Source organism: Anolis sagrei, chromosome 12 (genome assembly GCF_037176765.1).
Source record: "Anolis sagrei isolate rAnoSag1 chromosome 12, rAnoSag1.mat, whole genome shotgun sequence".
In the NCBI taxonomy this organism is placed as follows: Eukaryota; Metazoa; Chordata; class Lepidosauria; order Squamata; family Dactyloidae; genus Anolis; species Anolis sagrei.
This window is the reverse complement of record NC_090032.1, coordinates 11649145-11721233: the sequence shown is the minus strand read 5'-3', so window position 1 is coordinate 11721233 and position 72089 is coordinate 11649145. Positions and strand designations below refer to the sequence as shown.

General features: G+C 46.0%; 1 protein-coding gene across 1 annotated transcript; it reads right to left on the bottom strand.

Moving 5' to 3' along the window:
* Positions 1-27314: 27314 nt before the first annotated feature.
* On the bottom strand, positions 27315-37768 carry LOC132764612 (ETS translocation variant 3-like protein). The gene is made up of 4 exons (XM_060758638.2): positions 37714-37768; positions 37334-37571; positions 34423-34594; positions 27315-27461 (listed from the first exon to the last, which is right to left on the bottom strand). The coding sequence occupies exons 1-4, from the start codon at positions 37766-37768 to the stop codon at positions 27315-27317; spliced, it is 612 nt and encodes a 203-aa protein (XP_060614621.2).
* Between the last annotated feature and the right edge of the window lie 34321 nt (positions 37769-72089).

The following is a 72089-nucleotide window of genomic DNA, read 5'->3' as shown; positions in this document are numbered from 1 at the left end:
CATCAAGGCCCTTGAATGAGACCTTCATGGCCATTTTCACCACCATCATCCTCATCATCAAACCCCTTGGTACCATCCTCACCATTACCATCATCATAATTATCAAGGCCCTTGAATGAGAAATTCATGGCCATCTTCACTGCCATCATCCTCATCATCAAACCCTTTGATGCCATACCCACCACCACTGTTATAATAATAATCATCATCATCATCATCATCAAGCCCCTTGAATGAGAACTTCATCCTCATTATCAAACCCCTTGGTGCCATCCTCACCACCACCATCATCAGCATCATCATCATCATCATCAAGCCCCTTTGAATGAGAACTTCATGGCCATCTTCACCACCATCATCCTCATCATCAAACCCCTTGGTGCCATCCCCACCACCACCACCACCATCATGATCAAGCCCCTTGAATGAGAACTTCATGGCCATTTTCACTGCCATCATCCTCATCATCAAACCCTTTGGTGCCATCCCCCCCACCACCATTATCATCATCATCAAGCCCCTTTGAATGAGAACTTCATGGCCATCTTCACCACCATCATCCTCATCATCAAACCCCTTGCTGCCATCCTCATCATCATCAAGGCTCTTGAATGAGAACTTCATGGCCATTTTCACCACCATCATCCTCATCATCAAACCCCTTGCTGCCATCCTCATCATCATCATCATCATCATCATCATCAAGGCTCTTGAATGAGAACTTCATGGCCATCTTCACCACCATCATCCTCATCCACTCTAACAAAATTTTCAAAATTTCATTATTATTTTGTTAATGGTAATTGTTTATGACAGAACCAATTAGGAACTGCCATTTATAAAGAAAATTTGAAAGTTTTGTTAGAGTTCTGAAATGTTCAACATCAGAACTTCAGAAATACTTTAGAAGCAAAGTACCAGCACCCCCTAGTTTTCTAAGTACTTTAGAACCAGGTTCTTGTAGGTTTTTTCGGGCTATAGGGCCATGTTCTAGAGCCCGAAAAAACCTACAAGAATCTAGTGATTCCAGCCATGAAAGCCTTCGACAATATACTTTATTATTTATTTATTTATTTACTTTGCTTCTATACCGCTGTATCTCAAGCCCGAAGGTGACTCACAGCGGTTCACAAACAGTAAAAACAGTAGAAACAGACGTGGTTCCATGCAACATATAACAATTGACTTAACACATTATCCATAAATTACCAATAAGCAATTATAATGCACAATTATTACGAAAAACAACCGTACCCAATCTTCTCATCATCCAAGCGTAGTCCAGGTTCGTCGTCCATTGTTCCATTCCTATATTCCATTACCAGATTGTACTAAATTACTCAAACGCCTGCACAAACATCCAGGTCTTCACCTTTTTGCGGAATACCATTAGAGATGGTGCTAGTCTAATGTCCGTAGGAAGGGTGTTCCACAGCCGAGGAGCCACCACAGAGAAGGCCCTATCTCTCGTCCCCGCCAGCCGAGCTTGAGAAGCAGGCGGGATCGAGAGCAGGGTCTCCCCGGAAGATCTCAAAGTCCTGGTGGGTTCATAGGCAGAGATGCGGTCAGATAGGTAGCTTGGGCCAGAACCGTTTAGGGCTTTAAAGGCCAACGCCAGCACTTTGAATTCAGCCCGGTAGCAGATCGGTAGCCAGTGGAGTTGGCGCAACAGGGGGGTTGTATGCTCCCTGCGCTCCGCTAATGTTAAAATCATGGTGCCGAGCGTTGGACTAGTTGGAGCTTCCGAGCTGTCTTCAAAGGCAACCCCACATAGAGAGCGTTGCAGTAGTCTAAACGGGATGTAACCAGAGCGTGGACTACCGTGGCCAAGTCAGACTTCCCAAGGTCCGGGCACAGCTGGCGCACAAACTTTAGCTGTGCAAATGCTCCCCTGGTCACCACCGAAACCTGGGGTTCCAGGCTCAGCGATGAGTCCAGGGTCACACCCAAGCTGCGAACCTGCGTCTTCAGGGGGAGTGCGGCCCCATCCAACACAGGCTGTAACCCTATGCCCTGTTCGGCCTTACGGCTGACCAGGAGTACCTCTGTCTTGTCTTGATTCAGTTTCAATTTGTTCGCCCTCATCCAGACCGTCACAGCGGCCAGGCACCGGTTCAGGACCTGGACAGCCTCCTTAGTAGCAGGTGGAAAGGAGTGACAGAGTGACACTTTAGAGTGACACTTTAGAACCATTTAGAACCATGGATCACACTCTACCGCGTAGAATGCATTGCAGTAGTCCATTCTGGATGTAACTAAGGTGTGGCTCACCATAGTCAAAGTCAGTTTTTTCGAGGTATGGTTGCAGCTGGTCATAAGTTTTAATTGTACGAAGGCCCTCCCTACACCTGAGCATTAAGTGTCAACAATGAGTCCAGGAGGACCCCCAGACTGTGGACCTGTGTCCTCAAGGGGAGTGTAACCTCATTAAACACAGGTTGCCACCCTATACCCCAATTGGCCTCGCAACTGACCTGGAGGACCTCTGTCTTGTTTGGATTGTCAGCTTCTTGGCCCTCATATAGTCTGTCACAGCAGCCAGGCACCAATCCAGGATCTGGGGAGCTTCCTTGGAAGGGAGTGGAAAAGAATAGCAGAGTTGTCTGTCATCTGCATAGAGATGGAAGTCTCTGGGAGTCCAGGAGGGAGGTTAGTTAGACATCAACAACCCCGTTCGGGTCTTTGAGGCCTCATCTACACTGGCATATAAAATCAGATTTTCCGCTTTGAACTAGATCAGAGGTTCTCAACCTACTTAATGCTGCGACCCCTTAATAGAGTTCCTCATGTCATGATGACCCCCAACCATAACATTGTTTTTGTTGCTACTTCATAACTATAATTTTGCTACTGTTATGAATGGTAATGCAAATATCTGATATATCTTCATTCACTGGATTAAATTTGGCACAAATATCCAATACGTCCAAATTTGAATACTGGTGGAGTTGGGGCGGGGATTGATTTTGTCATTTGGGAATTGTAGTTGCTGGGATTTATAGCTCACCTACAATCAGAGCATTCTGAACTCCACCAACAATGGAATTGAACTAAACTTGGCACACAGAACTTAGAATCATAGAATCATAGAATCAAAGAGTTGGAAGAGACCTCATGGGCCATCCAGTCCAACCCCCTGCCAAGAAGCAGGAATATTGCATTGAAATCACCCCTGACAGATGGCCATCCAGCCTCTGCTTAAAAGCTTCCAAAGAAGGAGCCTCCACCACACTCCGGGGCAGAGAGTTCCACCGCTGAACTTCCATGACCAACAGAAAATACTGGAAGGATTTGGTGGCCATTGGCTTTGAGTTTGGGAGTTGTAGTTCACCTACATCCAGAGAACACTGTGGACTCAATCAACGATGGATCCGGACCAAACTTGGCAGGAATACTCCATATGCTCAAATGTGAGCACTGGTGGAGTTTGGGTGGAAAACAGACCTTGACATTTGGGAGTTGTAGTTTCTGGGATTTATAGTTTGCCTACAAGCAAAGAGCATTCTGAACCCCTCCAATGATAGAATTGGGCCAAACTTCCCACACAGAACTCCTGTGACCAACAGAAAATGCTTCCAAAAAGGAAGAGAAGGACAGGCAGCCTCCCCTGCTAAAGGGGTTCCTAAGATTATCTGAAATATGTGTTTTCTGATGGTGTTTGGCGACTCCTCTGACACCCCCTCGTGACCCCCCCCAGGGGTCCCGACCCCAGGTTGAGAAACGCTGAACTGTGTAGACTCATATAATGTTGAGATTAATTTCACAATTCAGCAGCAAATCAGTTGCACAACTTCAGCGCTTTCCAGTAGCTTCTTCCTGCACAGTATTTTCAGTCAACTGCTCCCACAAACTGCAGTCACTCGGGAACTCTCCACAGGCACTTGAGCACATGCCCGGCCATTGTCAGTTTTACTATTGTTTTCCCCTCCAATCCAGATGACACTACAAACTTACCACAGCACACGGTTATATCTTGTCTTAACAGACAGGTTCTTTTAATCAATTACATAGAGCCTTCGACAAACAGCATCACAGCACAAGGAGAGAGAATACACTGTACATGACTTCCTTATATACAATTCTATACAATTACACATAGAAATCTCTGATTGGTTCCCAACTCATTAACTTAACTCAGACCCAGGATTACATCATTCACAATCACCTGGACTAGACCAGAACACATTCCCCAAATGAAGATCTATATACAGTTAATGCATGACTCAGCATTTCCAATAGAAGCCCATTAGCAGTGCATGACTCAGCTATATTACATTACAATACATTGTAAAACCTGACATATAATCCAATTCAAAACAGAAAATGAGAATTAGCTGCTTTAATAATCCGGATTATATGGCAGTGTAGAGGAGGCCTCAAACTCAGAGGCAAAGCCACCTCCAAGCATTCTTTGCCTAAAATAATTCAACATCTGACTTGAAGGCAAGGCTGTTGCTTATAGGAATACCTAGAATCATAGAATCATAGAATCAAAGAGTTGGAAGAGACCTCATGGGCCATCCAGTCCAACCCCCTGCCAAGAAGCAGGAATATTGCATTCAAATCACCCCTGACAAATGGCCATCCAGCCTCTGCTTAAAAGCTTCCAAAGAAGGAGCCTCCACCACACTCCGGGGCAGAGAGTTCCACTGCTGAACGGCTCTCACAGTCAGGAAATTCTTCCTAATGTTCAGATGGAATCTTTTCTCTTGTAGTTTGAAGCCATTGTTCCATTGCGTCCTAGTCTCCAAGGAAGCAGAAAACAAGCTTGCTCCCTCCTCCCTGTGGCTTCCTCTCACATATTTATACATGGCTATCATATCTCCTCTCAGCCTTCTCTTCTTCAGGCTAAACATGCCCAGTTCCCTAAGCCGCTCCTCATAGGGCTTGTTCTCCAGACCCTTGATCATTTGAGTCGCCCTCCTCTGGACACATTCCAGCTTGTCAATATCTCTCTTGAATTGTGGTGCCCAGAATTGGACACAATATTCCAGATGTGGTCTAACCAAAGCGGAATAGAGGGGTAGCATGACTTCCTTAGATCTAGACACTATGCTCCTATTGATGCAGGCCAAAATCCCATTGGCTTTTTTTGCCGCCACATCACATTGTTGGCTCATGTTTAACTTGTTGTCCACAAGGACTCCAAGATCTTTTTCACACGTACTGCTCTCGAGCCAGGCGCCCCCCATTCTGTATCTTTGCATTTCATTTTTTCTGCCAAAGTGGAGTATCTTGCATTTGTCACTGTTGAACTTCATTTTGTTAGTTTTGGCCCATCTCTCTAATCTGTCAAGATCGTTTTGAATTCTGCTCCTGTCCTCTGGACTATTGGCTCTCCCTCCCAATTTGGTGTCGTCTGCAAACTTGATGATCCTGCCTTCTAGCCCTTCATCTAAGTCATGAATTAAGATCCTGACCAGGACCGGGACCAGGACGGAACCCTGCAGCACTCCACTCGTCACTTCTTTCCAGGATGAAGAGGAAGCATTAGTGAGCACTCTCTGTGTTCGTCCACTTAACCAATTACAGATCCACCTCACCGTAGTTTTGCCTCGCCCACATTGGACTAGTTTCCTTGCCAGAAGGTCATGGGGGACCTTGTCGAAGGCCTTCCTGAAATCCAGGTACGCTACATCCACGGCATTCCCCGCATCTACCCAGCTTGTAGCTCTATCGAAGAAAGAGATCAGATTAGTCTGGCATGACTTGTTTTTGATAAATCCATGTTGACTATTAGCGATGACTGCATTTGTTTCTAAGTGTTTGCAGACCGCTTCCTTAACAATCTTTTCCAGAATCTTGCCCGGTATCGACGTGAGGCTGACCGGACGGACGGTAGTTGTTTGGGTCGTCCTTTTTTCCCTTCTTGAAGATTGGGACCACATTGGCCCTCCTCCAATCTGCTGGAACTTCTCCCGTTCTCCAAGAACTCTCAAAGATGGTTGCCAATGGTTCCGAAATGACTTCCGCTAGTTCCTTCAATACTCTTGGGTGTAGTTGATCTGGCCCTGAAAGAGGACTTGAACTCATTAAGAGTGGCCAGGTATTCCTGGACGACTTCTTTCCCAATTTGGGGTTGGATGTCCTCCAATCCCTCATCCACTCCATCTTGCTGAGGTTGAAGACTCTCTTTTTGTGAGAAGACCGAGGCAAAGAAGGCATTAAGTAGTTCTGCCTTTTCCCTATCCCCTGTTAGCATTGCCCCATCTTCTCCTCGAAGAGGTCCTATCGCCTCCTTGTTTTTTCTTTTTCTACTGACATACGAAAAGAATCCCTTTTTATTGTTTTTAATGTCCCTGGCAAGTCTGAGCTTGTTTTTTGCTTTAGCTTTGTGGACCTTTTCCCTACAGGTGTTGGCTATTTGAATTCTTCTTTGGTGATTTCTCCCTTTTTCCACTTCTTGTGCATGTCTCTTTTGTGTCTTAGCACAGTTAGAAGTTCTTTGGACATCCATTCTGACTTCTTTGCACTTGTCCTATTTTTTCTCTCTGTTGGCACGGTTTGCAATTGCGCCTTGAGTATTTCACTCTTGAGAAATTCCCATCCATCCGTAGCTCCCTTGTCTTTTAGTATCTGTGTCCACGGAATGCTGCTCAGCGTTTCCTTCATCTTTTGGAAATCAGCTCTCCCAAAGTCCAAAATGCGGGCTTGACCTGTCTTAGTTTCGGCCTTCCTTTGTACCTGTGTACGTTGTGACATTCTGACATTATTATTATTATTATTATTATTATTATTATTATTATTATTAAATATACATATATTTAAGCCAAGAATTCACTTTGAATCCAGAGTGGGGAACATCTAGCCCCTTCCATTTGGTGCCTCTCCATCCTCCTATTTTGTGCTATAGCATAAGGACGGTGTAGTTTGTGAATAGGTCATCATACACATAAGTCACTGGGCAGAAGCTGGCATCCCTTTTGGGAAGTCAAATACCTGGAACGTTTTACTGTAGTAGCGCAGCAGGTTAAACTGCTAGCTGCAGGAAATCTGCTGACCGGAGGGTTAGCAGTTTGAAGCTGTGAGTCAGGGTGAGCTCCCGACTGTTAGTCCTAGCTAGAGGCGGTACCTATTATAGATTAATAGGTGGGAAGGTAAAGCGACACCCTGTGCAAACATGCAGACATGTCGGCAAAATACGATCAGAGATGTCGATAGACAACAGGCTCCTCAGCATGAAAACATGGAGCAACGGCACCTCCCCATGGCCGGAGTTGAGCATCGCCTTTTACTTACTTAGGCGATCCATCATTGGCCAAGTAGGATAGTCTTCCAGGATCAGAATTCTTGTGAGTCTGTAGGTGGCTGTGGAGCCCTATTCTTGATCTGCATCTTCTTCCACAGTGAGGGCATTGGTTTCCAGGTGGAAGGCGGTCTCAGTCGGGGTTGGCTTGATGCGCCTTCCTCTATGACATGTTTCTCTCTTTCACCCTCCATTCGTGCCTCTTCAAATTCTGCAGCACTGCTGGTCACAGCTGATCTCCAGCTGGAGCACTTAAGGGCCAGGGCTTCCCAGTTCTCAGTGTCTATGCCAGAGTTTTTAAGGTTGGCTTTGAGCCCATCTTTAAATCTCTTTTCTGTTTTGCATTCTTGAATTCGGAGTAGAGCAACTGCTTTGGGAGATGGTGGTCGGGCATCTGGACAACGTGGCCGGTCCAGCGGAGTTGATGGCGGAGGACCATCGCTTCAATGCTGGTGGTCTTTGCTTCTTCCAGCATGCTGATGTTTGTCCGCCTGTCTTCCCAAGAGATTTGTAAATCTGCATCACCTCTACACACCGGAGATGAAAAAGAGAAAGTATTGTATGTCGTTGTTGTTCACTGGGTAAAAGACATTCTATCTGTACACTGTAATCCGCTCTGAGTCCCTCTGGGCAGATAAAGCGGAATATAAATAAAGTGCATTATCGTGTTGTCGAAGGCTTTCATGGCTGAAATCACTAGGTTGCTGTGAGTTTTCTGGACTTTATAGCCATGTTCCAGAAGCATTATCTCCAGATGTTTCACCTGCATCCTCAGTGGCGCAATGGGTAAAACCCTTGTGCCGCACGACTGAAGGTTCAAATCTGGGAGAGGCGGATGAGCTCCCTCTATCAGCTCCAGCCCCTCATGCAGGGACATGAGAGATGGGACAAAGGACAGTTTTATTATTATTATTATTATTATTATTATTATTATTATTATGGAGCCCCCGGTGGCGCAGTGGGTTAAACCCTTGTGCCGGCAGGACTGAAGATCGACAGGTCGCAGGTTCGAATCCGGGGAGAGGTGGATGAGCTCCCTCTATCAGCTCCAGCTCCTCATGTGGGGACATGAGAAAAGCCTCCCACAGGATGATAAAAACATCAAAATCATCTGGGTGTCCCCTGGGCAACGTCCTTGCAGACGGCCAATTCTCTCACACCAGAAGCGACTTGCAGTTTCTCAAGTCGCTCCTGACATGACAAAAAAAACAAAACAAAACAAAAAACTGCATCCTCAGAGGTGATGAGGTATGTATGTCTATGGAATGATGTCCAGGGTAGGAGAAAGAACTCTTGTCTGTTGGAGGCAAGTGTGAATGTTGCAATTAATCACCTTGGATAGCATTGCAAAGCCTTGCAGCTTCAAGGCCTGGCTTGAAGCTGCAAATGTATTATTATTATTATTATTATTATTATTATTTTACTGACACAAAAACACAGCAAACGAGAGATGTATGCTGGAATAATAATAATAATAATAATAATAATAATAATTTGAAACACAACATGATTAGTACACAGCAAGCAAGATCACTCCGCTGGCTATTGTATTGGATCACACTTCCCAAGTGTCTAGGACTGTGTGATGTATCGGCAAATAATGCGTCCAGATCTGAGTAGGGTGGCCTTTTGCAACTGACAGATGGTAATTTTGTCAGTGCCAATTGTGTTTAAGTGCAGATCAAGGTCTTTAGGCACTGCACCCAGTGTGCCCATCACCACTGGGACCACCTTGACTGGCTTGTGCCAGAATCTTAGCAGTTCGATCTTTAAATCCTCATATCGTGAGCTCCTGGTGTTAGTCCCAGCTCCTGCCAACATAGCAGTTTGAAAACACGCAAATGTGAGTAGATTGATAGGTACAGGTCTGGCGGGAAGATAATGGCGTTTCCTTGCACTCATGCTGGCGACATGACCTTGGAGGCGTCTATGGACAACACTGGCTCTTCAGCTTAGAAACAGAGATGAGCACCACACCCCAGAGTAAGACAACTGGACTTAAAGTCAGGGGAAAACCTTTACCTTTACTATTGGATCACACTTCCCAAGTGTCTAGGACTGTGTGATGTATCGGCAAATAATGCATGCAGATCTGAGTAAGGTGGCCTTTTGAAGCTGACAGATGGTAATTTTGTCAGTGCCAATTGTGTTTAAGTGCAGACCAAGGTCTTTAGGCACTGCACCCAGTGTGCCCATCACCACTGGGACCACCTTGACTTGTGCCAGAATCTTAGCAGTTCGATCTTTAAATCCTCATATCGTGAGCTCCTGGTGTTAGTCCCAGCTTCTGCCAACATAGCAGTTCGAAAACACGCAAATGTGAGTAGATTGATAGGTACAGGTCTGGCGGGAAGATAATGGCGTTTCCTTGCACTCATGCTGGCGACATGACCTTGGAGGCGTCTATGGACAACACTGGCTCTTCAGCTTAGAAACAGAGATGAGCACCACACCCCAGAGTAAGACACAACTGGACTTAAAGTCAGGGAAAAACCTTTAACTTTACTATTATCATTATTTTAATGACAGAAAAACACAGTCTGTCACAACAAACAAGATCTATATGCTTCTGATGAAGACGTTGAGAGAACTGTGAGACGCTGGTTGCAGAGTGTCGACTTCTTCCACGACAGCTTCAGAAAACTTGTTCATCATTGCCAGAAATGTATTAAGTTGTCTGGTGATTATGTGGAAAAGGGAATAGTGGTAGTTAAAGAACACATTCTATGGGTTATTTCTGTGTTTGATTTATTAAAATATTCCCATCCAAACCCAAGTAACGAAGGCGGAGGCATTACATTTCATTTCAAAATGGAACTGTAGAGGAGAGTCTTCTGAACAAGCCAGTACCTGCCGGATACCAGTTACGAAGGTGAAGGCATTACTTTCTTGTCTTCCTTGCATCTCCCTCTCCCAGTTCTCCCATGAGCTTTGCCCTGAACGCCTACATGGGGAATGCTGGAATCCGTTTGCGGGAGTCACGCCTGGTCAGCGTTGTGGAGAAGTCCCAGGAGAAAGACAAGTGGCTGCCCTTCTTCCCCAAGACCAAGAAGGTGTGTGAGAGAGACAAAAGAGGGTGGGAAGCAGGCAGGAGGATCTGGGCGGACCTTTGAGGTTCCTCCAGACCCTTTGTCTGAGCCTGGAACCCCAGGTCTCAGTGGTGGCCGGGAGAGCTTTTGCACAATTAAAATTTGTGCGCCAGCTGCGCCCATACCTTGGGAAGTCGGATCTGGCCACAGTGGTCCACGCTCTTGTTACATCCCGAATAGATTACTGCAATGCACTCTACGTGGGGTTGCCTTTGAAGACAGTTCGGAAACTTCAATTAGTCCAGCGGGAGCTAGCCAGATTACTCACCAGAGCGTCATACAGGGAGCATACCACCCCTCTGCTATGTTGGCTCCATTGGCTACCGATCCAGTTCCGAGCACAATTCAAAGTGCTGGTTTTGACCTACAAAACCCTATACGGTTCCGGCCCAGCGTATCTGTCTGAACGCATCTCCCTCTACGTCCCACCTTGGAGTTTAAGATCTGCTGGGGAGGCCCTGCTCTTGGCTCTGCCTCTATCACAAGTGAGACTGGTGGGGACGAGGAGCAGGGCCTTCTCGGTGGTGGCCCCTCACATATGGAATTCACTCCCCGGGGAAATTAGATCATCGACATCCCTCCTTTCCTTTAGAAGGAAACTAAAAATGTGGATTTGAGACCAGGCGTTTGGGTAATCTGGCAGACAAATAAAGGACAACGACGACTGATAGGAATGGACAAGGTGGAACGAATTAGAATCATAGAATCAAAGAGTTGGAAGAGACCTCATGGGCCATCCAGTCCAACCCCCTGCCAAGAAGCAGGAATATTGCATTCAAATCACTCCTGACAAATGGCCATCCAGCCTCTGCTTAAAAGCTTCCAAAGAAGGAGCCTCCACCACACTCCGGGGCAGAGAGTTCCACTGCTGAACGGCTCTCACAGTCAGGAAGTTCTTCCTAATGTTCAGATGGAATCTCCTCTCCTTATGGACTCTGAGTTGGCGAACGTTGAGCATGAGATTGATTTTTTATTGATTGTATAATTGATTGTTTATAACTTTTATAATTGTTTTAATTGCTGTTTATATATGTTTATCTGTATTATTGTGTAGGCATCGAATTGTGCCTTTTGTAAGCCGCCCTGAGTCCCCCCTCGGGGGTTGAGAAGGGCGGGGTAGAAATATGTGAAATAAATAAATAAATAAATTTGTATATTGTTTGACATGGTTTTTTTATGTATTTTGTTTATATGCTCCTTGTAGGCATTGAATGTTTTTTGCCATAATAATAATAATAATAATAATAATAATAATAAGGAAACTATCCTTGGTCCCTTCAGGGAGATAGGACAGTCTACAAATAAATTATTATTATTATTATTATTATTATTATTATTATTATTATTTTACTGACACAAAAACAGTATGTCACAGCAAACGGGATCTATATGCTGGATTTCGTATCACAAAATCATAAGTTGAACACTTCCCAAATGTCTAGGACTGTGTGATTTCTTGTTGTTGTATTATCTTATGAATGCTGTTCTGTGACAGCCGCACCAGGAGCTCCAGCTTATCTTGCTATTTGTTGATTGCTGCATGTATTTTAAAGTTCTATGCCTTTGCAATTAGATGGCTTACCTTACTTTGCAGTTATTGGGTCAATTGCTTGTCAATTATTATTAGTTTCCCTAGTCCCGCCCCCTTTTTGGGTTTTGGAGGGAAGTCAGCCATTTTGTTAGTTAGTCTCAGCCAGGTTAACCAATGTATAGGATGTGTGTAACTTCCCCTGTACAAAGGCTTCAACCTTTAAGAAATTCCAGGGAAAGAACGCCAGGGAAGCATTCCCACAGCCTTAAGCAATCCAGGGGAGAACAGCTTTAAGAACTCCAGGAAAACAGCCTTAAAGACTAAAGAACTCCATCTGGAGTACAGCCACTGCTTTGCTGGTAGGTCCACTCGGCGTCCGAGAAGCAGTTCGGCCCGGTAGCGGAGCACGCATCAGTGAGGGATGGATTTTAGTCAGCCTGGGAGAAGTTAAAAAGGGGAATTTTCCTTTAAAGAAAACGTTATTGAAGATAGTGCCTGTCCCCTGTGGACAAGATTGAGAGAGCCAATACTTTATCAAGAAAGCCTTGTAGTTCCTGTTTGATTTCATTAATAAAAGACTTTGTTGTATTTCTCAAGCCATCTGAAGATTCTTTTGTAGAGGAAACCCCTGAGAACTTTCCCAGTTTCCCGCTGAACAAAGGTTACACATCCTATTTTAAAGCCAACCAGATACAGGCCCAGCGGCGACAGTACAAATGCTGTTTTGGAATCAGGATTGCTTCTTGGTAAGGAGAGTGGTTACAACTACTTTATTGATATGCCCGTAACATATATAAACATTGTAGCAAGGGGATACAAACATAATGAATTGGGCAAAACAATCAGCATCTGTGTATTGTCGAAGGCTTTCATGGCTGGAATCACTCAGTTCTTGTGGGTTTTTTCGGGCTGTATGGCCATGTTCTAGAGGCATTTCTCCTGACGTTTCGCCTGCATCTATGGCAAGCATCCTCAGAGGTGAGGTCTGCTGGAACTGGGAAAAAAGGGGTTTATATATCTGTGGAATGACCAGGGTGAGACAAAAGGCTTTTGTAAATTGGGCTAGGTGTGAATCTTTCAACTGACCACCTTGATTAGCATAGAATGGGCTGACTGTGCCTGGAGCAAACTCTTCTTGAAGGGTGATTAGATGTCCCTGCCTGTTTTTCTCTCTGCTGTTTTTGCTGTTGTAATTTTAGAATTTTTTAATACTGGTAGCCAGATTTTGTTCATTTTCGTGGTTTCTTCCTTTCTGTTGAAATTGTCCACATGTTTGTGGATTTCAATGGCTTCTCTGTGTAGTCTGACATGGTGGTTGTGAGAGTGGTCCAGCATTTCTGTGTTCTCAAAATGCTGTGTCCAGGCTGGTTCATCAGGTGCTCTGCTATGGGTGACTTCTCTGGTTGGAGTAGTCTGCAGTGCCTTTCATGTTCTTGGATTCTTGTTTGGGCGCTGCGTTTGGTGGTCCCTATGTAGACTTAGAATCATAGAATCATAGAATCAAAGAGTTGGAAGAGACCTCATGGGCCATCCAGTCCAACCCCCTGCCAAGAAGCAGGAATATTGCATTCAAATCACCCCTGACAAATGGCCATCCAGCCTCTGCTTAAAAGCTTCCAAAGAAGGAGCCTCCACCACACTCCGGGGCAGAGAGTTCCACTGCTGAACGGCTCTCACAGTCAGGAAGTTCTTCCTAATGTTCAGATGGAATCTCCTCTCTTGTAGTTTGAAGCCATTGTTCCATTGCGTCCTAGTCTCCAAGGAAGCAGAAAACAAGCTTGCTCCCTCCTCCCTGTGGCTTCCTCTCACATATGTATACATGGCTATCATATCTCCTCTCAGCCTTCTCTTCTTCAGGCTAAACATGCCCAGTTCCCTAAGCCGCTCCTCATAGGGCTTGTTCTCCAGACCCTTGATCATTTTAGTCGCCCTCCTCTGGACACATTCCAGCTTGTCAATATCTCTCTTGAATTGTGGTGCCCAGAATTGGACACAATATTCCAGATGTGGCCTAACCAAAGCAGAATAGAGGGGTAGCATTACTTCCTTAGATCTAGACACTATGCTCCTATTGATGCAGGCCAAAATCCCATTGGCTTTTTTTGCCGCCACATGACATTGTTGGCTTCCTCTCAAATATTTATACATGGCTATCATATCTCCTCTCAGCCTTCTCTTCTTCAGGCTAAACATGCCCAGTTCCCTAAGCCGCTCCTCATAGGGCTTGTTCTCCTCAGCTGCTTGTTGTCCACAGTGCATGGTATACGGTAGATTCCTGCAGAGGTGAGCGGATCCCTCTTGTCCTTTGCTGAACGTAGCATTTGTTGGACTTTCGTCAGGAGAAATGCCTCTAGAACATGGCCATATAGCCCGAAAAAACCCACAAGAACTGAGTCAGCATCTGTATTTTGGATTGACAAAATCAGGCACCCCATCCTAACCCCTTGAAAAAAAGGTAGGCAGTGCGGTGATCCTTCCACAAGCCATTGGGCTGCTCATTCTTTAACTTTTTGAGAGCACACATGCGAAACAAGAACTGAATGTCCATCAGAGTTGCCCAGGCAGATTTGTGGCTCCAGAGGGGCACATGGGGGTTGTGACACTGAAGTGGCCTGGCAGCAGAGAGATCTCCAGCACCTTTGTGGGGCTTAGGTGGTTGCAAGCCTAAACCCAGAGGCAACATGAGAGGCAGCATATTGCCAGCTGCCTGGTTTTAGAGAGCAAAGGGAGTCCTCCTCTGCCCCATTGCCTTTGCTATGAGACCTCGCCTGGGTTGCTGGCTCAGGCTTCACCATAGCGAAGGCCTTGCCAAAGGGACTGGGATCCTGATGGGCCCCCTTCAGTGCCTCTTCCTCCCAAGGTGAACGGGGCGAATCGAGTCCCCCTTGGATGCTTGCTACCAAGGAGAGGTCAGGGAAGGCTTCTCTTTGCCTTCGATGGAGAGATTCTATGCATTCAAAGGATTTGGAAATGTTTGGGACGCGTTGCAGTGTGCCGCTTTCATCCGGAGGTAAAACAGCCGTGCCTCGGTGGAAGAAATGCCCAGAGAAACAGGGGGAATTGGAGAGGGGGCAAGAGGAGAGTGAGCAGAGGGGGAAAGCTGAGGGAAAGGTGGCCAGAGGATGGAATCTGTCCTGGGCTCTTAAACAGCAGCAGGAGTTGAAACGGCAAGGTGGTGGGACGGGCCCAAGACCTGGAGGGAAACAGATAGGCAACGCCAATGGGATGGTTAGTCATTAGGACTGCAAAACATGGAAGTATTGTCAACTGATTCAACAATTAAAAATGCCACAAATGTGTAAAAAAATTATAAACATGCATGCTGTTTATAAAAATCAGCTGAAATGTTGCATTGTTGCCGTATGACACTCTAATAATGCTGTAATGGTACCTTAAATAAATGGAATTATAGCACTGTAGGATTGTAGTGATATATACAACATGTTGTAGATCGGCCACCAGAGGGTGTTGGTTTAACTGATGACTCGAAGAGGATTGTGAGCTTTCTAGGGCTGTCCAACCACGGAAAAATTTGTTTCTAAACTCGATTTGTTTTTAGGGGTTTTTTGCGTTTCGTTATTTAAAAGAATTCCGAAATTTTTCTTTAAAAAAGTTCGATATTTATGAAATTTCGGAAATTACGAAACAAATACGAAACAATTACGAATCGATTCGTTAATGGCGGACGCGATTGTGCAATACGCTAAAAAAAAACCTCCAAATGGGACAGGGGGAACTTCTGAAGCTTCCCTCTCCCTCTGTTGTTGACTATTGGTGTGATAAAACAAACAACTATAAAACTTGCACCAGACATACGGAAATAATAACAAAACAATAACGAAATGATTTCGAAACAATTACGAATCGATTACGAAACAATTACGAAATGAATTGAAAACTTCGTTTCGTTTTTTAGTTGCTCCTGAATGGTTCAATATTGCTTCGTTATAAAAAAAATAACGAATTTTTAACGAATTACGAAATTAACGAACGAAACCGCCCAGCCCTAGAGCTTTCCTTTGGCACAAAATGATGGGCCTCAAGTCTTAGAAATGATGACACAACCAGATCGGAAAGGTTAGGGCCTCAAGGGCATTCAGGGGAGTCAGAAGTACCAACAGTAGATAAGGAGGGTTCCCATGGGGACCAACCTAGAATCATAGAATCATAGAGTTGGAAGAGACCTCATGGGCCATCCAGTCCAACCCCCTGCCAAGAAGTAAGAATATTGCATTCAAAACACCCCTGACAGATGGCCATCCAGCCTCTGTGTTGCAACCCAGAGCAGGAAACGAGACCATAAGATAACCATCCACCACACTTGACTGTGGGAAAAAACAATCCCTTTTTATTGATGAAAAATGGTTACAAAATAGAAGAAAATGCAAAGTCAAAAAGCCACAGTATAATTCAGCAGTCAAGAATGAACTAGATCAAAATCCAAAAGCAACACTGTAAAAACCTGGAACCTGTTAGCAATCCACTAACCGTACTTGGAGCACCAGAAGCCTCTTGGGATGTAGGCCACGGGAAATGGGAAATCTGCCAAGGTAATGCCCCAGTCTAAATGATGCCTGATCTAACGAGACAACCCGGCGAGAGGCACTTATAACTGAAGAAACTGTTTCGTGACACACCTCCAGGCTTTGAAGCCTGTGTTTCCTTTTCCCTTAATCTGCTTGACCTTCGCAGACTCTGCGATTCTGTTTTTCCAAATCTGTCCTTTTCTATCCTCATTAAGGAACCCAGGTGTTAACTCCTCTGAAGAGCTATCACCGCTTGGCTCTGCAACATTCTCATCAGAATGTGTAGTTTCACTTTCCAAGCCACTGACCTCAGAATCAACATTTTCATTACCATCAGGGAAAAATACATTTTCAGTAGCATCAGGAAATACAATCAGAGAATCAGGTTCAGGATCACACGCAGGCTGAACCCTAACACTCTGTTTAAAAGCTTCCAAAGAAGGAGCCTCCACCACACTCCAGGGCAGAGAGTTCCACTGCTGAACGGCTCTCATAGTCAGGAAGTTCTTCCTAATGTTCAGATGGAATCTCCTTTCTTGTAGTTTGAAGCCATTGTCCCATTGCGTCCTAGTCTCCAGGGAAGCAGAAAACAAGCTTGCTCCCTCCTCCCTGTGACTTCCTCTCACATATTTATACATGGCTATCCTATCTCCTCTCAGCCTTCCTTTCTTCAGGCTAAACATGCCCAGCTCCTTAAGCCGGGCATGTTTCCTGTAGCTACAGAGATCAGCAAAAGTCTTCATTTAAGAATCAGAGCTGAAAATAGATTACGTCATTCAGAGAGATTCCGTGGGAAAGTTGGTAAAGAAATTCAAGGGGAAAAGAATGATTTCATGGGTGTCTATTAAACAACAAGTTGTTTACCTTAAGGCAGTGGTTATCAATCTGTGGGTCCCCAGATGTTTTAGCTTGCAACTCCCAGAAATCCCAGCCAGTTTACCAGCTGTAGGATTTCTGGGAGTTGAAGGCCAAAACATGAGGGGAACCCACAAGTTGAGAAATCAACTCAAGTGTTGCATTGTTGCTGTATGACACTCTAATTATGCTGTAATGGTGCCTTAAAGAAATAGAATTATAGCACTGCAGGACTGTAGTGATATATACAATATGTTGTAGATCGGCCACCAGAGGCTGTTGGTTTAACTGATGACTTGGAGAGGATTGTGAACTTTTGTTTGGCACAAAATGATGGGCCCTAAGCTCTGAAAGTTCGGAAACCAGCTCGGAAAGTTCAGGGCCTCAAGGGCATTCAGGGGAGTCAGAAGTAGCAACAGCAGATAAGGAATTGAGTGAAGAGCTGAGTGATAAGGAGGGTTCCCATGGGGAGATCAACAAAAGTCTTCATTTACAAATCAGAGCTGAAAATAGATTGCATCATTCAGATAGATTATATGGGAAAGTTGGGAAAGAAATTCAAGGGGAAAGGAATGATTTCATGGGTTTCTATTAAACAACAAGTTATTTACCTTAAGGGTCTCAACCTGTAGGTCCCCAGGTATTTTGGCCTACAACTCCCAGAAATCCCGACCAGTTTACCAGCTTTTGGGATTTTTGGGAGTTGAAGCCCAAAACATCAGGGGCCTCACAAGTTGAGAAGCACTGCCTTAAAGTCAGTTCAGGCAACACTGCATAAGAGTGAGAAGCTAAGCCTGAGTTCTCTTGTTCCTAGTTTAAGTCAAGCGCTGATTTTGGATTCAATATATCCTGGAAGTTTTCTGTGTTCCTATTCCTGTACTCCTCTAAAAGTGTTACTAGTTATACCTTAGAATCATAGAATCAAAGAGTTGGAAGAGACCTCATGGGCCATCCAGTCCAACCCCATTCTGCCAAGAAGCAGGAATATTGCATTCAAATCACCCCTGACAAATGGCCATCCAGCCTCTGCTTAAAAGCTTCCAAAGAAGGAGCCTCCACCACACTCTGGGGCAGAGAGTTCCACTGCTGAACGGCTCTCACAGTCAGGAAGTTCTTCCTCGTGTTCAGATGGAATCTCCTCTCTTGTAGTTTGAAGCCATTGTTCCGCGTCCTAGTCTCCAAGGAAGCAGAAAACAAGCTTGCTCCCTCCTCCCTGTGGCTTCCTCTCACATATTTATACATGGCTATCATATCTCCTCTCAGCCTTCTCTTCTTCAGGTTAAACATGCCCAGTTCCCTAAGCCGCTCCTCATAGGGCTTGTTCTCCAGACCCTTGATCATTTCAGTCGCCCTCCTCTGGACACATTCCAGCTTGTCAATATTCCAGCAGTCATGCCAGCCACATGATCTTGGAGGTGTCTATGGACAACACCGTCTCTTCAGCTTAGAAATGGAGATGAGCGCCAACCCCGAGAGTCGTGATTGTGAACTTATGATTGTGAACTTATGCTGTATCTGTTATTTCTGGCTCTTTCTGGACTTTGCCACCTCTGGAATTTTATGAGACATTGGATTATTTTTTGGATATCATCTGTTGCTAAACCTTTTTGAATTGTATATCTTCTTTTTGTCATGATTAATTTAGTTATGTATGTGTTTTAAATGTGCTTCTATGTATTTCCAAGATGGATTCCACTGTGTATTAGAAATGCTGTGCAGATTGTTCATACCATGAGGCTGTGATTAAGTAACCTTGAGACAAGTAAGATAAGGTTTGCTCTTGCTGGGAACAGAAGGGAGTAGCCAGTCTCAGCAAGAGAAGAGATAAGCAGATGTGAAGAGACTTTCGTTTTGACTAGTTCCTGATTGTAGCTCGCTGTAGTAAGACGTGTCTATTGAATGTGCTTAGTTTCTTTTGTAACTCAAAGCCTGCAGAGTCCTTATTTTGCAACACAGTGACTGCTAATCTAGCAATCCTTCTGCTGTGCACCGCCAAACTCTGACACCTTTCTAATTCCTGATTTTTATATGCTTTTAATATGTTTTTTTTCCATCAACTATCTGCTTATATTCCTGGACTCCTGTGTGGCGCGGTGGTCATAGGTGTTTCCAGGCCTGGGGTGCAATTTACACAGTTGTAAATCATTATAATTCTTTCTTTTTCTGCCATTAATCCCCTCTCTTACGTTTGAAAACAATTCATCTTTTGATAGATATGGCTCTCTATGCGTGTAGTTCTTACAGCCACTGTTTTAAGTGTATGTATAATTCTAATGCCTTTCTAATTACACCCAGAACTATATTTGACATACAGAAACTTACTACAAGTAAAACTAGAAGACAGTTTTGACATTAAGTCAGGGGTTGCTGTGATTTTTAGTTTAAGTAAAAGTAAAGGTTTTCCCCTGACATTAAGTCCAGTCGTGTCTGACTCTAGGGCAGGCATGGGGAACCTTCGGCCCTCCAGGTGTGGTGGACTTCAACTCCCACAATTCCTTGAGGCCAAGGTAAGCGAATGCCGAGCCTCAAGGAATTGTGGGAGTTGAAGTCCACCACACCTGGAGGGCCGAAGGTTCCTGACCCCTGCTCTAGGGGTTGGCGCTCATCTCCATTTCTAAGCTGAAGAGACGGTGTTGTCCATAGACACCTCCAAGATCATGTGGCTGGCATGACTGCATGGAGCGCCGTTACCTTCCTGCTGGAGTGGTACCTATTGATCTACTTGCATGTTTTCAAACTGCTTGGTTGGCAGAAGCTGAGGCCGTGTCCGACTCTGGGGGTTGGCGCTCATCCCCATTTCTAAGCCAAAAAGCCGGCGTTCTCCATAGACACCTCCAAGGTCATGTGGCTGGCATGACTGCGTGGAGCGCCGTTACCTTCCTGCTGGAGTGGTACCTATTGATCTACTTGCATGTTTTCAAACTGCTTGGTTGGCAGAAGCTGAGGCCGTGTCCGACTCTGGGGGTTGGCGCTCATCCCCATTTCTAAGCCAAAAAGCCGGCGTTGTCCATAGACACCTCCAAGGTCATGTGGCTGGCATGACTGCGTGGAGCGCCGTTACCTTCCTGCTGGAGTGGTACCTATTGATCTACTTGCATGTTTTCAAACTGCTTGGTTGGCAGAAGCTGAGGCCGTGTCCGACTCTGGGGGTTGGCGCTCATCCCCATTTCTAAGCCAAAAAGCCGGCGTTGTCCATAGACACCTCCAAGGTCATGTAGCTGGCATGACTGTGTGGAGCGCCATTACCTTCCTGCTGGAGTGGTACCTATTGATCTACTTGCATGTTTTCAAACTGCTTGGTTGGCAGAAGCTGAGGCCGTGTCCGACTCTGGGGGTTGGCGCTCATCCCCATTTCTAAGCTGAAGACCCGGCGTTGTCCATAGACACCTCCAAGGTCATGTGGCTGGCATGACTGCATGGAGCGCCATTACCTTCCCACGGTACCTATTCATCTACTCACATTTGCATGTTTTCGAACTGCTAGGTTGGCAGAAGCTGGGGGTAACAGCGGGAGCTCACCCCGCTTCCTGAATTCGAACTATCGACCTTTCGGTAAGAAAATTCAGCAATTCAGAGGTTTTTAGTTTAAATATGGTTTTATTTAAATACGATTCAACTGATTTTTTTAAAATATCCGTGTTACTAAAACACGGGACTGTGGTGCAGCTGGCTGGGAGTCAGCTGCATCAAGATCACTACTGACCAAAAGGTCATGAGTTCAAAGCCAGCCCGGGTCAGAGTGAGCTTCCGACCAATTTGTGTAGCTTGCTGTCAACCTTTGAAGCCCAAAAGACAGTTGCATCTGTCACGTAGGAAATTTAGGTACCGCTTATGCGGGGAGTCTAATTTACGAGGCCATAAAAATCTCCAGCAAGTATGCCAAGAATGAGGAAGTACTTCATCAGTGTCACAAAAGGTCGGTGAAGGGACAGCTCCCCTGGTGGCCAGAATACCCTCATGAAAAAGCTGGAATGTTAAATAGCCTCTGAGTGTTTGTTTATATATGTTGTGTGTCTATGGCATTGAATGTTTGCCCTGTATATGTACATTGAAATCCGCCCTGAGTCCCCGGCAGGATGAGAATGGCGGAATATAAATACTGTAAATAAATAAATAAATAAATAAATAAATTCTGTTTTACTGTTTATATATTTATAATTATATTTTTATAAATATATAAACATACAGGCGGTCCCCTGCCACGCGTTGCTGTGGCCCAGTCTGGTGATATGGAAAATAAAGTAATTAGAAAGTGCTGTAATGTCTTTATACTTGTGGGTAAACAGTATTTCTTGATGTTTCTTTCACAGGGTTGACGTAGAGATTGTCTGGTTTGCCTACTCTGGAACATGCAACATATAATTGTCCATCTTTAGGAGTCCCTTTCAAATCTATAATACTTTATCTGTGTGTGCGTGAATCCTATATATCTATCTATATCTATGGCTGGATGGGTCTCTGTCAGGAGGGTTTTGATTACGTTTTCTTGCCCTGGTGAAGGGAGTCGGACTGGATGGCCTTAAGTATTTTCTGTTGGTCACGGGGGTTCTGTGTGGGAAGTTTGCCCCAATTCTGTCATTTGTGGGGTTCATTCAGAATGGTCTTTGATTGTAGGTGAACTATAAATCCCAGTAACGACAACTCCCAAATGCCAAGGTCTATTTCCCCCAAATTCCATCTGTGTTCATATTTGGTCATATGGAATATTCATGCCAAGTTTGGTCCAGATCCATCATTGTTTGAGTCCACAGTGCTCTCTGGATGTAGGTGAACTACAACTCTCAAACTCAAGGTCAATGCCCACCAAACGCTGCTAGTATTTTCTGTTGGTCATGGGAGTCCTGTGTGCCAAGTTTGGTTCAATTCCATTGTTGGTGGAGTTCAGAATGCTCTTTGATTATAGGTGAACTATAAATCCCAGCAACTACAACTCCCAAAGGACAAAATCATAATTTTTTGAGTGATGGTCACTCCTTGTGTAGTGAGATGTTTTGTAGCCAAATTTGGTGTGATTTCATTCATTGGTTCTTTTGTCTTTAAGCCACTCATTATGACATAGATTAATTGATATATTTTTATGTTTATATATTTGTAGATTTTTAGATTGTACTGAAATGCTTTTACTGTCAGTCTCCTTGTGGAGAGCAAAAGCAGGGTATAAATAAACAGAATAATAATAATAATAATAATAATAATGGCCTTAAGTATTTTCTGTTGGTCACGGGGGTTCTCTGTGGGAAGTTTGCCCCAATTCTGTCATTTGTGGGGTTCATTCAGAATAGTCTTTAATTGTAGGTGAACTATAAATCCCAGTAACGACAACTCCCAAATGCCAAGGTCTATTTCCCCCAAATTCCATCTGTGTTCATATTTGGTCATATGGAATATTCATGCCAAGTTTGGTCCAGATCCATCATTGTTTGAGTCCACAGTGCTATCTGGATGTAGGTGAACTACAACTCTCAAACTCAAGGTCAATGCCCACCAAACGCTGCTAGTATTTTCTGTTGGTCATGGGAGTGCTGTGTGCCAAGTTTGGTTCAATTCCATTGTTGGTGGAGATCAGAATGCTCTTTGATTATAGGTGAACTATAAATCCCAGCAACTACAACTCCCAAATGACAAAATCATAATTTTTTGAGTGATGGTCACTCCTTGTGTAGTGAGATGTTTTGTAGCCAAATTTGGTGTGATTTCATTCATTGGTTCTTTTGTTTTTAAGCCACTCATTATGACATGAGCATTTATATATATATAGATTAATTGATATATTTTTATGTTTATATATTTGTAGATTTTTAGATTGTACTGAAATGCTTTTACTGTCAGTCTCCTTGTGGAGAGCAAAAGCAGGGTATAAATAAACAGAATAATAATAATAATAATAATAATACTAATAATGGCCTTAAGTATTTTCTGTTGGTCATGGGGGTTCTGTGTGGGAAGTTTGCCCCAATTCTGTCATTTGTGGGGTTCATTCAAAATAGTCTTTGATTGTAGGTGAACTATAAATCCCAGTAACTACAACTCCCAAATGTCAAGGTCTATTTCCCCCAAATTCCATCTGTGTTCATATTTGGTCATATGGAATATTCATGCCAAGTTTGGTCCAGATCCATCATTGTTTGTGTCCACAGTGCTCTCTGGATGTAGGTGAACTACAACTCTCAAACTCAAGGTCAATGCCCACCAAACGCTGATAGTATTTTCTGTTGGTCATGCGAGTCCTGTGTGCCAAGTTTGGTTCAATTCCATTGTTGGTGGAGATCAGAATGCTCTTTGATTATAGGTGAACTATAAATCCCAGCAACTACAACTCCCAAATGACAAAATCATAATTTTTTGAGTGATGGTCACTCCTTGTGTAGTGAGATGTTTTGGTGTGATTTCATTCATTGGTTCTTTTGTTTTTAAGCCACTCATTATGACATGAGCATTTTTATATATATATAGATTAATTGATATATTTTTATGTTTATATATTTTTAGATTGTACTGAAATGCTTTTACTGTCAGTCTCCTTGTGGAGAGCAAAAGCAGGGTATAAATAAACAGAATAATAATAATAATAATAATAATAATAACAACAAGAACTGAGATAGAAGCTGAATGTTGTGCGATGGAAAGGCTGGACTGAGACTCCTCAGTAGAGGGCGCAAGAAGGCAAGGAAATCAAACTGAACCTCTTAACACACAGCTAGCTGAAGGCTACTTCATAACTCTCATTTTGCTACTGTTATGAATCGTACTGGTCCATTTAGTTTTCTTGGCAAGGATACTGGAGTGGTTTGCCATTGCCTTCCCCAGGGATCACGCTTGGTCTGACCTCTCTGCCACGACCGTCCCGTCTTGGGTGGCCCTTCACGGTTTCGCTCATGACATCATTGAGGTGCTCAAGCTCCAGCGCCCCGACAAGGCGGTGATCCTTTGCTGGAGCGAGAGTTGCCAGATGTTCAAGCTGGGTTTAGAAAAGGCAGAGGAATGAGAGACCAGATTGCCAATCTCCGCTGGAGAATGGAGAAAGGCAGGGAGTTTCAGAAAAACATCTACTTCTGCTTCATTGACTATTCTAAAGCCTTTGACTGTGTGGATCAGAATAAATTGTGGCAAGTTCTTGGTGGGATGGGCATCCCAAGCCCCCTTCCCTCTCTCCTGAGGAATCTGTACAAGGACCAAGTAGCCACAGTCAGAACTGACCACGGAACAACAGACTGGTTCCAGACTGGGAAAGGCGTCCGGCAAGGCTGCATCCTCTCACCCAACCTCTTTAACTTGTATGCAGAACACATCATGCGAGGATGTGCGGGGCTCGATGAATGCAAAGCTGGGGTGAAAATTGCTGGAAGAAACATTAACAACCTCAGATATGCAGATGACACTACTCTGATGGCCGAAAGCGAGGAGGAGCTGAGGAGCCTTCTAATCAAGGTGAAAGAAGAAAGCGCAAAAGCCGGGTTGCAGCTAAACGTCAAAAAAACCAAGATTATGGCAACAAGAATGATTGACAACTGGGAAATAGAGGGAGAAAATGTGGAGGCCGTGACAGACTTTGTATTTCTAGGTGCAAAGATGACTGCAGATGCAGACTGTGGCCAGGAAATCAGAAGACGCTTCCTTCTTGGGAGGAGAGCAATGTCCAGTCTCGATAAAATAGTAAAGAGTAGAGACATCAGACTGGCAACCAAGATCCATTGCCTAGTCAAAGCCATGGTCTTCCCTGTAGTCACCTACGGATGTGAGAGCTGGACCTTAGGGAAGGCCGAGCGAAGGAAGAGAGATGCTTTTGAGCTGTGGTGTTGGAGGAAAGTGCTGAGAGTGCCTTGGACTGCGAGAAGATCCAACCAGTCCATCCTCCAGGAAATAAAGCCCAACTGCTCATTGGAGGGAAGGAGACTAGAGACAAAGTTGAAGTCCTTTGGCCACATCATGAGGAGACAGCAAAGCCTAGAGAAGACAATTATCCTGGGGAAAGTGGAAGGCAAAAGGAAGAGGGGCCGACCAAGGGCAAGATGGATGGATGGCATCCTTGAAGTGACTGGACTGACCTTGAGGGAGCTGGGGGTGGTAACGGCCGACAGGGAGCTCTGGCGTGGGCTGGTCCATGAGGTCACGAGGAGTCGGAGACGACTGAACGAATGAACAACAACAACAACAAATGAATCGTAATGTAAATATCCAATATGCAGGATGTATTTTCATTCACTGGACCAAATTTGGCACAAACACCTGATACGCCCAAGTTGCTGGGATTTATAGTTCACCTACAATCAAAGAGTATTCTCAACTCCACCAACGATGGAATTGAACCAAACTTGGCACACAGAACTTTTTAGACTTTTACCAGTATTTAAAAAGTCTAAAATGAGGACAGTAAATAAAAAGGAACACTCATACAACAGGGGAATTCCTGACCTGAAACAATCAGGGCCAGCTAACACCTCCCAACAAAGGATTCCCCCAGGCTGGAATCAGCCAGGCTTCGAAGCTGCAAAGCCATTCAATGCTAATCAAGGTGCCCAATTGCAATATTCACACTTGCTGCCAACAGACAAGAGTTCTTTCTCCCACCCTGGAGAAACCCCACTTGCCTAGTTTCCAACAGACCTCACCAGAGGCGGCCCTAGGTAATTTTCAACAGTAAGCAAACAGTATTTTGCCCCCCCCCCCCCCCCGAACAAATCACTGATATATATTTTTTGTTCGTCGTGGGAGTTCTGTTTGCCATATTTGGTTCAATTCCATCATTGGTGGAGTTCAGAATGCTCTTTGATTTTAGGTGAACTATACATCCCAATAACTACAACTCGCATATGTCAAGGTCTATTTTCCTCCAAGAGCGCCTCAAGAGCGCCCCTGGGCAAAATCAACTATACTGCAAATGCTTACTTTGCGTAATGGGTTGAGCCGCCTCTGGACCTCACAACCTCTGAGGATGCCTTCCATAGATGTGGGTGAAATGTCAGGAGAGAATGCTTCTGGAACTTGGCCATATAGCCCTGAAAACTCACAGCAACCCAGTGATTCTGGCCATGAAAGACTGGCTATAAAACTCTCAGTTATTCTATGATCATAGAATCATAGAATCATAGAATCAAAGAGTTGGAAGAGACCTCATGGGCCATCCAGTCCAACCCCATTTTGCCAAGAAGCAGGAATATTGCATTCAAATCACCCCTGACAAATGGCCATCCAGCCTCTGCTTAAAAGCTTCCAAAGAAGGAGCCTCCACCACACTCCGGGGCAGAGAGTTCCACTGCTGAACGGCTCTCACAGTCAGGAAGTTCTTCCTAATGTTCAGATGGAATCTCCTCTCTTGTAGTTTGAAGCCATTGTTTCGCTTCCTCGTCTCCAGGGAAGCAGAAAACAAGCTTGCTCCCTCCTCCTCCCTGTGGCTTCCTCTCACATATTTATACATGGCTATCATATCTCCTCTCAGCCTTCTCTTCTTCAGGCTAAACATGCCCAGGTCCCTAAGCCGCTCCTCATAGGGCTTGTTCTCCAGACCCTTGATCATTTTAGTCGCCCTCCTCTGGACACATTCCAGCTTGTCAATATCTCTCTTGATAACAGACTGCCCCCCTTGGTTAAACCACTGAGCGGCTGAACTTGCTGACCAAAAGGTCGGCAGTTCGAATCCAGGGAGTGGGGGTGAGCTCCCACTGTTAGCCCCAGCTTCTGTCAACCTAGCAGTTTGAAAACATGCAAATGTGAATAGATCAATAGGTGGGAAGGTAACAGCGCTCCATGCAGTCATGCTGGCCACATGTCCTTGGAGGTGTCTATGGACAACGACGGCTCTTTGGCTCAGAAATTGAGATGAGAAGATGTCCCCAGAGTCGGACACGACTAGACTTAATGTTAGGGGAAAACCTTTACTTTTACTTTAAAATTAAATATAAGTTTTCAACAGTGGGTCTTCACTATGATTTTGTGGCAAAATTATACGTCGCACTGTCATCCTTTTCAATTTATACTTTTTAATCAGCAGATCATTTTTTAAAATGTGATAGATCAAACGTTTCCTTTGAAGGATGGCATTGCCTCTCCCCATTCCTGCCACACACATGCTAAATCCCTTCCCAGGAAGGGGAATCTCCATACTCACAGCCACTATCGGATGCTCCTCTCTTTTCTTGAGGATCTCCCAGATCATGGCTGCTCCTGGGGAGGAAAAGCTGGTCCATGGTACGGGCCCTTCGCACAAGCATAGCATTCTGTAAAAACAGGAAAGAGAGGGAAGGCATGGAGCTGGCGCAATTGGGATATCTGTTTCTCCCCCATCCACCAGCCAAACCATAATCCCCCTTCTATCGGTTCCAGGGGCCAACAAGAGACCTAAGATTGGATGGGACCTGGCAGCACCCATCCTCCAAACTGTACCCAATGGTGTTCAGAAGTAGACAGCAAGTTGGAAATAGCAAGATTAAAATAAAAGTGTCAATTAATTGTAAACTTTTTCCTCTCCATAGTGTTACTTTGTGTTGATGTCAGGCACCACCCCTTCCCCCCTCATAATTAAGGGATAGCGACTTATAGTTCTGCAAAGGGCAAGGGCACCAGACTACACAACAAGGGTTAAGACTTGGTCACATTGAGCCTGAGCGCAGCAGGGAGCCCCGCCTTCACATTGATGTGAACCGCAGCAGAGAGTTCCGCAGTTCCTGGACCAAGTTTTGGGACCAACAGATGGAATGTGCCCCAGCAGCCGGCCCAAAGCCAGGAATGCCTGCAGTTTCTCTTTGCTCTCCCCTTCCTTTACTTTGTATCATTTCCCTAATAAAGGTACTTGAAACTTGCAACTTTTCCTCTCTCCGCTTGATACTTTTGTATCTTTCCTGGCTCCTACTGTAACCAACACTAAAATAAACCTTTTTCCGGGCTCCGGAGAGCCGTGAGCCCGCGGGAGACGCCTCCGGGCGCTCCCCGGACCCCAAATCTGCGTTCGCCCAGACCGCGGATACGGAAACCGCCATTTCAGACCCCCTTATCCACGAAAATACACAAAATGGCGGATCGCCGCCGTTCCAATTTTATATTTTTCTACAACTAATTTTAAGACTAACTGCTATCTCCTTTTTTCTCGTTTTGGGCTCCTTCACCCCGGAAAAAAAATTAGTTTTGTTTCAAGTATTTTATCTTGCAGAGAAACAGCTGATTGTCAAACTGGCCAGGCTTTTCGTTACTCCTTGGCAGCGTTCGCTCCCGCTCGGATCCAGCAGCCCGGGACCCACTGCGGCCACCCGTAGGGGTCCCGGGAAGGTGGCCAGGCTTGGGCCCCGGCCTCTGATCAGGGAAATGTAGTTTCCCAAAGGACATCGCCCCATCAATCACAACCCGGAAACCCTCCTTGGACTCTCTTGTTTGCCCTCTCCTATTGACTTTCTGCTCCACATCCCGGACTGTCTTCCTGCTGCAACTTTGGACACAAGCTTCGGGCCAGGCTTGCCTTAAAGAACAAGCAGCCTCAGCCTCTGTGCGCCTTCATCAAGAAGACTATGAATTTCTCCTGATAATAAAAATGAATCAAATCTTTTTTAATAAACCTTTGCTGGGGATGGGGATGGGATTGCCTCATGAGATGTGAAAAATATATGAAATGTATGTAATGGAATGTTATATGAAATGTACCCTGGTTCCCCTCCCCGCTTCTCCTCTTTGACCCTTGCCCCAAAAGGAATGTGACCTGAGGATTACTGTGACAGGGAGGAAATCCTTTGTCCTCCCAAAACGGTTCATATTTACATTTGCATGGGCCGTGTGGTTGATCCCTTTCCCAAACTAACTTTCAGAGCAGACAGTAAGGGAGGGAAGGGTCAACAGAAACCCAGGAAGAGAAGACTGATTGAATCATTTTTTGGTATTTGTTGATCCCCCTTTTTATAAGGCTCTGAGGTCCAAATACCCTCAACAGCTCCTTTTCATACTTCCTCCCAAATCCAATCATGAACCAGGAAACTCATTGTTCCCCTATCTATCACCCCGCCGTGAAAAGACAAAGCCACACATTCCAGCGGAGGAGATGCCCCAAAGGCTGTCATTTCCTCAGCCTTTGTCAGGCTTCGTCCCGCCTCCTGGCTGCCGATTGGTCCATCTTCCGAGGCGCTAGGAAGGCGCTGATTGGCCCCCTGGAGGCGGCAGAGCCCGCTGATTGGACAGGAGGCAAGGCGCGCCGCCAAGCCTCCTCCCAGCTGTTCCGCGGCCAGCCAATCAGAGCGAAGCCGGCCAGCAGAGGGCGGGCGGGATTTTTGAAAATGTTTCCTTTGTCTGTACGCTATAAAAATGTCTGGAAATTCTGTAGAACTATGCTTGTATGTGAATGATCACTGCAATCGCATCCTTTTCAGCTGAATCGCAGAAATAAACGCCTCGGTCACTGAACCTCTTCAGCCTCTGGTGAGATAATTTTTAATATTTTTCGCTCTTTGGATTGGCTTTCGCTGGCTGCTCACCGAGGTCAAAGGACCCCTTTAGTGGTCTTCAGGGATCCCTCCCGCTGGGAGACCCCCCCACAAAAGAGCTCGATATCAACATTGCCAAGGCACTGACAACAACAAGGACCCCACGAGGCTTTTTGGGAAATGGCTGGTTCTTGGGACTTCTGCCCTTTTTGTGAGAGTTGTAGTTCCCCAAGGGCTGAGTGATGGATTCTGTTATTGATCAACTCAGCGCCCATCTGCTGACTTCTGCAGGGAGAAATGACTCTTTGCTGCCTGACTTGGACTGCAAACCACCTCCGCTTCCACGAACCTTCCCCAGGAGCATGGGATTTCCAGTTCTTTTAATAAATCAATATTGCAATAAAATAATAAAGATGTGGGGTGGGAAAGGGAATTTTTATATGAACTTTGTATGCAAAAGTTCTTGACCTTTCCCTTACAAAAAGTGACCCAGGACTCTTTTGTTGATCAACTCATCTGCATGAAAAATAGTCATTGATTCCCTTATCTCATTTTCTGAGCTTGGCTGGTGAGATGAGGAAGTTATGAGACTTTGGAAAGAAAAATGATTGAAATTACAAAGGATAGCGTTGATCCGTTTCGAGGTCCGCAATCCAACCCTGTTGTTTCTTCCCCCAAAACCATTTCCAACAGGAAAACCTTTGTTTACAGCAGTCACACCTTGCCGGCCAAGACAAAGTCTCACATTCCATTCTGGCTGGCAATCTGTAATCCCATCATTTCCCCATTGCCTGCGGTTGTCACGCCTGGCTTGCTTCTGATTCGTCCATCCTCAAAAAGCAAGGAAAGCCTGCTGATTGGCCCTCCAGAGGCAGAGGGCGGACAGGACATTTGAAATGTTTTCCTTTGTATTTTGTCTATAAATATGCTTGTAAAATGCCTAGCAGTATGCTTGTGGTGGAATGATTCCTGCAATGCATCCGATATCAGCTGAATCGCAAATAAACGCCTCGGTCGCTTGAAAAAAACCTTCTTCCACTTTGGTGAGGTTTTATTATTTTTAATACTTTAATCATTTGAGATTGGCTTCGCTGGCCTCACCAAGGTATCCAGGACCCTTTTGGTGTGGTCCTCGGGTTCTCCTCTCTTGAGGGGACCCCGCTAAAAGTAGCTCGATATCAGTGTCTTTTCATTGCCTCAAACCTCTCTTTCCATAAACCTTTCTTCTCCTGGGCTGCAGATGCCTGCCGGCTCTCCTGGGATGTGATTTTTGTGTCCCGGGGAGGCCGAAACTGTATTCCCTTAAACCGCGGATACGGAAACAACTCAGGGGCCCGTATCCGCGGGTCAATGGATCGCTTCAAAAATGGTGTCATTCTTCTACTGGGAGAATTCTAAGACTAATGGCTATCTCTTTTGCTCTGCTGCCCCCTCCGCCCCAGGAATAACCTTTTTTGTCTCTGAAACGCCAACCTGGAGCCCAGCTGTTTTTCGTCCAAGGAGCCTGCTGATCTTGGGAAACTGTTGCGGTTAACCCATAGGATCTCCAAGATGTTGGTGGGCCGCCTTGGCCCTTGGAGCAGAGGGATTTGTAGTTCTCTCAGTGGATCTTGATCTCCAACACTGGCAGCCGACTCATAAGAACTCCATGGACTCTGGGACACCTTTCCAACTTGTCTCCCTTGGACTTTACAACTTTTATCAACTTCCTTCAACTTTTGAGAACTTTTGACAACTTTTTGGAACTTTGCACCAAACCTTCTACAAGCCTCCAATGCTAATTACCATATTGTATGTATATATTGATATGCAGTTTTCCCTTAGCTCTATGTTGTTTGAGGTTGAGGGAGGGACTGCAGACCATGTGACCAGATCTGGTGGGGTACAGAATCATAGAATCATAGAATCATAGAGTTGGAAGAGACCTTGTGGGCCATCCAGTCCAACCCCATTCTGCCAAGAAGCAGGACAATCGCATTCAAAGCACCACCAACAGATGGCCATCCAGCCTCTGTTTAAAAGCTTCCAAAGAAGAAGCCTCCACCACGATCTGGGGCAGAGAGTTCCACTGCTGAACAGCTCTCACAGTCAGGAAGGTCTTCCTAATGTTCAGATGGAATCTTCTTTCCTGTAGTTTGAAGCCATTGTTCCGTGTCCTAGTCCCCAGGGCAGCAGAAAACAAGCTTGCTCCCTCCTCCCTATGACTTCTATCATGTCTCCTCTCAGCCTTCTCTTCTTCAGGCTAAACATGCCCAGCTCTTTAAACAGGTTGGATCGCCATCTGTCAGGGGTGCTTTGAATGCAATATTCCTGCTTCTAGGTAGGGGGTTGGACTTGATGACCCATTAGGTCTCTTCCAACTCTATGATTCTATGATTCTTTAGGCCGCTCCTTGGCAGTAAAGGAAGACACCATCAAAGCCCTCACAACAGATGGCCAACCAGTTAGAAGGGAGCCCTAAAGGCCATCCAATCCAACCCCCTCCTTCCCCCTCCCTTTCTCTACTTCTCTTCTCCTTCCCTCCCTTCCCTTCCTCCCTTTCTTTCCATCCTTTTTCTCCTCCCCACACCAGCTTCATCCTCCTTTATTAAATCTACAGTGTAGATGCATCCAAAGTCACCCCTTCCACACTGCCATGTAAAATCCACTTACTTAGGACTGGATTATATGGCAGTGTAGACACACAGGCACACGCACACACGCACACACACACACACACACACACTCACACACACACACACACACACACACACATATATGGATGTTTGATCACATGGATGTTGGAGAACAGACAGGAAGGAAGGAGAGAAAAAAGGAGGGAGGAAAAAGGGAAGGAATGAAGGAGGGAAAGGGGGAAGGAAGGAAAGAGAGAAGGAGGGAGAGAAGGAAGGAAGGAAGGAAGGAAGGAAGGAAGGAAGGAAGGAAGGATGGAAGGAAGGAAAGAGGTACCGAAGGAAGAAGAGAAAGTAGAAAGGAAAGGAAAGGAAAAGGGAAGGAAAGGCAGGAAAGAAGTAAAGAAAGAAGGAAGGAGAAAAGGAAATAAAAAGTGAAAGAAGGAAGGAAAAAGGGAGGGAAGAAAGGAGACAAAGGAAGAAGTAAAGAAAGGGGGAGGGAAGGAAAGAGAGAAGGAAGGACGAAACCAAAGAGCGAAAGAAGGAATGAAAGGAAGAGGTAGAGAAGGAAGAAAGGGGAGAAAGGGGAAGGGGAAGAAAAAGGGGGAAGGAATAGGTAGGTACCTCTCTTTCATAATAGTCCAGATATCTACCTCTACTTCGAAAAGTCTTACTATAGGCCACAGCAATGCGTGGCAGAGCACACCTAATAATAATAACAATAATAACAATAATAATAATAATAAACAGGTGGAATCTCCCCTCTTTTCTGTAGATTGAAGCCATTGTTCCATTGCATCCTTGTCTCCAGGGCAGCAGAAAACAAGCTTGCTACCTCCTCCTTTGACTTCCTCTCACATACTTATCCTCTCACATCCTCTTACAGAATGCTCTTTGATTATAAATGAACTACAAATTCCAGAAGCTACTAATTTTTTTCATGTCAGGAGTGACTTGAAAAACTGCAAGTCACTTCTGGTGTGAGAGAATTGGCCGTCTCCAAGGACGTTGCACAGGGGATGGCCAGATGTTTTGCTGTTTTACCATCCATGTGGGAGGCGTCTCTCATGTCCCCACATGGGGGAGCTAGAGCTGACAGAGGGAGCTCATCTGTGTTCTCCCCGGATTCGAATCTCTGACCTATTGGTCTTCAGTCCTGCAAGCACAAGGTTTAACCCATTGAGCCACCGGAGACTCCTAGAAACTACTCCCCCCAAATGTCAACACTATTTTCCCAACACTCCACCAGTGTTCACATTTGGGCATATTGAGAATTTGTGCCAAGTTTGGTCCAGATCTATCATTGCTTGAATCCCCAGTGCTCTTTGGATGGAGGTGAACTACAACTCCAAAACTCAATGCTCACCAAACCTTTCCAGTTTTTTCTGTTGGTCATGGGAGTTCTGTGTCCAAGTTTGGTTCAATTCCATCGCCTGGGGGAGTTCAGAATGTTCTTTGATTGTAGTGAAATATAAATGCCAACAACTACAACTCCCAAATGTCGTCTATTCTCCCCAGACTTCACCAGTGTTCACATTTGCGCATATTGAGGATCCGTGCCAAGTTTGGTCCAGATCCATCATTGTGTGAGTCCACATTGCTCTCTGGATATAGGTGAACTACAATTCCCAAACTCAAGTTCAATGCTCACCAAACCCTTCCAGTTTTTTCTGTTGGTCTTGGGAGAACTGTGTGCCAAGTTTGGTTCAATTCCATCATTGGTTGAGTTCAGAAGGCTCTCTGATTGTAGGTAAACTAAATCCCAGGAACCACAACTCCCAAATGACAAAATCCACAACCTCACCAGTATTCCAATTTGGATGTATCGGGTATTTGTGCCAAATTTGCACAGTGAACGAAAATACATCCTGCATATCTGATATTTACATTGCGATTCATAATGGTAGCAAAATTACTGTTGTGAAGTAGCAACAAAAATAATGTTATGGTTGGGGGTCACCACAACATGAGGAACTGTGTTAAGTGGTCGCTGCATTAGGAAGGTTGAGAACCAGTGCTCTAAATGGCCAAATTTCCCTTGCATTGGAAAGCAAGGCTGGCAAGGCGAAGGCTCAGGTAGTAGTCTCTCAACCACTTCGGCTTTCCTCGGGCTCTGCCCTGTTGCACCCACTAATGCTCCACTTCCCTCTCTTCTGATTACGTACCTCTGTCTGCACATTGGTGGTTCCTCCGTGTGGCCGGCACATCAGCAATGGCCTTGGAGGGGATGGGATGCCCCACAGTGGGTAGTTGATGAAGATCAGCTTGCTGAAGTTGAACTTGTAGGTGAACCTTTTCCCTTTAGTCTTGTAGAGGATGCGCTTGTTATAATAATACCTGCATAAAGGAAGATAAGGTAAGGTAAGTTGGGATGCTGCTGTTCTCAAACTAAAGATATGGATGCAGTTTCACGCACATTATTATTTATTTACTATATTTGTATACTGCCTTTCTCAGCCAATCGGTGACTCAAGGCGGTTTCCAACAAAACAGTATGCATAATATCATAAAACAAGTTAAAACATTTAAACAGTATAAAACAACAACAACAATAACAATAATAATAATAATAATAATCTTTATTTATATCCCGCCACCATCTCCCCAATGGGGACTCGGAGCGGCTTACATGAGGCCAAGCCCAAACAACAAATTGTTTGTTGTTCATTCGTTCAGTTGTTTCCGACTCTTCGTGACTTCATGGACCAGTCCATGCCAGAGCTCCCTGTTGGTCGTCACCACCCCCAGCTCCTTCAAGGTCAAAAAATTACAACAGAGTAAAACCGAAAACGCAAACCGAAAACACAAACAATAAACAACAGAGTAATGCCTGTTCTCGCTGCCTATTGTTTTGTTATTGTTATTTTTAAAGCTAATTGTATTTTTTAAATCTGCTTCTGTAAACCGCTCCGAGCCAAATTGGGAGTAGTGGTATATAAGTTAAATAAACAAACAAACAAATAACTAAATAAATAAATCAGTGAATACATAACAATATAAAATTACAATAAGCACAATCACATGTTTATTTATTTGTTTGTTTGTTTGTTTACTTCATTTATATACTGCTTTTCTCAGCCCTCAGGCGACTTTAGCGTTTTTGGTTGCATATGGGATTTTTGGGGGGGGGGTTTTGGTTGTGTCAGGAGCAACTTAAGAAACTGCAAGTCGCTTCTGGTGTGAGAGAATTGGCCATCTGCAAGGGTGTCATTTGGGTGTCAGGCAGTGATATCCACTCCAGAAGAGCTGCCAACATCTCCATCCAAAAGAGAGGGGTGTCATACTGCTATTTGAGACCATACAATACGAGGGGCGTTCGTTAAAGATTTCCCCGGATACACTTCCTGTGGACAGAGAGCAATGAAACATGGTCCAGAGAGCAATGAAACATGGCCCACTTCTCCCATCTTTTGAAGCAACTGTAAACACCTTGCTTGGAGAAGTCAACAGATTACTCCAAAAGCCACATTGTGACTTCGGAAATCAGAGTCTCATCACCTGAGAAATGCCTGCCCTTGAAAAATAACTTCATTGTTGGAAAGAGGTGGAAGTCTGATGGTGCGAGGTTGGGTGAATAAGGGGGATGTGGTAGAATTTGAAAGCCCTAGGAGCTTGCCTTTGTGAACATGCCACAGGAAATCCATCTTGGTTGTGATGGCCTCCCACAATTTCTGCAGCAGCGAAGCCTAGTCTGCCCCAGGGATCATGGTCCCCCTTGTTAGGAAATCCATCCATCCTCCTTCTTTGGAGGCAGTGAATCAGGATGCTTCCATGGCATTGACTGGACTTAGTCTCAGGATCAGAGCGATGGATCCAGTTTTCACCTAGTATGATCATCAGTCTGTTGCAGAAGTCCTCCTGGTTTCCATGGCACATAATTGTCAATAGAGTCTGAGAGCATTCAACTCACTCGTTTCTGCTCCTGGAAAGCAGTGAGCAGCTGGGGGACCCAATGAGCATATCCCTTATGCACATGGAGATGGTCTTGGGTGATTTTTTTCCACAGACCCCACACTCGTCTTGACATTTTGGCCTAGGTGGAGAATGGTTACGTGGCGATTTTCCTAAATGGCAACCTCCACTTGCTGGATGGTGTGTTCATCACCAAAAGGTTTTTAGAATAGAATTACGGAAAAAATAGACCCCTGTCTGATCCCACAGCAACTTGGTTTCAGAAAGGGCAAAAGCTGCACATCGCAAGTGTTGAACCTGACTCAGCACATAGAAGATGGCTTTGAAAGGCAGCAGATCACAGGAGCTGTCTTCATAGACCTGTCAGCAGCCTATGATACTGTGAACCACCGCCTCCTCCTGAGAAAAATGTATAATATCACAAAGGACGACCACCTCACCCGCCTCATAGGAAACCTCCTACAAAACAGGAGCTTTTTTGTTGAGTTCCAGGGCCAGAGAAGCAGATGGCGGAAAGAGAAGAACGGCCTGCCTCAGGGGAGCGTGCTTGCTCCATCCATGTTCAACATCTACACAAATGACCAGCCACTGCCAGAAGGGACAGAGAGTTTCATCTATGCTGATGATCGTGCCATTACCGCTCAAGCAGAGAGCTTTGAGATGGTTGAACAGAAGCTTTCCGAAGCTCTAGGTGCTCTTACTGCCTATTACAGGGAAAACCATCTAAAACAAAGACATGTGCCTTTCATCTCAAGAGCAGAGAAGCATCCCGAGCTCTGAAGATCACCTGTTGTTGTTGTTGTTATCATTATTATTATGGGAGAGTAGATGTTTTGGGGCAACTTAAAAGTACTCTTCTGAAACTCTGCTGAAATTATATATATATATGTTTGTGCATTGGCATATCTTTGTCCCTGACAGTTCAAAGACATATATGAGCACATCAGTTTAACAACTGAGAAACCTAGTTGCTTTGCAGAAATCCCATTTTCCCAAAAGGTTATGACACTAACAGGTTATGCTTTTTACCAAGAAGTTATGGCATCATTTTTCAAAAGGTTATGACTTCTAACAAGGTCATGCATTTCCAAAAGTTTATATATATATTTAAAACTTGATTTTGCCACATGCTGAGCATTATCACCACTGCCACCTTCTCCTCACCTGAGGGCCCTGCTCAGCTTGTCGTAGTTCATCTGGGGCTTGCATTTCCTCCGGCCCCACAGCCGGGCAACTTCGTCAGGGTCTTTGATGACAAACTCCCCGTATTCGCCCTGCTGCCAGGCAATGACGTGCCGGAACTCCTCCTTCTGCAGCAGCTCCAGGATGAAGTGCCAGAGCTGGATTTGCCGGGAGCCCGGGCTGGATTCGGCCTTGTAAGCCCAGTCTGGGAAGGCCAGACCTAGAGGTCAAGAGGAGTCTAGGATCAGAACCCGCACCGTAACATTTCCTTTTAGCATCATGCTCCTGTTCCCGGGCAAGGAACCAAAATGGTGCTTTTGCCCATGCACACCCCCCTCGCCATCCACTAACCCTCTCCTCACCTGAGATCCAAAAAGAGCTTGAAGGTGAGGGCATCCCCTCCGAGCCACAGTGCATCTTATGGACCTGCAAGACATTAGCTCCTTTTTTTATTTATTTGTCGTGTCAGAGCAACCAGTCAATTATATTACATTTCTAACAGAACAAAGCAAACAAACAAAAAATACACAACTTGTGAGTGTGATAGTCGATTAAATGTCCTTTGACCAGTAGCTGACCACTTGGAGTGCCTGTGGTGTTGCTGCAAGAAGGTCCTCCCTTGTGCATGTGGCAGTGCTCAGGTTGCATTGCAGCAGGTGGTCAGTGGTTTGCTCTCCTCCACACTCGCATGTCGTGGATTCCACTTTGTAGCCCCATTTCTGAAGGTTGGCTCTGCATCTCGTGGTGCCAGAGCGCAGTCTGTTCAATGCCTTCCAAGTCGCCCAGTCCTCTGTGTGCCCAGGGGGGAGTCTCTCATTTGGTATCAGCCATTGGTTGAGGTGCTGGGTTTGAGCCTGCCACTTTTGGACTCTCGCTTGCTGAGGTGTTCCAGCGAGTGTCTCTGTAGATCTTAGAAAACTATGTCTAGATTTAAGTCGTTGGCGTGCTGGCTGATACCCAAACAGGGGATGAGCTGGAGATGTTTCTGCCTTGGTGCTTTCACTATTGGCTGCTACTTCCTGGCGGATGTCTGGTGGTGCAATACCGGCTAAGCAGTGTAGTTTCTCCAATGGTGTAGGTCGCAGACACCCCGTGATAATGCGGCATGTCTCATTAAGAGCCACATCCACTGTTTTAGTGTGGTGAGATGTGTTCCACACTGGGCATGCATACTCAGCAGCAGAGTAGCACAGCGCAAGGGCAGATGTCTTCACTGTGTCTGGTTGTGATCCCCAGGTTGTGCCAGTCAGCTTTCGTATGATATTGTTTCTAGCACCCACCTTTTGCTTGATGTTCAGGCAGTGCTTCATGTAGGTAAGAGCACGGTCCAGATGACTCCCAGGTATTTGGGTGCGCTGCAATGCTCCAGTGGGATTCCCTCCCAGGTGATCTTCAGAGCTCGGGATGCTTCTCTGTTCTTGAGATGAAAGGCACATGTCTGTGTTTTAGATGGATTAGGGATCAGCTGGTTTTCCCTGTAGTAGGCAGTAAGAGCACCTAGAGCTTCGGAGAGCTTCTGTTCAACCATCTCAAAGCTCCCTGCTTGAGCAGTAATGGCACGATCATCAGCATAGATGAAGCTCTCTGCATATTGTAGTCTCGTTTGGAAATGTGAGCCCGTTCGGTAGAGAAAAAGAAACAAAACAGTGATGACAGTGGGTTACCGTGAGTCTTCCAGGCTGTGTCCAGGTTGGTTCCTCAGGTGCTCCGCTATGGATTCCCCCAGGCAGGCAGAAGTCAGGCTTTGTAGTTGCAAGGCTATTCAATGCTAATCAAGCTGGCCAATTGCAACATTCACAATTGCCTCCAACAGACATAAGTTGACATTAGCACTGAATGGCAGCTTCAATACCTGCCTGGGGGAATCCTTTGTTGGGAGGTGTTAGCTGTCGCATTAAATGCTAATCAAGGTGGCCTAGTGCAACACTCAGACTTGCCTCCAAAAGGCAAGAGTTATTTCTCCCATCTGGGACATTATTGCACAGATCTATAAACCCCACGTGCCTAGTTTCCAACAGACCTCACAACCTCTGGGAACGCCTGCCATAGATGTGGGCGAAACGCCAGGAGAGAATGCTTCTGGAATATGGCCAGACTGCCCGGAAAATTCACCGCAACATGGAATTACTGCAATTTGACACCATTTGAAATAGGCAAGTGAGGTTTATATACCTGGAATTCTGGAATTCCAGATAGGAAACCATCAAGGTCAGCTAACACCTCCAGAGGATTCCCCCATGCAGGAAGCATCCAGGCTTTGAAGCTGCAAGGCCATTCAGTGCTAATTAAGCTGGCCAATGGCAACATTCACACTTGCCTCTAACCAGAGGCGGCCCTAGGTAATTTTCAACGGTAAGTAAACAGTATTTTGGCGCCTCCCCCCCCTCCCTCCCAAACCAATCACTGATATATATTTTCTGTTCGTCGTGGGAGTTCTGTGTGCCATATTTGATTCAATTCCATCATTGGTGGAGTTCAGAATGCTCTTTGATTGTAGATGAACTATACATCCCAGTAACTACAACTCGCATATGTCAAGGTCTATTTTCCCCCAAGAGTGCCTCAAGAGCGTCCCTGGGCAAAATCAACTATACTGCAAATGCTTACTTTGCGTAATGGGTTGAGCCGCCCCTGCCTCCAACAGACAAGAGTTCTTTCTCCCACCCTGGACATCATTTCAGAGATATATAAACCCAGTTTTCCTAGTTTCCAACAGGCCTCACAACCTCTGAGGATGCCTGCCATAGATGCAGGAGAAACGTCAGGAGAGAATGCTTCTGGAGCATGGCCATACAGCCCAGAAAAATCTCAGCAACCAAGTGAGGAAGAGTCCAACCAGTCATGTAGCCGGGGGGGGGGGGGGGGGGGGGGGGGGGCTGAGGGGCTTCAGCCCCCCCCCCCCCAAATTCTCATGGTGGTTCGCGAAAAGGCCTTACTGGTGCATTATTTAAACTGTTATGTTTATTCATATCATGATCTGATCACCATAATCAATATATCCCATATGCATGGGGGTATTGGGGTATTGATACAAAAGGTTTGCTAGGCTAGACCCTCTTACACTCAGACTCAGCCCCCCCCCCCGAAACTCAGCCCCCCCCGAACCCACCCCCCGAAAAAAATTCAGCCCCCCCCGAACTCACCCCCCGAAAAAAATTCAGCCCCCCCCCCCCCGAAACAAAATCCTGGCTATGGGCCTGGGTCCAACGGTGCCAAGCAGGCAGCTTTAGGTACTTCCTGCCTAGAGGAATCCTTTGTTGGGAGGTGTTACCTGGCCCTAGTTGTTTCCTACAAGGAATGTAGGCGTCCTTGGAGGTTGTGAAGTCTGTTGTTGAAGGCTTTCATGGCCGGAATCACTGGGTTGCTGTGTGTTTTCCAGGCTGTACAGCCATGTTCCAGAAGCATTCTCTCCTGACGTTTCACCCACATCTATGGCAGGCATCCTCAGAGGTTGTGTGGTATATCAGAACTTACTTACCAAGCAGCTGAAAGTTGTGGGATCCCATAGGTTCTGTGGCGCCAGAACCCGGGAAAGCAATCAAGAGAGATCTCGAGAGCGCTCCTCTGCGCCTGAGGGTTTCCGGACACCCCGTCTCTGTATATAAAGGCAAGGAAAGGGGTTAATTGCAAATCTTCTTACCCCTCCTCGGGGAAGAAGGGAAAACAGAGAGGCCTTATTCGAGAGGGAAGATTGTCCTTCCAGGGGATCGCTTTCAGGGAGAAAGAAAATCAATTAGCTTGGCTTTGGAAGACCTAATAAATAAATGGGCAAGGGCCAAGGTCACAGTTAGTCCTTAAATGGATTTTCTTGTCTTCTTACTTAGGGGGGAAAGAAAGGAATTCCCCTCCAGGTGATGAGGGGGAGAAGGGGCAGATTAAAATGCTGCGATCCTCCCAAAGTGGAGGTTTTTCAAAACCTTATTGCAGTGTTTCTCAACCTTCCTAATGCCGCGACCCCTTAATACAGTTCCTCATGTTGTGGTGACTCCCAAACATAACATTATTTTGCTTATTTATTTTATTTTTCGTGTCAGAGCAACCAGTCCATTATATATTACATTTCTAACAGAACAAGCAAACAGACAGAAAAATACACAACTTGTGAGTTTGGTAGTTGGTTAAATGTCCTTTGACCAGTATCTGGCCACTTGGAGTGCTTCTGGTGTTGCTGCAAGAAGGTCCTCCATTGTGCATGTGGCAGGGCTCAGGTTGCATTGCAGCAGGTGGTCAGTGGTTTGCTCCTCTCCGCACTCACATGCCGAGGATTCCACTTTGTAGCCCCATTTCTGAAGGTTGGCTCTGCATCTCGTGGTGCCAGAGCGCAGTCTGTTCAATGCCTTCCAAGTCGCCCAGTTTTCTGTGTCTCTCATTTGGTATTAGCCATTGGTTGAGGTGCTGGGTTTGGGCCTGCCACTTTTGGACTCTCGCTTGCTGAGGTGTTCCAGCGAGTGTCTCTGTAGATCTTAGAAAACTATGTCTAGATTTAAGTTGTTGGCGTGCTGGCTGATATCCAAACAGGGGATGAGCTGGAGATGTCTCTGACTTGGTCCTTTCACTATTGGCTGCTACCTCCTGGCGGATGTCAGGTGGTGCAATGCCGGCTAAGCAGTGTAATTTCTCCAGTGGTGTGGGGCGCAGACACCCCGTGATAATGCGGCATGTCTCATTAAGAGCCACATCCACTGTTTTAGTGTGGTGAGATGTGTTCCACACTGGGCTTGCATACTCAGCAGCAGAGTAGCACAGCGCAAGGGCAGATGTCTTCACTGTATCTGGTTGTGATCCCCAGGTTGTGCCAGTCAGCTTTCGTATGATATTGTTTCTAGCACCCACTTTTTGCTTCATGTTCAGGCAGTGCTTCTTGTAGGTAAGAGCACGGTCCAAAGTGACTCCCAGGTATTTGGGTGCGCTGCAATGCTCCAGTGGGATTCCTTCCCAGGGATGCTTGTCTGTTCTTGAGATGAAAGGCACATGTCTGTGTTTTAGATGGGTTAGGGATTAGCTGGGTTTTGCTACTTCATAAAGATTAATGAAATTGGAACTTTTAACTCTCTAGCTTGATACTTTGTGTCTCTTCTTGCCTGTAACTATCCCAATGCATGAAACTAACCTTTTCCAGGCTACAAGACTGCAGGCCTGCCCGAAATGCCTTCCTGGCGTTCTGGGGAGGCCGAAACTGCATTCCCCCAAACCGCGGATACGGAAACCCCCAGGGACCCCCGTATCCATGAGAAAATTTTTCTCCTGTTATTAATTGTAATGCAATTATCTGATAAGCAGGATGTATTTCCATTCACTGGACCAAATTCGGAACAAATCCCCAATATGCCCAAATTTCAATAGTGGTGGGGTTGCCCTCCCCCCCCTATTGTGATTGATTTTTGTCATTTGGGAGTTGTAGTTGCTGGGATTTAGAGTTCACCTACAACCAAAGAGCATTCTGAACTCCAGCAATGACGGAATTGAACCAAACTTGGCACACAAAATTACCATAGCCAACAGAAAGCATGGGAAGGGTTTGGTGGGCATTGACCTTGAGTTTGGAGTTGTAGTTCACCTACATCCAGAGAGCACTGTGGAATCAAACAATGATGGATCTGGACCAACTTGACATGAATACTCAATATGCCCAAATGCGAACACTGGTGGAGTTTGGGGAAAATAGACCTTAGAATCATAGAATCATAGAATCATAGAATCAAAGAGTTGGAAGAGACCTCATGGGCCATCCAGTCCAACCCCCTGCCAAGAAGCAGGAATATTGCATTCAAATCACCCCTGACAGATGGCCATCCAGCCTCTGCTTAAAAGCTTCCAAAGAAGGAGCCTCCACCACACTCCAGGGCAGAGAGTTCCACTGCTGAACAGCTCTCACAGTCAGGAAGTTCTTCCTAATGTTCAGATGGAATCTCCTCTCTTGTAGTTTGAAGCCATTGTTCCGCGTCCTAGTCTCCAAGGAAGCAGAAAACAAGCTTGCTCCCTCCTCCCTGTGGCTTCCTCTCACATAGTTATACATTGCTATCATATCTCCTCTCAGCCTTCTCTTCTTCAGGCTAAACATGCCCAGTTCCCTAAGCCGCTCCTCATAGGGCTTGTTCTCCAGACCCTTGATCATTTTAGTCGCCCTCCTCTGGACACATTCCAGCTTGTCTATATCTCTCTTGAATTGTGGTGCCCAGAATTGGACACAATATTCCAGATGTGGTCTAACCAAAGCAGAATAGAGGGGCAATTGACCTTGACATTTTTGAGTTGTAGTTGCTGGGATTTATAGTTCACCTGCACTCAAAGAGCATTCTGAACCCCTCCAACAATTAAATTGGACCAAAATTCCCACACAGAACCCCCATGACCAACAGAAAATACTGTTGGTCTTTGGCGACCCCTCTGACACTCCCTGGCGACCCCTGCAGGGGTCCCGACCCCCAGGTTGAGAAACACTTCCTTATTGTTTGCAGATATTATTGTGAGACAGAAGGATGGATTTATTAAGTAATATAAATCCCCATCCGTCACAACAACAAAAACACACACAAACACCATAATGCTCTAACTTAGATCTGGATTTGAGTGGGGGGGGGGGCACAGGGTTTGTTTAGTGCCAGGGGAAATAAGGGAGAGGGCTCGATCCCCTTTGTGGTTGGACTGAAATGTTGCAGGAATTGTCTGCTTGAGCAGGTGTGCCTGTAGCTTAGTAGACCTCAATGTTAGTTTGCCTCAGTGTGAGAAAGGCATTGGTTTGAGAGAGCCCTCAGTGTGAGGAAGGCCTCAGTTGCAACCCAGAGCAAGAAACTGGACCCTAAGACAACAATCCACTACACTTGACTTCAGGAAAAACTTCAGGAAAAATCCTTTTTTATTTATGAAAGATGAGTACAAAAATAGAGGAAAAATGCAAGGTAAAAAGCCACAGTAAAACTCAGCAACAAGAAATGTCCATGAACAAGATCAAAAAACCCACAGCAACACTGCTAAATCCTGGAACCTGTTAGCAATCCACTTCCTGACTGTGAGAGCCGTTCAGCAGTGGAACTCTCTGCCCCGGAGTGTGGTGGAGGCTCCTTCTTTGGAAGCTTTTAAACAGAGGCTGGATGGCCATCTGTCAGGGGTGATTTGAATGCAATATTCCTGCTTCTTGTCAGGGGGTTGGACTGGATGGCCCATGAGGTCTCTTCCAACTCTTTGATTCTATGATTCCAACCGTACTTGAAACAACTAGGAAGCCTCTTAGGAATGAGGCCACTGGAATCAGGAGACCTGCCAAAGGTGATGCATGAATCTGGAACGATGCCTGGTCTGAAGATACATCCAGGCGAGAGGTACTTAAGGCCGAGAAATCTATTACGTGACACGCCTGAAGGCTTTGTTTGCATTTCTCTCAGTCTAGCTGACCTTTGTGAACTTTGAGATTCTCCCCTGCTCTGCCAAATCTGCCCTCTCCTATCCTCATTAGAGAGCCCAGGTGTCGGATTCTCTGGAGAGCTAAACCTGGGAGGAAAAGGGAGTGAAAGTTCACCGCTTGGCTCTGAAAGAAGAAGAGAAGGCTGAGAGGAGATATGATAGCCATGTATAAATATGTGAGAGGAAGCCACAGGGAGGAGGGAGCAAGCTTGTTTTCTGCTTCCTTGGAGACTAGGACGCGGAACAATGGCTTCAAACTACAAGAGAGGAGATTCCATCTGAACATTAGGAAGAACTTCCTGACTGTGAGAGCCGTTCAGCAGTGGAACTCTCTGCCCCGGAGTGTGGTGGAGGCTCCTTCTTTGGAAGCTTTTAAGCAGAGGCTGGATGGCCATTTGTCAGGAGTGATTTGAATGCAATATTCCTGCTTCTTGGCAGGGGGTTGGACTGGATGGCCCATGAGGTCTCTTCCAACTCTTTGATTCTATGATTCTATGATTCTATATTCTCATGGGAATTTGGATTTTCACTTTCCAAGGCTGCAGGAGTTTCACTGCACAAACCGTCATCTTCTACATTGACCTCAGAATCAACATCTTCATTGGCATCAGGAAATACAATCAGAAAATCAGGTTCAGGTTCACACACAGGCTGAACCCCAACATCAGTGTTAGTAGGCCTCAGTGTGAGAGAAGCCCTAGGTTGAAGGGCTCGTGTGTGAAGGTCCCAGTATGAATGTTGCAGTTGGCCAGCTTGGTTAGCATTGAATAGCCTTGCAGCTTCAAAGCCTGGTTGCTTCCTGCTTGGAGGAATCCATAGTTCCTCCTTCTGTACACCTCTAAGAGTGAAGGAAAGTCGAAGAGCTCCCACGACATGGGTACCGTTCCATACAAGCCTGATGTATCTATCCTGTATACTGCTCCCATCATCCTCAACCAGCATAATATATCGTTTGCCATCTGCCACCCCCACAACCAACAGAAAATACTAGAAGGGTTTGGTGGGCATTGACCTTGAGTTTTGGAGTTGTAGTTCACCTACATCCAGAGAGCACTGTGGACTCAAACAAGGATTGATCTGGACCAAACTTGGCACGAATACTCAAAATGCCCAAATGTGGACACCAGTGGAATTTGGGGGAAATAGACCTTGACATTTGGGAGTTGTAGTTGCTGGGATTTATAGTTCACCTACAATCAAAGAGCACTGTGAACCCCAGCAACGATAGAATTGTGCCAAACCTCCCACACAGAACCACCATGACCAACAGAAAATACTGGAAGGGTTTGGTGGGCATTGACCTTGAATTTGGGAGTTGTCGTTCACCTACATCCAAAGAGCCCTGTGGACTCAAGCAATGGTGGATCTAGACCACACTTGGCACGGATACTCAATATGCCCAAATGGGAACACTGGTGGGGTTTCAGGAAAATAGATCATGACATTTGGAAGTTGTAGTTGCTGGGATTTATAGTTCACCTACAATCAAAGAGCATCCTGAACCCTACCAATGATAAAATTGGGCCATATTTCCCACACGGAACCCACACGTTTCGAAGGGACTCACTGGGGTGAATCTCCCTCCAGCCTTGCACACTCTTCTTCGCCCGCACATGCACACTACTCTGCCATGCGCCAAGCACACCTGCTCGCCCTTCCCCACTTGGAGTCTCAGAAACAACCCTCCCCTTGGCTGAGATGCCAGTCAATCACAGCGTAGGAGGACTTTTGGTCTTCCAAAAAGGAAGAGAAGGACAGATGGAGAGATCTTCAGCCTTCTCAACCAAAGGGTTTCCTAAGACCATAAAAAATATATGTTTTCTGATGTTCTTTGGTGACCCCTCTGAAACCCCCTTGTGACCCATCCAGGGGTCCTGATTCCCAGGTTGAGAAATGCTGCCCTATATGTTCCTCTTGATGCCGAGGGTCTTTTGGGTAGAAAAAGGTGGATTTGGAGGGCACAGGTGTCCATTCAGCAAAAAACAGTTAATGTTAGAATTAGACAAGGAAGAAAATAGCGTTGGTCAGGAAGAGATTGGTGAAGCCGCGGATACGGAAACCTGGTCCATCCCCGGTATCCGTGGTTTAAAGGATCACAGTTCTGGTCCCCCGGGATGCTTTTTGAGCATCCTGGTCAAGTCGATGAAGCCCTGCAGCTCGAGAAAGTGAAGGTTTATAGATTGGAGGCAGAAAAGGACACAATGTATCATGCAGGGAACTGAAAGTTTGGGAAAAGATACGAGGGTTGAATGAAAAGTAATGCCTCCACCTTGAAATTTCTTTCTGAATGATATGACGATCGTCCTGAATCAATCTATCAACCTTTTGTTCTCTGATGGAACTGTGGAACTCCCTGCAGCAGCTGGTGGTGGCTAAATTAGTTTAAAAGTGGGGATCCTCGTGTTTGATGGCACTCACTCCACCTGAGTTGGATATTATGATGGTCTGCATTTTCTGGCAGCTCTCCTTCTGCATAAGAGTCGGCTTGGCGGGGAGGCTTGCTTGCGGCCACTTTATCTTGGCCAAATCTCTTTCCTATCCCCCCTCCCGACCCCCCTCCCTCCATTGCAATCTGATTATAGCTCCTCCATAGTCTCCTTTGAGCTGGGCTTGGCCGGATGGCCGTTGCAGCCACCCTCCCGCTTTGCATCAACTGGCCAAGGAGGTCACAGGCCTGTTTGTTTAAAGCCCTTTAATGCTATTAGGGCAAGCGGATTACACGACATTGGAACAGTCAGCAGCCCCGGGCGCATTGGCGAGGGCAAGAGAGGGTGAGAAGGAGATCAAGGGAGGGACCCGATGCTGCAAGCAGGAAGTGCCAAATGGGTCTCCTCCACAGGCACAGTAAAATCCCCCGCACTGCTGCTTTTGTGCACATTGTCCTTTACATTGTCTTCAGATGTAAGCTTGGCCTGGATAATTAGACACCTGAGGAAGGCAGGCCATACCCTCCCCCAGGGGCGGCTCAACCCATACGCAAAGTAAGCCTTTGCAGTATAGTTGATTTTGCCCAGGGGCGCTCTTGGGGGAAAATAGACCTTGACATATGCGAGTTGTCATTACTGGGATTAATAGTTCACCTACAATCAAAGAGCATTCTGAACTCCATCAATGATAGAATTGAACCAAATATGGCACACAGAACTCCCACGACGAACAGAAAATATATATCAGTGATTGGTTGGGGGGGGGGGGGTGTCAAAATACTGTTTGCTTACCATTGAAAATTACCTAGGGCCGCCTCTGTCCTCCCCAAAAAGAAAAGGGGTGAGAGCAAGCAGGGCCGTAGCCAGAAAAAAAATTTGGGAGGGGTTGAAATTTGGGGGGGGGGTTGAAAATTTCGCGGGGGGGGGGGTTGAAACCTGCCTCCTAGCTCACGCTGAAGCAAAGAGCACAGCAGGGGGCAGAGCAGCCTTCAATAGCCTGCAGCTCCGCCCTTGTCAACCACCCCCACTAAGTCTGGCCTCCTTCATGAGAGCATTCAACATCCCCCACCCCAACTTGGTTGCATCACTACTGTTCTGTCTCGCGCTGGGCCTGTAAATAATTGTCTTTAGAACAGGATGTGCAACCTTTGCCCAGCGAGAAGCCAGGGGGCCTAAAGAGAAGTTCTCAGAGGTTTCCACCACAAACAGTCTTTAGATGGCTTGAGAAGTACAACAAAGTCTTTTATTAATGAATAATCAAAGAGAAACTTCTCTAGTCTTCAGTAAAGTTAAGCAAATGATTCCAAGCTTTTAGGCCACTGGTGAATTCCTAATCTTGCCCACGAAGGACAGGCAACTGTCTTCAATAACTTCTTCTTTAAAGGAAAATCCCCTTTTTAACTTCTCCCAGGCTGAGTGTAATCTAACCCTTACTGATGTGGGCTCCGCTACTGGGTCGAACTGCATCTCGAACGCCGAGTGGACCTACCAGCAAGGCAGTAGATGTTCTCCAGCTGGAGTTCTTTGGTCTTTAGGGCTGTTTTCCTGGAAATTCTTTGGAGACTCTTAAGACCTTTCTCCCCCAGAAGATCTTAAAGGTTGAAGCTTTTGTACAGGGGAAGCTTGCACACATCCTATACGTAAGCTTACCTTGCTGAGACTAACTAAAAATGGCTCCCTTCCCTTCCCAATTGCCCTGAGCAAGGGGCGGGACCAAAACTTAACAATGATGGACAAGTGACTTGCCCTATGACTGCAACCAAAGAAGCCACCTATCTGCAGAGTCCCTGAAACCTAGGACTGCAAGCAAGCATTTAATATAAAGCAAATAAAGTTGGAGCTCCTGGTACAGCTGAACCAGAACATCGGCTATTGCTGCAAGTAATGACAGTGTGAATAAATTGCTAATATCTGCTTGAGATAGTGCTTGCAGTTCTGGAGGGACTCTTGATTTTTTGCATCTCATAGACTTAGCACGGGGATTTGGTTAACTAGTTAAAATTCATGAGTAAACCAGGTTTTTTAAAAAAATCTGAAACATTTCGGGGGGGGGTTGAACCCCTAAAGCCCCCCCCCCCTTGCTACGGGCCTGAGAGCAAGGTTTTTGAAATAGGATGGGGACTTGCTTCTGTGGGGCAAATAGGGAAAGTGATGTTGCTTTAGGATCATAGTGCCTGGCCGCTGTGGCTGTCTGGATGAGGATGAACAAGCCGAAGATTAATCCCGACAAGACAGAGGTCCTTCTGGTCGACCGTAAACCAGATCGGGGTATAGGGTAGCAGCCTGTGCTGGATGGGGTTACACTCCTCCTGAAGTCACAGGTCCGCAGTTTGGGTGTCCTCTTGGACTCATCACTTACGTTTGAGGTTCAGGCGTCAGCGGTGGCTTTTGCACAATTGAGACTGTTGCGCCAACTGCGTCCGTACCTCGTGAAGGTGGATCTCGCCAGGGTGGTCCACGCCTTAGTCACCTCCAGATTGGATTACTGTAATGCACTCTACGTGGGGCTGCCCTTGAAAACGGCCCAGATATTCCAATTGGTTCAACAGGCAGCGGCCAGGTTGTTAACTGGTGCTCCTTACAGGGAGAGGTCAACCCTCCTGTTTAAGGAGTTCCATTGGTTGCCATTCATTTTTCCGTTCCCAATTCAAGGTGCAGGTGCTTATCTACAAAGCCCTAAACGGTTTGGGACCCGCCTACCTGCGTGACTGCATCTCCGTATATGAACCCACACGATATCAACGATCATCTGGAGAGGCCCTGCTCATGATCCCACCTGCGTTGCAAGTGTGATTGGTGGGGACGAGGGACAGGGCCTTCTCCGTGGTGGCCCCCCGACTCTGGAACTCTCTCCCCAAGGACATCAGACAAGTCCCGACATTGGCAGTCTTTATTATTATTATTATTATTATTATTATTATTATTATTATTAACTTTATTTGTACCCCGCTAGCATCTCCTGCAGGACTCGATGTGGCTTACACAGGCCGAAGCCTCAAAACACAATACAATAAAACATAACACAATAATAAACAAGCAAATCAAACAATTAAGCAAAATAACAACAATAACTACATCAAGACACTATTAAAACTGGTTCGGCCGGCGCAATGGGGTACAGGGGTTAAAGTGCTGAAATGGCAGGAGGAACGTAGGATTAAAGGTGCTGTGTGCAGTAACATCGGTTGTGCTAAAGTGCTTCTAGGACTTGGGATGGGGGATTCCTAATCTGAGAAGGCACATCGGAACAGCCAGGTTTTTAGGTTCCTTCTGAAAACTGCTAAAGTAGGGGCCTGTCGGAGATCTTTTGGAAGGGCGTTCCAAAGTCGGGGGGCCGCCACAGAGAAGGCCCTGTCCCGTGTCCCCACCAAGCGCGCTTGCGACGTAGGTGGGATCACGAGCAGGGCCTCCCCAGATGATCGGAGTGAGCGTGTGGGTTCGTAGATGGAGATGCGGTCACGCAGGTAGGGTGGTCCCAAACCGTTTAGGGCTTTGTAGGTGAGCACCTGCACCTTGAATTGGGCTCGGAAAATAAATGGCAGCCAGTGGAGCTCCTTGAACAGAGGGGTAGACCTCTCTTGATAATGAGCCCCGGTTAGCGTCCTGGCTACTGCCCGCTGGACCAATTGAAGTTTCCGAGCCGTCTTCAAGGGCAGCCCCACGTAGAGCGCATTGCAGTAATCCATTCTAGAGGTGACCAAGGCGTGGACCACCCCGGCCAGATCTGCCTTCACGAGGTACGGTTGCAGCTGGCGCACAAGTCTCAGTTGTGCAAAGGCCCTCCCGGATACCGCCGACACCTGAGCCTCAAGTGTAAGTGATGAATCCAAGAGGACACCCAAACTGCGGACCTGTGGCTTCAGGGGGAGTGTAACCACGTCCAACACAGGTTGCCACCCTATACCCCGATCCGGTTTACGATCGACCAGGAGGACCTCTGTCTTGTCGGGATTGATCTTCAGCTTGTTCTTCCTCATCCAGATCGACACAGCGGCCAGGCACTCGTCCAGCACCCGAGAAGCCTCCTTGGAATTAGGTGGAAAAGAGTAGTAGAGTTGTGTGTCATCCGCATAAAGATGGCACCCAACTCCAAAACTCCGGATGACCTCTCCCAGCGGTTTCATGTAGATGTTGAAGAGCATGGGCGACAAAATAGAGCCTTGCGGGACCCCACAGGTCAAAGGCCAGGAAGAGCTTGAAGACGTGGTTGTTCCAGTATGCCTTCCCAGAATAGGAAACTCCTAGCATCATGTCCCAAATGCACTTTACTGGAGATTTAAGATTGTCTTCACACCGCACTTATCTCCAAAAACCTATCAATTTCACCTGTCATGCCCAGCATTTTAAAATTTTTAATCATTACATTTGGCCCGGCCGTAGTTTTAAATGTGTCATATTGTCTAATGTTTATTGCTATTGTTTTAATGTTTATTGCTTGTTTTATGAGTTTACTTATTGTTGTATTTTGTTATGTTGTTGTTTTATTGATGTGTTGGGCCTTGGCCTCTTGTAAGCCGCACCGAGTCCTTCGGGAGATGTTAGCGGGGTATAAATAAAGGATTATTATTATTATTATTATTATTATTATTATTATTATCATATACCCCCTTGTCTGTTTCTTCTGGTCTCGTCAGAAAATTGTGTTGTGTTGTCGAAGGCTTTCATGGTTGGAATCACTGGGTTGCGGTGAGTTTGCCAGGCTCTCAGGCCATGTTCCAGAAGCATTTTAATATTAAAATATTTATATAAAATGTATATAATACAAATTAAATCTATTTATAGAATAGAGTTGGAAGGGATAGTCAAGGAGTAACGAGAGAAGGAGGGAATGAGGGAAGGAATGAAGGAGGGAAAGGCAGAAGGAGAGAAGGAGGGAGGGAAAGAAGGAAGGAAAGAAAGAAAGGTAGAGAAGCAAGGAAGGAGAGAAGGAAATAAAAAAGTGAAAGGAAAAAGACAGGAAGGGAAGGAAGGAAGGATGTAACCAAAGAGCAAAGAAAGGGAGGAAAGAAACAGGTAGAGATGGAATAAAGAAGAAGATAAACAGGAAGGGAAAGAAAAAGAGGAAAGGAAGGAGAGAAAGAGGGGGGAAAAGTTGGCCACAGCAATGCATGGCGGGTACAGCTAGTAATATAATATAATATAATATAATATAATATAATATAATATAATATAATATAATATAATATAATATAATATATTCTATCTATATATATAAATCTGTTAGGTTGGTTCAACCGGACAGCAAAACTCCACAACCCCCCAACGAAACTTAACCAAAATTCCCATGCCCATAACACAACCCACAAGGTACAAACATATCTACTCAAAATGAAAAACAACACAACAACACACTCACAAAACGGCAAAACAACAAAACTCAAAAAACCCCAACGAAACTTAACCAAAATTCCCATGCCCATAACACAACTCAAAAAAACCCCAACGAAACTTAACCAAAATTCCCATGCCCATAACAGAACCCATAAGGTACAAACATATCTACTCAAAATGAAAAAAAAAACAACACACTCACAAAACGGCAAAACAACTGAGCATGCGCATTGGCGCCCAGCCGCAAGTTCCCTGGCGTGCGCACACAGCCTTCCAGCCAACGTTCCCTCTGCGGAAACCATGCCCACTCCAAGCCCCGCCGCGCCGCTTCCCGCACACACACACACAACCCCACGCTCCATCACTCCCCTGCCGCAATCTTACCTCCTTTTACTTCACGCCACCTCCAAACCCCACCCCGCCCCTTCCCGCCATGTCAAAATCCAGGAAAGACAGGAAGGAAAGAAGGAAGAAAGAGAAAGGGAGGTAAAGAAAAAAGGGGGAAGGAAGGAAAGTTAGAGAAAGAAGGAAGAAGAAAAGGAAAGAAAAGGAAAGATGGAAGGAAAGAAAAGAGAGACAGCAGAAGAGAAAGAAAAAGGGGGAAGGAAGGAAGGAAGGAAGGAGAGAAGGAAAGAAAAAAGGGAATGAAGGAAGGAAAGAGGGAGTGAAGGAAGGGCGAAGATGTAGAGAAAGAGGGAGGGAAGGAAAGAAGGAAAGAGAGAAGGAAGAAAAGAGACCAGAAGAGAAAGAAAAAGGGGGAAGGAAGAAAAGAGATAGAGAAGGAAGAGGAGAAGGAAAGATGGGAAGGAAGGAAGGAGGGAAAGAAGGAGAGAAAGAGGGAAGGTTGGCCACAGCAACGCGTGGCGAGTAAAGGTTGTTATTTCTATTATTATTATTATGCTATTGTTCCTCTGAGACCCTTTTAGGGGGAATGGGAGAGGTGCCAGGTCCCAGAGGCAATGCATTGCCTTATTGTTATTGTTATGATGGTGGTGAAATAAAAGGAAATAAAAAGAGAAAGAAGGAAGCAAACAGGGAGGGAAGAAAGGCAAAGGAAGAAAGGGGGAGGGAATGAAGGAAAGAGAGAAGGATGAAACCAAGTAGTGAAAGGAGGAAAGAAAGAAAGAGGGAGAGAAGGAAGAAAGGAGAGAAAGGGGGAGGAAAAGGGGGAAGGAATAGGTAGGGACCTCTCTTTCATAATAGTCCAGATATCCACCTCAACTTTGATAAGTTTTACTATAGGCCACAGCAACGCGTGGCAGGGCACAGCTAGTATACATATAATATTGATAATATTATAATGTAATACAATATACTACCACCATCACTACTACTAATAATATATTAAAGGTAAAGATAGTCCCCTGACATTAAGTCCAGTCATGTCTGACTCTGGGGTGTGGTGCTCATCTCCATTTCTAAGCCGAAGAGCCAGCGTTGTCCGTAGACACCTCCAAGGTCATGTGGCCAGCATGACTGCATGGAGCGGCGTTACCTTCCCGCCGGAGCGGTACCTATTGATCTACTCACATTTGCATGTTTTCGAACTGCTAGGTTGGCAGAAGCTAGGGCTGACAGCGGAAGCTCACGCCGCTCTCCGGAATCGAACCTGCGACCTTTCGATCAACAAGCTCAGCAGCTCAGTGCTTTAACCCACTGCGCCATCGGGGGCTCTAAAATATATATATATAAAATATATATAAAATATATAAAAAAATATATAAAAATAAAATATATAATTATAATATATTATAATTATATATTTTATATTAAATGTAATATTACTAATAATATTACAGTGTAATGTTATAGTGCAATGTAATATATAATATTAATATTGTGCTATGGTAATTGTATTATATAATTTTACTTGTAAGCCGCTCTGAGTCCCCTTCGGGGTGAGAAGGGCGGCATATAAATGTCGTAAATAAATAAATAAAATTTTTCTTCCTGACGTTTCGCCTTCATTTTGGCAGGCATCCTCAGAGGTTGTGAGGTCTGTTGGAAATTAGGCAAGCAGGGTTTATATATCTGTGGAAGGGTGTCCAAAGTGGGAGAAAGAGTGTGAATGTTGCAATTGGCCACCTTGATTAGCACTGAATAGCCTTTCAGCTTCAAGGTCTGGCTGCTTGCTGCCTGGGGGAATCCTTTGTTGGGAGGTGAGAGAATTGGCTGTCTGCAAGGACATTGCCCAGAGGATGCCCGGATGTTTTGATGTTTTATCATCCTTGTGGGAGGCTTCTCTCATGTCGCCACATGAGGAGCTGGAGCTGAAAGAGGGAGCTCATCCGCGCTTTCCCCGGATTCAAACCTGCGACCTGTCGGTCTTCAGTCCTGCCGGCACTGGTGTTTAACCCACTGCGCCACCAGAGGCTCCTTCTTTGGAAGCTTTTAAACGAAGGCTGGATGGCCATCTGTCAGGGGTGCTTTGAATGCAATATTCCTGCTTCTTGGCAGAATGGGGTTGGACTGGATGGCCCATGAGGTCTCTTCCAACTCTATGATTCTAGGTGTTTTCTGAACATTCCACAGATATATCAACCCCACTTGCCTCGTTTCCAACAGACCTCGTAATCTCTGCGGATGCCTGCCACAGATACAGGCAAAATGTCAGGAAAGAATGGTTCTGGAACATGGCCATACAGCCTGGAAAATTCACAGCAACTCAAAGGGAAAACAGCGTGCAGAGCAGAATGTCGGATAAGACAGAATGTCAGATAAGCAAAGGTCAGATAAGGAAGACTCTACTGTATGTTTACTTTTTCTCATCATTTGGTATCTTTTGGAGCTGTGCTCAGTTCCGGCCACAGGGGGGTGCTGTCGCTCCATCTCCTTGCCAAAGAGCTTTCTTTGTTTGTAAACTTTCCTCCGAAACACCATGCCTAAAATATATCCCCGCTTAATGCGGTTCCTATTCATCTACTCACATTGCTGTTTTCGATCCGCTAGGTGGGTAGGGGAGCTGGCCTGAAGATCAGGAGGTCACCCTGACCCGGCTTCAAATTCTCAGCCTTTCGGTTGGCAAGATCTACTGCAGCTGTAGCTGGTGATTAACCTGCTGTGCTAAAGCCGGCAAACATACCATCCTACCGGCATGCGAAGGAAAGATACTTTCCTTAAATCTGGTCCTTTGGTTCATCCCTAATTGCCTGATTCATTTGTACCCGAGGGTGGAGATGGAGGTGTGCCACCTAGTTGCCACCTTTCACATGTGTAGTTCCCTACCGCTGAGCTGCTGAACTTGCTGACCGAAAGGTCACAGACTCAAATGTAGGGGGTGGGGTGAGCTCCCACTGTCAGCTCCAGCTTCTGCCAACCTAGTGGGTTAAACCACTGAGCTGCTGAACCTGCTGACCGAAAGCTTGCAGGTTCAAATGAGGGGAGCAGGGTGAGCTCCCACTGTCAGCCCCAGCTTCTGCCAACTTAGCGGGTTAAACCACTGAGCTGCTGAACCTGCTGACTGAAAGGTCGCAGATTCGGATCCGGGGAGCGGAGTGAGCTCCCGCTCTCAGCCCCAGCTTCTGCCAACCTAGCGGGTTAAATGGTGAGCTGCTGAACTTGCTGAAAGGTTGCAGATTCAGATCCGGGGAGCAGAGTGAGCTCCTGCTCTCAGCCCCAGCTTCTGCCAACCTAGCCGGTTAAACTGGTGAGCTGCTGAACTTGCTGATGAAAGGTCGCAGATTCGGATCCGGGGAGTGGAGTGAGCTCCCGCTCTCAGCCCCAGCTTCTGCCAACCTAGCAGGTTAAACTGGTGAGCTGCTGAACTTGCTGACTGAAAGGTTGCAGATTCGGATCTGGGGAGCAGAGTGAGCTCCTGCTCTCAGCCCCAGCTTCTGCCAACCTAGCGGGTTAAACTGGTGAACTGCTGAACTTGCTGAAAGGTTGCAGATTCAGATCCGGGGAGCGGAGTGAGCTCCTGCTCTCAGCCCCAGCTTCTGCCAACCTAGCCGGTTAAACTGGTGAGCTGCTGAACTTGCTGATGAAAGGTCGCAGATTCAGATCCGGGGAGCGGAGTGAGCTCGTGCTGTCAGCCCCAGCTTCTGCCAACCTAGCAAGTTAAACCATTGAGCTGCTGAAATTGATGACCAAAAGGTCACAGGTTCGAATGTCGAGTGGGGGTGAGCTCCTGCTGTCAGCCCCAGCTTCTGCCAACTTTGCGGGTTAACCGCTGAGCTGCTGAACTTGCTGACCGAAAGGTCACAGGTTCGAATCCGGGAAGTGGCATAAGCTCCCGCAGTCAGCCCCAGCTTCTGCCAACTTAGCGGGTTGAACCACTGATCTGCTGAACTTGCTGACCGAAAGGTCGCAGGTTCAAATGTAGCGAGTGGGGTGAGCTCCCGCTATCGTCCCCAGCTTCTGCCAACCTCGCAGTTTGAAAACATGCAAATGTGAGTAGATCAGTAGGTCTCTGGTGGGAAGGTAACAGCGCTCCATGCAGTCATGCCGGCCACATGACCTTGGAGGTGTCTATGGGCAACACCGGCTTTTTGGCTTAGAAATGGAAATGAGCACCACCACTCAGAGTTGCACACAACTAGGCTTAATGTCAAGGGGATGTTAAGGACTTTCCCTTTACCTATCCTTACTGGTGAACTCCCCTTGTTTTGGAATTTCTGCTCTATGAAGCACAAAGCAAGCTGAAAGAAGGGTAGTTGGCTGCCGAGTGGAAACGGAAGAGTGTCTGGGTGGAACTCTGTCCTTTCTCCGATACCCCACTCAGTCATTTGCTCCTGCTACAGTCTCTCCCTTTGCTCCTCTGTGTCCCCCGATTCCCTCTTGGGAATGTGGTATTTAAAAGGCTCCTGGACCATTGACAAAGGAGAAACCCTAAACGACTCCAGAGCAAGTGGATGTGGAAATGTGTGTGTTTCGAGAGAGGGCATGGTGAAGGTCGCCAGGTCCATCTGGGTCCCAGTTCTCACTGTTTGCCACAACGTAGATGCTGCCAGGACCAGGCAGGGCAGAGCGGCCCCTCCATTATGCCGGCAAGGAAGATCAAATCAACCTTCTTGCTTGTTGGTTTATGACAGGGGTCCTCAAACTTTTTAAACAGTGGGCCAGGTCACAGTCCCTCAAACTGTTGAAGAGCCGGATTGTAATTTTAAAAAAACCATGAATTAATTCCTATGCACACTGCACATATCTTATTGGTAGTGCAAAACTACAACTCCCAAATGTCAAGGTCTATTTTCCCCAAACTCCACCAGTGTTTAAATTTGGGCATATTGAGTATCCATGCCAAGTTTGGTCCAGATCCATCATTGTCTGAGTCCACAGTGCTCTCTGGATCTAGGTGAACTACAACTCCCAAACTCAAGGTCAATGCCCACCAAATAGTTCCAATATTTTCTGTTGCTTATGTTGTTCTTTACGTCACGTTGGTAGAGTTCAGAATGCTCTTTGATGGTAGGTGAACTATAAATCCCTGCAACTTAATTTCCCAAATGTCAAGGTCTAAACCCCACCACTGTTCCCATTTGGGTATATTGAGTATTTGTGCCAAGTTTGGTCCAGATCCATCATTGTTTGTATAAATCCCAGTAACTACAGCTCCCAAATGTCAAGGTCTATTTTCCCCAAATTCCACCAGTGTTTAAATTTGGGCATATTGAGTATCCATGCCAAGTTTGGTCCAGATCCATCATTGTCTGAGTCCACAGTGCTCTCTGGATGTAGGTGAACTACAACTCTCAAACTCAAGGTCAATGCCCACCAAATAGTTCCAATATTTTCTGTTGCTTATGGGAGTTCTTTACGTCACGTTGGTAGAGTTCAGAATGCTCTTTGATGGTAGGTGAGCTACAACTAAATCTCCCAAATGTCAAGGTTTATTTTCCCCAAACCCTACCAGTGTTCCCATTTGGGTATATTGAGTATTTGTGCCAAGTTTGGTCCACATCCATCATTGTTTGTATAAATCCCAGTAACTACAGCTCCCAAATGTCAAGGTCTATTTCCCCCAAATTCCACCAGTGCTCACAATTGGGCATATTGAGTGCTTGTGCCAAGTTTGGTCCAGATCCATCATTGTTTGAGTCCACACTTCTCTCTGGATGGAGGTGAACTACAACTCCAAAACTCAAGGTCAATTCCCACCAAATAGTTCCAGTATTTTCTGTTGGTTGTGCGAGTTCTGTATGCTAAGTTGGTGGAGTTCAGAATGCTCTTTGATTGTAGGTGAACTATAAATCCCCGCAACGAAATATCCCAAATGTCAAGGTCTATTTCCCCCAAACTCCACCAGTGTCCACAATTGGATATATTGAGTATTTGTGCCAAGTTTGGTCCAGATCCATAATTGTTTGAGTCCACAGCTCTCTCTGCATATAGGTGAACTACAACTCCAAAACTCAAGGTCAATGCCCACCAAATAGTTCCAGTATTTTCTGTTGGTTGTGCGAGTTCTGTATGCTAAGTTGGTGGAGTTCAGAATGCTCTTTGATTGCAAGTGAACTATAAATCCCCACAACGACAACCCCCAAATCTCAAGGTCTATTTCTCCCAAATTCCACCGGTGTTCACATTTGGGCATATTGAGTATTTGTGCCAAGTTTGGTCCAGATCCATCATGGTTTGTATAAATTCCAGTAAATACAGCTCCCAAATGTCGAGGTCTATTTTCCCCAAACTCCACCAGTGTTCACATTTGGGCATATTGATTATTAATGCCAGGTTTGGTCCAGATCCACCATTGTTGGAGTCCACAATGCTCTCTGAATGTAGGTGAACTACAACTCCAAAACTCAAGGTCAATACCCACCAAAGCCTTCCAGTATTTTCTGTTGGTTGTGGGAGTTCTTTATGCCAAGCTGGCTGAGTTCAGAATGCTCTTTGATTGTAGGTGAACTATAAATCCCTGCAACAACAACTCCCAGATGTCAAGGTCTACTTCTCCCAAACTCCACCGGTGTTGTCATTTGGGCATATTGAGTATTTGTGCCAAGTTTGGTCCAGATCCATCATTGTTTGTATAAATCCCCGCAACGACAGCTCCCAAATATCAAGGTCTATTTCTCCCAAACTCCACCAGTGTTCACAATTGGGCATATTGAGTATTTGTGCCAAGTTTGGTCCATATCCATCATTGTTTGAGTCCAGAGTGCTTTCTGGATGTAGGTGAACTACAACTCCAAAACTCAAGGTCAATGCCCACCAAAGCCTTCCAGTATTTTCAGTTGGTCATGGGAGCTCTTTGTGCCAAGTCTGGCTCAATTCCATCACTGGTGGTGTTCAGAATGCTCTTTGATTGTTGGTGAACTATAAATCCCAGCAACTTTGTAGTTGCTGGGATTTATAGTTCACCGACAATGAACTATAAATCTCCCAAATGCCAAAATCAATCCTCCCCCAACCCCACGAGGATTCACATTTGGAAATATCAGGTATTTGTGCCAAATGTGGTCCAATGAATGAAAATACATCCCGCATATCGGATATTTACATTACGATTCATAACAGCAGCAAAATTACAGATATGAAGTAGCAACGAAAATATTGTTATGGTTGGGGGTCACCACAATATGAGGAACTGTATGAAGGGGTTGTAGTATTAGGAAGGTTGAGAAACACCGGCTTGGAGTAAGTCCCACTCAACCTGGGGGACTTACTTGAAAGCCCAAAAGCAAGTGTCTCCAAGCTGCGTCCTTTGTCTGGTGGTCTTAGTTGCTTACCTTTCGGAGTCACCTAGATCCTCGCCGGTCTCCTCTCTTCCTCGCTCGCTCTCCATCTGTCAGCCGGGGCCGCGCTTCCCATCACATACTGCCGTGTTGGGGTTACTTAAAATGAAAACCCAGTACTCTGCACTCCCAGGAGAGCGGCTGTGGTTATAAAGACAATTGTGTTAACTCTTGCCGGCCCTCGTCCCCCTCCTTGTGGCTCAGCAAGGAGACAGTTAGTTCTTTGGGCTCATTGGGAAGGATGGAGAGTGACCGTTTCTGGTGCCACGTCACCTTTTTTGGGAATGGGGGTGCTTTACGAGGAAGGTGACCCAAGACGTCAGGTCAGGAGCTCCAGATGTAAAAACATGATTGACAAGCTGGAATGTGTCCAGAGGAGGGCGACTAAAATGATCAAGGGTCTGGAGAACAAGCCCTATGAGGAGCGGCTTAGGGAACTGGGCATGTTTAGCCTGAAGAAGAGAAGGCTGAGAGGGGATATGATAGCCATGTATAAATATGTGAGAGGAAGCCACAGGGAGGAGGGAGCAAGCTTGTTTTCTGCTTCCTTGGAGACTAGGACGCAATGGAACAATGGCTTCAAACTACAAGAGAGGAGATTCCATCTGAACATGAGGAAGAACTTCCTGACTGTGAGAGCCGTTCAGCAGTGGAACTCTCTGCCCCAGAGTGTGGTGGAGGCTCCTTCTTTGGAAGCTTTTAAACAGAGGCTGGATGGCCATCTGTCAAGGGTGATCTGAATGCAATATTCCTGCTTCTTGGCAGAATGGGGTTGGACTGGATGGCCCATGAGGTCTCCTCCAACTTTTGATTCTATGATTCTATGATTCTATGGAGGGATGTGCTGGGTGTGGAGAAGTTCCTGGGTTCAAAAAAGTATGCTGGGACTTACTTAGATGATCCGTCATTGTCCAAGTATGATGGCCTTCCAAGTGTAGTGTCTTTGCAGTGGATACGTAAGTGACTCTGGAGCCCTATTCTGTGGAGCATGTTCTTCCGCAGTCAGGACATCAGTTTCCAAGTGGAAGGCGTTGGCTTGATGCGCCTTCCTCTTGGCACATTTCTCCCTCCATTCGTGCCTCTTCAAATTCCACAGCACTGCTGGTCACAGCTGACCTCCAGTTAAAGTGCTCAAGGGCCAGGGCTTCCAATTTCTGTCTATGCCACAGTTTTTGGCTTTAAGTCCATCTTGAGATCTCTTTTCCTGTTCACCAACGTTCTGTTTCCCATTCTTGAATTGGGAATAGAGTAACTGCTTTGGGAGACAGTGATCTTTGGACATTCGGACAACATTGCCTTTAGTACAGGCAAGTTGATGGCACAGGAGCATGGCTTCACTGTTGGTGGCCTTTGCTTCTTCCAGCACACTGACATTTGTCCACCTGTCTTCCCAAAAGATATGCAGGATTTTTCGGAGGCAACATTGATGGAATCCTTCCAGAAGTTGAGTGTGACATCTGTAGACAGTCCATGTTTTGCAGGCATATAACAGGGTTGGAAGTACAATAGCTTTATAAACAAGCACTTTGGTATCTCTACGGATGGGACATTTGTCCACCTGTCTTCCCAAGAGATTTGCAGGATTTTTTGGAGGCAATGCTGATGCAGTCATTCCAGGAGTTGCATGTGATATCTATAGACAGTCCATGTTTTGCAGGCGTATAGCAGGGTTGGGAGGACAATAGCTTTATAAACAAGCACTTTGGTATCTCTGCAGTTGGGACATTTGTCCACCTGTCTTCCCAAGAGATTTGCAGGATTTTTCGGAGGCAACACTGTTGGAATCGTTCCAGAAGTTGAGCGTGACATCTGTAGACAGTCCATGTTTTGCAGGCATATAACAGGGTTGGGAGGACAATAGCTTTATAAACAAGCACTTTGGTATCTCTACAGATGGGACATTTGTCCACCTGTCTCTCCAAGAGATTTGCAGGATTTTTCAGAGGCAATGCTGATGCAGTCATTCCAGGAGTTGCATTTGATATCTATAGACAGTCCATGTTTTGCAGGCGTATAGCAGGGTTGGGAGGACAATAGCTTTATAAACAAGCACTTTGGTATCTCTACAGATGGGACATTTGTCCACCTGTCTCCCCAAGAGATTTGCAGGATTTTTCAGAGGCAATGCTGATGCAGTCATTCCAGGAGTTGCATTTGATATCTATAGACAGTCCATGTTTTGCAGGCGTATAGCAGGGTTGGGAGGACAATAGCTTTATAAACAAGCACTTTGGTTTCCCTATGGATGTTCGGGTCCTCAAACACTCTCTGCTTCATTCGGGAAAATGCTGCACTCGCAGAGCTCAGGCACTGTTGCATTGCAGGCTGAGCTTATTTATTTACTATACTTGTATACCGCCTTTCTCAGCCTATCGGCAACTCAAGGCAGTTTACAACAAGTCAGTACACATAATAGCAAAATACAGATTAAGGCTTGTAGGTCTTCTTCCGAATGTGGACAGACTATTTTATCATCGGCATACTGGAGTTCTATAACAGATGTTGTTGTGACCTTGGTTTGGACTTTCAGCCCAACTTTGATAACCCTGTTTATAGTATAAATACAGTAAATAAATAAATAAAATATAGCAGGACATTGCTGCAGTGAATTGATCTTGAGGATTTCAACACTGACACTGAAATACAACACCGCTTGAGCTGTGCGAGTGCAGCATTTTTCCAAATGAAGCACAGAGTGTTTGAGGATGTCCCATCCATAGGGAGACCAAGATGCTTGTTTATAAAGCTATTGTCCTCCCTACCCTGCTATACGCCTGCAAAACGTGGACTGTCTATAGACATCACATGCAACTCCTGGAACGACTGCATCAGCATTGCCTCCAAAAAATCCTGCAAATCTCTTGGGAAGACAGGCGGACAAATGTCAGCATGCTGGAAGAAGCAAAGACCATCAGCACTGAAGCGATGCTCCTCCGCCATCAACTCCGCTGGACTGGCCACTTTGTCTGGATGCCCGACCACCATCTCCTAAAGCAGTTGCTCTACTCTGAACTCTGGAATAGAAAACTGAATGTTGGAGGACAGCAAAAGAGATTTAAAGATGGGCTCAAAGCTGCTTGAAAACTGTGGCATAGACACAGAAAACTGGGAAGCTCTTGAGTGCTCTAGCTGGAGGTCAGCTGTGACCAGCAGTGCTGCAGAATTCGAAGAGGTACGAATTGAAGATGAAATGGAGAAACGTGCCAAGCCAACTGTGACCGGGACCGCCTTCCGTCTGGAAACCGATGTCCTCATTGCGGGAGAACATGCGGGTCAAGAATAGGGCTCCACAGCCACCTATGGACCCACCGTCCTACTCGTACGGACATTCCTACTCGTACAACGAGGGATCACCTAAGTAAGCAAGTAAGACTGCAAAAAATTAAAAACCGGGATAAATGAACGGACCCTAGATGGAAAGCACTTCCAATACCTTAAGGCAGATTCTTAAGGAAAGTTAAGAATGAAAAGGGTACCCAAAAAAGCTCTTTGTGGGTCCCTCTTGCAGCTAAACACCCCTGCTGCATCAAAGGCAACATGATTCCCTTGCAGGAGAGACTCACAAAGAACCCCAAAGTCAAGAGCAGGGGGGTCGAATGGCTTTGCGCATACTGACACACACATCGAGACAGATCTTGCATTCCGGAGTTGCCAGCCCGGGGACTCTGTTGTCCCCCTCCGCTTGGGGGATCAATATGTCATTTCTCGTCGGTTAATTTCCCCGCCAGTTGCCGGGCAGGATCCTAAATTAAAAGAATAATAAGGTACTGTTGGAGAGAGAAGCAGAACAAACAAGGGGGAAGTGGAGGACTATTAAGGAAATCAGCCGCTCCGTTTGGAGCCCAGCGCACTCCGTAGCAAGGAGATAGGTTGGTCAAACGCATAGGAAAATATGCAGGCTCTGTCCTCCCCATCCAGCGTTGGCCTACTGTATATGGATGATTGGCTGCTCTCTGACATGATTCATCCTTGTCAACACATTTTTAACAAATCTAATGGGGTTTGAATGTCTTTCCTGGTTGTTTACTCTTGTTGAGCCCCGACTCCCTCGGTACCCGCGGATGATAATGTATGTCTTCCCTCCCCTCCGTTTGGAGCCCAGCGCACTCCGTAGCAAGGAGATAGGTTGGTCAAACGCATAGGAAAAGATGCAGGCTCTATCCGCCCCATCCAGCGTTGGCCTACTGTATGTGGATGATTGGCTGCTCTCTGACATGCTTCATCCTTATCAACACATTTTTAACAAATCTAATGGGGTTTGAATGTCTTTCCTGGTTGTTCACTCTTGTTGAGCCCCGACTCCCTCGGTACCCGCGGATGATAATGTATGTCTTCCCTCCCCATGAATATTTCTCTAACTACCCATTCGCAGGGTTCCCTCGTTATCCGCGGACGCCCCCCTCCGCATGTGTGTGTGTTTTTGATACGTTGTGTTTTATGTCTCACTAAAAATTTATTTATTATTAGCCGTCCCCTGCCACGCATTGCTGTGGCCCACATGGAGGTTCTTGTGTGGGAGGTTTGGCCCAATTCTATTGTTGGTGGGGTTCAGAATGCTCTGTGATTGTAGGTGAACTATAAATCCCAGCAACTACAACTCCCAAATGTCAGGATTCTATTTTCCCCAAACTCCACCAATGTTCACATTTTGACATATGGGGTATTTGTGTAGAGTTTGGTCCAGATCCATCATTGTTTAAGTCCACAGTGCTCTCTGGATGTAGGTGAACTACAACTCCAAAACCAAAGGACACTGCCCACCAAACCCTTCCAGTATTTGGAAGTTCTGGAAGTTCTGTGTGCCAAGTTTGGTTCACTTCCATCATTGGTGGGGTTCCGAATGCTCTTTGATTGTAGGTGAACTATAAATCTTGGAGTCCTCGTGGACAACAAGTTAAACATGAGCCAACAATGTGATGTGGCGGCAAAAAAAGCCAATGGGATTTTGGCCTGCATCAAGAGGAGCCTAGTGTCTAGATCTGGGGAAGTAATGCTACCCCTCTATTCTGCTTTGGTTAGACCACACCTGGAATATTGTGTCCAATTCTGGGCACCACAATTCAAGAGAGATATTGACAAGCTGGAATGTGTCCAGAGGAGGGCGACTAAAATGATCAATGGTCTGGAGAACAAGCCCTATGAGGAGCGGCTTAGGGAACTGGGCATGTTTAGCCTGAAGAAGAGAAGGCTGAGAGGAGATATGATAGCCATGTATAAATATGTGAGAGGAAGCCACAGGGAGGAGGGAGCAAGCTTGTTTTCTGCTTCCTTGGAGACTAGGACGCGGAACAATGGCTTCAAACTACAAGAGAGGAGATTCCATCTGAACATGAGGAAGAACTTCCTGACTGTGAGAGCCGTTCAGCAGTGGAACTCTCTGCCCTGGAGTGTGGTGGAGGCTCCTTCTTTGGAAGCTTTTAAGCAGAGGCTGGATGGCCATCTGTCAGGGGTGATTTGAATGCAATATTCCTGCTTCTTGGCAGAATGGGGTTGGACTGGATGGCCCATGAGGTCTCTTCCAACTCTTTGATTCTATGATTCTATGATTCTATGATTCTATGAAATCCCAGTAACTACAGCTCCCAAATGTCAAAGTCTATTTTCCCCAAATTCCACCAGTGTTCACAATTGAGCATATTGAGTATTTGTGCCAAGTTTGGTCCAGATCCACCATTGTTTGAGGCCACAGTGCTCTCTGGATGTAGGTGAACTAAAACTCCAAAACTCAAAGTCAATGCCCACCAAATAGTTCCAGTATTTTCTGTTGGTTGTGGAAGCTCTTTATGCCAAGCTGGTGGAGTTCAGAATGCTCTTTGATGGTAGGTGAAGTATAAATCCCAGCCACTAAATCTCCCAAATGTCAAGGTCTATTTTCCCCAAACTCCATCAGTGTTCACAATTGGACATATTGAGTATTTGTGCCAAGTTTGGTCCAGATCCATCATTGTTTGAGTCCACAGTGATCTCTGGATGTAGGTGAACTACAACTCCAAAACCAAAGGACACTGCCGACCAACCCCCTCCAGTGTTTTCTGTTGGTCATGGAAGTTCTGTGTGCCAAGTTTGGTTCACTTCCATCGTTGGTGGGGTTCCGAATGCTCTTTGATTGTAGGTGAACTATAAATCCCAGCAACTACAACTCCCAAATGACAAAATCAATTTTGTGATTGGGTTGTTAGGTGCCTTGTGTCCAAATTTGGTGTCAATTCGTCCAGTGGTTTTTGAGTTCTGTTAATCCCACAAACGAACATTACATTTTTATTTATATAGATTTCCAGTATTTCTACCCCGTCCTTCTCAACCCCCGACGGGGGACACAGGACGGCTTACATAGAATCATAGAATCATAGAATCAAAGAGTTGGAAGAGACCTCATGGGCCATCCAGTCCAACCCCATTCTGCCAAGAAGCAGGAATATTGCATTCAAATCACCCCTGACAAATGGCCATCCAGCCTCTGCTTAAAAGCTTCCAAAGAAGGAGCCTCCACCACACTCCGGGGCAGAGAGTTCCACTGCTGAACGGCTCTCACAGTCAGGAAGTTCTTCCTCATGTTCAGATGGAATCTCCTCTCTTGTAGTTTGAAGCCATTGTTCCGCGTCCTAGTCTCCAAGGAAGCAGAAAACAAGCTTGCTCCCTCCTCCCTGTGGCTTCCTCTCACATATTTATACATGGCTATCATATCTCCTCTCAGCCTTCTCTTCTTCAGGCTAAACATGCCCAGCTCCTTAAGCCGCTCCTCATAAGGCTTGTTCTCCAGACCCTTGATCATTTTAGTCGCTCTCCTCTGGATACATTCCAGCTTGACAATATCTCTCTTGAATTGTGGTGCCCAGAATTGGACACAATATTCCAGGTGTGGTCTAACCAAAGCAGAATAGAACATGAGGAGCATTACTTCCTTAGATCTAGACACTATGTTCCTCTTGATACAGGCCAAAATCCCATTGGCTTTTTTTGCCGCCACATCACATTATTGGCTCATGTTTAACTTGTTGTCCACGAGGACTCCAAGATCTTTTTCACACGTACTGCTCTCGAGCCAGGCATTGTCCCCCATTCTGTATCTTTGCATTTGGCAACAATTCGATGCCACTACATAGAACAACAATATAACAACAATTAAATCAATAAATAGAACACTAATTAAAACAATAAAAATAATATTAATAGCCGTATCACCATTCCAGTCGAGTTCCATATCCAAAGTGCTATTTGTGCCTGCTCTCCAAAAGCCTGGAACCATGTCCAGAACCATGACTTCCTAAGAGATTTGCAGGATTTTTTGGAGGCAACACTGATGGAATCGTTCTAGGACAGTGGTTCTCAACCTTCCTAATGCCGCGACCCCTTCGTACAGGTCCTTATGTTGTGGTGACCCCCAGCCATAATGTTATTTTCGTTGCTATTTCACAACTGTAATTTTGCTACTGTTATGAATCGTAATCTAAATATCTGATATACAGGATGTATTTTCAGTCACTAGACCAAATTTGGCACAAATACCCAATACGCCCACATTTGAATACTGGTGAGGTTGGGGGTGATTGATTTTGTCATTTGGTAATGCTGGAGTTGCTGGGATTTGTAGTTCACCTAAAATCAAAGAGCGTTCTGAACTCCACCAATGATGGAATTGAATCAAACTGGGCACACAAAATTCCCATGACCAAGAGAAAATACTGGGAAGGTCTCGTAGACATTGACCTTTTTTGGAGTTGTAGTTCACCTACATCCAGAGAACACTGTGGACTCAAGCAATGATGGATATGGATCAAACTTGGCACAAATACTCAATATGCCCAAATGTGAACACTGGTAGAGTTTGGAGAAAATAGACCTTGCCATTTGGGAGTTGTAATTGTTGTGATTTATAGTTCACCCACAATGAAATAGCATTCTGAACCCCACTGATAGAATTGGACCAAACTTTCCACACAGAACCCCCATGACCAACAGAAAATACTGTTTTCTGATGGTCTTTGGTGACCCCTCTAACACCCCCTTGCAACCCCTACGGGGGTCCCGACCCCCACGTTGAGAAACACTGTTCTAGGAGTTGCATGTGAGGTTTTGTAGATATTTATTTATTTATTTATTTATTATTTGCTTTATTTTTATACCGCATTTTTCAGCCTAAATCGGCGACTCAATGAGGTTTACAATGCAATTTATATAACAATGACAATTAGATTAAAACACAACACACACGACAGACAATACAAGACAAACAACGTGGTCATCAACGTCTCAGTAAAATCAGATTCTGTTCTCATAATCCTTCTACCATTCCTTTGTTCATTTATACCGTCTTCATGAGTTCAGTTGCCTTGTTGACCAAACGCCTGTTCATAGAGCCACGTCTTGACCTTCCTCCGGAACTCCAGCAACGAAGGGGCCTGCCTGATGTCTACGGGTAGGGCATTCCATAGCCGAGGGGCCACCACCGAGAAGGCCCTGTCTCTCGTCCCCGCCAGCCGCGCCTGCAACGCAGGCGGGACCGAGAGCAGGGCCTCCCCGGACGATCTTAACATCCTCGTCGGTTCATAGGTGGAGATGCGTTCGGAGAGGTAAGCAGGGCCAGAACCGTTTAGGGCTTTATAGGCTAAAGCCAGCACCTTGAATTGTGCCCGGTAGCAGATTGGTAGCCAGTGGAGCTGGTTCAGCAGAGGAGTGGTGTGCTCCCTGAGTGCCGCTCCCGTTAGTAACCTGGCCGCCGAACGCTAGACCATCTGAAGCTTCCGGGCAGTCTTCAAGGGCAACCCCACGTAGAGCGCGTTGCAGTAATCAATCCAGGATGTAACCAGAGCGTGGACTACCGTGGCCAAATCTGACTTCCCAAGGTACGGGCGCAACTGGCGCACAAGTTTGAGTTGTGCAAATGCTCCCCTGGACACCGCCGAAACTTGGGGTTCCAAGCTTAGCGAAGAGTCCAGGATCACACCCAAGCTGCGAACCTGCGTCTTCAGGGGGAGTGTCACCCCGTCTAACACAGGCTGTAACCCTATACCCTGTTCGGCCTTACGACTGACCAGGAGTGCCTCTGTCTTATCTGGATTCAATTTCAATTTGTTAGTCCATGTCTCGCAGGCATACAGCAGGGTTGGGAGGACAGTAGTTTTATAAACAAGCACCTTGGTCTCTGTGCTTGCACGGTTATGCCAGGAGATTTGATTCTTTTACTTGCACTGTTAGTTTGTTTGAATCTATTTGGGCCATGCATTTTGCAATTGGGTAGCTTTCCCCTGATTGCAGTCATAGGGCCAACAACCTATCAGTCATCATTAGAGCCTTTAGATCTGCCACTTTCCCCAGGTTTGGAGGGTAAAGGGGACTTTTTAGTTCAGTCTCACAGTTTGGAGCCTTACAGCAGGACGTGTGGGCTTTCTCTGTCCCACCTGCAAAAAGCTTCACTTCTTACAGCTTTGCTGGGGAAAATAGGAAAGGTCTCACAGCTTTTGCTGGGGAAAAGGGTTAACCTCTACAGCTTTGCTGGGGTTAAAGAAATAGATCTACAGCCAGCTTTGCTGGGGAGTAAAGTTACAGTTCCACAGCTTTGCTAGGGAATGCAGCCAGCTTTGCTGGAAAATAAAGGAATGGTTCCACGGTCTTTGTGGGGCAAATCTACAGGACACCAGCTTGGCAGATCTACAGCAACCATTGCCTGGTAAGGGACCACTCGGGCTATCCATAACGCAGCTTGGAGCCGGGAGTTGGGGCCTCACGGGAAAAGAAAGATTGCCCAAGGAGGGGTTGGAAGGTTTGCCTAAAGAAGATAGGAATGGTTTATCAAGCAGTTGCCTGTCCCTTGTTGGCAGATCGAGAAAGATTATATTTATTTATTTATTTATTATTTGAACTTATATGCCGCCACTCCCCTGGGGCTCGGAGCGGCTTACAAGAATGGCTAAAATCTAACAAAATTTGAAAGCAGTTTAAAACAATTTAAAAACAACAATATCAAACATTAAAAGCCTGTCGAAACAGGTATGTCTGACATGCCCTGCGGAAAGCTGGTAAGTCCCGCAAGGCACGGACTTCAGGTGGCAGAGTATTCCAGAGTGATGGTGCCACTGCTGTGAAGGCTCTGCATCTGGTTGCGGTTAGACGCAAGGTCTTGACACTGGGGACTTCCAATAGATCTTGGTCCTCAGAACGGAGGGATCTCTGGGGTTGGGAGGGGGTGAGGCGGTCCCTCAGATACATCAGCCCCAGACCATGCAAGGCCTTAAAGGTGAGTACCATACCTTTGAAAGTGATCCGGTGCTCAATTGGTAACCAATGCAGCTGCAGTAAGATTGGTGTTATGTGGCATCTCATCGGAATTCCTGCAAGAAGCCGAGCAGCTGCATTTTGTACCAACTTGAGCTTCCGGATCACCAAAAGAGGAAGGCCAATGTAGAGGGCGTTACAGTAGTCCAGTCTTGAGATGACCGTAGCCTGGATCACCGTAGCTAGGTCATCCCTGGACAGGGAGGGGGCCAGCCGTCTAGCCTGCCGCAGGTGAAAGAAGGCGGTTCTGCTCACGGCGGAGACCTGGGCCTCCATCGTCAGCAGAGGGTCCAAAAGGACTCCCAGACTCTTGACCAATGATGATGGGCGTAGCGCCTCGCCATCCAGGGTGGGCAGATGGATGTCCCCACTGCCCGGTCGACCCAGCCATAGGATCTCCGTCTTTGCTGGATTCACCCTCAACCTGCTGGCATGCAGCCATCCAGTAACGGCCTTGAGGCACTGATGGAAACAATCGGGAACAGAGTCCGGTCGGCCTTCCATCTTCAGCACCAGCTGACTGTCATCGGCGTACTGATAACACTCAAGCCCAAAACCTCGAACCAGCTGAGCAAGTGGTCGCATATAGATGTTAAACAACAGAGGGGAGAAAATGGCCCCCTGAGGAACCCCATTAAATTTATTTGTTTGAAGATTTAAGCCTTAATAAAGAACTTTGTTGAACCTATTTTGAGCCTCTACAGAACTTTGTGTTGGGAAACCTATGGGACCCTTTAGCTGAGGCACCCCAGCGTCCCGTTGGGCATACAGAAAGCACATCCTGTAAACAGACATTGTCATAGGCCCAGCGCGCGACAGCACACTCTCCCTACGGATGTCCCGGTCCTCAAACACTCTTCATTCTTCATTCGGAAAAATGCTGCACTCACAGAGCTTAGGTGGTGTTGTGTTACGGTGTCAATGTTGAATTTTGTGGAGAGGTGGCTGCCAATGGGATTTTGGCCTGCATCAATAGGAGCATAGTGTCTAGATCCAGGGAAGTAATGCTACCCCTCTATTCTGTTTTGGTTAGACCACACCTGGAATATTGTGTCCAATTCTGGGCACCACAATTCAAGAGAGATATTGACAAGCTGGAATGTGTCCAGAGGAGAGCGACTATAATGATAAAAGGTATGGAGAACAAGCCCTATGAGGAGCGGCTTAAGGAGCTGGGCATGTGTGAAAAAGATCTTGGAGTCCTCGTGGACAACAAGTTAAACATGAGCCAACAATGTGATGTGGCGGCAAAAAAAGCCAATGGGATTTTGGCCTGCATCAATAGGAGCATAGTGTCTAGATCTAAGGAAGTAATGCTACCCCTCTATTCTGCTTTGGTTAGACCACATCTGGAATATTGTGTCCAATTCTGGGCACCACAATTCAAGAGAGATATTGACAAGCTGGAATGTGTCCAGAGGAGAGCGACTAAAATGATAAAAGGTCTGGAGAACAAGCCCTATGAGGAGCGGCTTAAGGAGCTGGACATGTTTAGCCTGAAGAAGAGAAGGCTGAGAGGGGATATGATAGCCATGTATAAATATGTGAGAGGAAGCCACAGGGAGGAGGGAGCAAGCTTGTTTTCTGCTTCCTTGGAGACTAGGACGCGGAACAATGGCTTCAAACTACAAG

Coding starts and splice junctions, on each gene's coding strand:
- LOC132764612 (XM_060758638.2), bottom strand. CDS start 37,768: ATGCACTGTGGCTCGGAGGGGATGCCCTCACCTTCAAGCTCTTTTTGG. Junction 37,572..37,713: donor AAGCTCTTTTTGGATCTCAG/GTGAGGAGAGGG, acceptor CTTGACCTCTAG/GTCTGGCCTTCCCAGACTGG. Junction 27,462..34,422: donor CCACCAATGTGCAGACAGAG/GTACGTAATCAG, acceptor CTGTTTTTACAG/AATGCTATGCTTGTGCGAAG.